Source organism: Anomalospiza imberbis, chromosome 4 (assembly GCF_031753505.1).
Source record: "Anomalospiza imberbis isolate Cuckoo-Finch-1a 21T00152 chromosome 4, ASM3175350v1, whole genome shotgun sequence".
Taxonomy (NCBI): domain Eukaryota; kingdom Metazoa; phylum Chordata; class Aves; order Passeriformes; family Viduidae; genus Anomalospiza; species Anomalospiza imberbis.
In genome coordinates this window covers 11866516-11938604 of record NC_089684.1, presented here as the reverse complement: position 1 = coordinate 11938604, position 72089 = coordinate 11866516, and the positions used below count along the sequence as shown (strand labels likewise).

The window sequence follows — 72089 nt, the reverse complement described above, 5'->3', positions numbered from 1 at the left end:
TGGCCTTTATCAAGGTACTTTACGTACAAATTCCATCCCAGACACAGATTAGATTCTCTCTTGGATTCAATTAAGAAATATTTTCTAAATCAGTCTTAATCAGTCCAATTTTATCTACAAATCCATGTTTTGTCTCTTAAAAGGATAATTATTTATTGCCTATTCTGTCAAGGACATTTTTCATTAAAAATCTTGTTGATTGCTTTGGGTCCAAATGCATGTGTGATATTTTTATTAACAGATGTGAGTGGGTGAACAGAATGATCTTCCTGGCTCTTTTTAAATTAATTACCTTAAAAAAACCCAAACCAACCAAACAAAAAAACCCCAATAACTTGCATCAGTGAATATAGGGCTTTATTGGATTGGTTAATACAAATCCAAATGGCCTGAACAGAAAAGTGCTGTGGTCTGCTCCCATGTACCTGCATAGACATCCCTGACTGCTGTTCTCAGTTCTTCAGAGGCAGAAAGGATAATTTTATTTCAGGATCATAAATCTTTCTGTTTCTCTAGCAGATGCTCGAGTGATGCATCAGCCCCATCTCTATGTCCCAATTTTCTGCTACGGCCCTGCTGAAAATTGTGTTTCTGAAGTTGTAGAGGGGACATTTGGACTATAGGAAAGAATAAAACAGGCAGAAAATGGTTTCTTTTGTTAAACCATCCAAACAGGTACCAACAGGTTCAACATGGGATATTGCAAACCAAATTCTATTTCTGTTCTACATTCTACTTTAGGATCATAAGCACTTTTATAAGCTTTCTGAGGTTGGGTAGTAATTAAAGAAGGGAAAGTGATGCGAGCCTTGAGCACCTGAGCAGGAACACAGAGGAAATGCACTCTTAAATATTGTGGGAATACGAGAAGGGTACACAGCACCTTACAGTGATGAGGCACTGGGAGAGAACAGAAGAATGTTGCAAATCAGCCAGGGAAAAGAACAGTGGGAAATGGATATTCATTGTATCATGGGAGTCAAAGACAGACCTTCAGGATGAGAAATATAGCTTTTACATGCAACTACAGAAAGGAGAGGTTTGCCTTTCTGAAAATCCTTCTCCTCCTCCTTCAAACAGATATGCAGCCTGGAAGGCTGTGGGCACTTGCTGTTGTGCCAGGCGCTCTGTTTCTCCATCTGCATTTGTCATACACTGCTTCTGCAGTGCATCTGTTTTTTCAAGGCCAATCCAGCATTGTTCAATACACATATATTTCTGTGTTTTGCATCTCTCTGTGTTAAGGAGATGAACAACATCCTTCAAGAAAAATCTTAAAGAAGAATCTTAAAGGCAATAGTCTTGAATAAGAAATATAGCATTTTCTTTTCATGAGAAAATGAAGGCAACCACTCTTCCACAGAACACCCACAGAATCAGCTGAAACATTAATGAGCAAAAGGGAACACATACCAGTTCCTTTGCCTGCTTTATTGCTCTGCTTTTCCATGAATGGCAGAAGATATAAATATTATTGTTAGCCTTGGGGCTTTCTTTAAAAATGCTTGTCTGTATCAACTCATATTGTGAAAAAGTGTCAGTAGCTGTGTTAAACCACTGCAGGCTGAAACTGAAAAATGGCACAATAATTTTTTCAACCAGTGCATGCAAGATCAAAGCTGTTACAAGGGGATGACAGGTGGCATAAATGTCCCAAGGCCCTGACTCACTAGACACATAACAGCATCCACTATAACTCTAATAAAAACAGTTCCAGTAAAAACATCATAAAGAACAGCAAGTAGCCTGTTATATCTTTGACCTTGGGGTCATTCCACCAAGAGATCATCTGGTAGCCCAGTGAGAAATGTGTAATTGTATTTTATTCTCACACACTAGGCTAAAAGTGTCAGATATTAAAATATCAGAAAGACGTTTTAAAAGACACTTTTATTGATTGCAACAATAAAATCAATGCCAAAGTATGATCTCCTTATGGAAACCCAGTTTCAAAGGAATTGTAAAGTTTTACATGACTCTGCTTTTGTTCTGCAATTTTGTTAATGTTCTGGTTTTAGACCTGTAGCTCTTACTTCAGTTAAAATAATTATTTAGTTATAGTTAGCAGTTAATGAAGATTAATGCATAATCTATGTGATGATTAATAGTATTTTGTAGCAGGTAGTACAATGTGTCAAAGCTAGACTTCTAGTAAACCACATTAATAATTGTAATTTAAAAATTAACAAGATTATACTTTGTCTTTGAAGAATGTTATGAAAATAAAAGACTTTTCCCCTCTCTATATCCTGTAATGTGTTTTGTTCAATTTCTCTTTATTTTTATATGTCCATAAACATATTGGAAACAAACCTGTCTAACCTAACAGTTTTTATTTGGACTACTTGCAGTATCTTGAAATACATCTCAAAGCAGACGGATAAGTGGTAGTTAGGTATCTACTTTGGAAAGAAATAGTATCATGATAGGAATTAATAGAAGAAAGGATTTCAAGTATCAGTACTACACAGACTAGATTTAGGTCTTAGTTCTTTAGGTTGAAGGAAAACAACTTGTCATTTCCCACATGGTACATAAAATGTAGTGATATTCATTGTGATAATAACCCGAAGGCCTTAGGAGACACACAAAAATTCAAAGTTCACACAGGAAAAAATAAGGCTAAAGCATTATTTATAGGGATGTGCTTAGGCCCTTAACCTGTAAATAAATCATACTGAGATTTTTTTTTATGTGAATGAAGCCTCAGATTTATTCCTTCAGAGAAAGACATGAAAGCCTGCACTGCTTTGTGAAGCAGACCTGGTACAACAGTAGCATGGAGGTGGAATGGGGTTCATTTGAATGTTATTTAAGCACAGCTCTGCAGTGATTAAAGTGGTCTTTCATCGGCCCAGCTGACCTTTGAGGAACAGATACAAGCAGAGCTGCAGGGGAAGGGCCTTTGCTCTGCAGGAAATAAGGGCATATGCTCCCAAACCAGGCTGTGAATTCCTACTTCATAAGAGGAAGGTAAAGTGGCCACTGATTAATGGTCATTTTCAGACATACACAGTACAAAGTAAATGTTTACCTGTTGTTTTTAGAAGTAGCATAGGCATTAATTAAGCATCCCACTAAAACTTCACAACTTCAGGTACTACTTATTGAGCATGACCAGCTGGGCACTCCGATTTTGATGAAGTTATTTTGCACTACACTACAGCTCAGGTTTACCACTATTCTTTGCAAGGAGACCCACTGCCAAGTCCCAGCAAAGAGCTCATGCTGGGGCTGCTGTGCCACATGCACAGCCCTGTGAGGGCAGAAGCACATCCAGAGCCCCTTGCTGGTGTCACCATTGCCCCTTGCTGGTTGTCACCCAGCTTGCAAACAGTGCCCTGCTCCACCTGTGCTCCCAGCTAAAAAGGTGAGTCTTGCCCAGAGCTGCCAGGAGACAGACACCGCACTGCTATGCAGGCAAACCAGTGACTCCCAGTCTGCAGGTGCTGTCTGGGCATGGAGATTACCCAGGCACCTGTCCTTCAGTGTCAATTTCAATGTCAGTGTGCTCAGCATAAAGAATTATTTTTTCCTGTGCTCTTTACACCATGGTTAAATAGGAAAATTGGTTCTATCACTTAAAAATGCAAGTGTTTTATGAACTCAAACACTCAACTCATCCACATGATAATTTCAGATGGACACATGTTATTCTGACACCTAAGTGAGAAAAGTAAAGGTAATATTTTTGAGAGAGAGAAAAAAAAACAAAAAAAAAAAAAAACCAAAAAAAAACAAAACCAAACCAAAACAAAACCCCAAAACCCCTACCAAACCAGTTCCCAGACATTTCCCAACTCAATCATGTTTTGAGAATCCTAATGTTGACTGAATAAAGCATGACCCTCAAATTCTGCACATACATTAAACCATCCCTAAGCCTCAGAATCAGACAGTTACCACACTCAAACTGAATTGAGAAATGCTTTCAGTGCTTTAAAATGGATGTTTCTGTCTTCAGTTAGTGACTGCTTCATAATCCCAAACAGCAAATGAAAGGACAAGAGATTGAAAAAGTCCAAAAGGGAGATATTTACGCTGCCAATTTCAGTTTACAATCTTTTTTTAATTGCCAGTTATACACACTGGTTTTCCATCAAACAAGCAAACAAATGTGAGTGTTTCTATGGAAAAGACATTGCTCTTCTTTCTCCTTTCCTCTTACAGTTAAGCAATTATGAAGTTAAAAGAACAGACAAGGAGAGGCAGCAAATCTTCTTTTCTTAAGTGAACAATTGTTCAGGACTGTCAATGTGATAGTTCATGTAAGGCAAGTAGTACTTGCCCCTGAAATAGTTTGCTGGTAGAGACTGTATGTTACCACAGAAGCACACAGTACCTAACATTTAAAGAAAAGCAAATCATAAGTTTAAAAAGAAATCAGGCATACAATGTGTTTTACAGGTGTAAGGATTGCTGCTGTAATTTCGCTCAGTGCTGTGAGAACATGCCCTACCTGCTGTGTACAATATCTGCTGATCACGTTTCCCAAGAGCAGATGTAACTTCAGTAGCTGATTTCTAAGAATTACCTGTTTATCACAGACATTACTATAATTTTATCTCTCTTGAGAGATATGATTATTTTTTTGCTTTCTACCCTTTTCTGTAATACAGCTACTCATCCTGTATCAAGCGCCTACTTGAAAAGGTAAATGCTAATGCCAAATAATTTACATAAAGGAAAAACAAAGCAATTTTTTTCTAATTGTTGGCATAAAGCAATTTGCCTTTTGAAGCAGTAAAGATAATTGGTAACAATATTGTTACAACATATTTGAATGAGTAAAGCATTGATCCTACAGGGGAGCATAATTAGCACAGCAGAAGTCATGTAGGGAGTGACTTAAAAAAATTATCGGAAAGTGACTTGAATTTTAAGTAAGCTATATTGTTATTTTTACTACACATATGCATAGAGTTGCCCAGATACCAAGACATTGAGTTTTGATGGAATGCGGAAGAGCATGAGCTACAATGATTTCTTTCCTTAACAAATACTCTGATAGGTATTTTCATTATTATCCTTCCTGAAGAGACTTTAAAGGTAATACTGAGAGGTGCAGCCTGGCACGTTGGTTTCAGCAGTGTGGCTCAGGCATCGCCCCTGCCATGCGGCAGTGAGTGTCTGGGTGGCCCAGCCCGAAGGTGGCGAAAGAGAGGCAAGGAGAGCGCAGGAACCGCAGCCCAAGGCGGGACAGCGCAGGGGCGCGGGGCCGAGCAGGGTGCCGCGGTAGTGGCACTGCAGGAGGAGGAGCAGGCTCACGGCTCAGAGCGGAGCTGCGCTATCCTGAGCTGCTGCCTGTGCTCCCAGCATGTCAGGGTGAGGAAGGGAGGCTAGCACCCTCTGCCCATGCGGAGCACGTTCAAGAAGAAGGAAGAAAAGAGGAAGGCAAGGTCTAATTTTTCATTTAAAAACCTAGACTCAAGCCAGATGATGCAATGCTTCTGTTATACTAATTACAGCTTGAATCGAAGAAGCCAAAAAGCAGATGGGCTATCGCTATGATACAAGGTAAACTTGGAGGCCCTGCAGAGCAGTCTGCGGATTTGGAAAAGCCTCCTAGCAGGGCAGCAGGGCGAGGCTCCCAAAGCGCCCTGCACAGCCGTGCGCCAGCAGAGCGCCCCCGCGGCGCTGCCCGCAGCGGGCGGCCGGGCGTGCGGGAAGAGCGCCCGGAGCCCGCACAGGGAGGGGCTGCCGGAGCCCAGAAGCATCGGGGATGGCCTCACACGCTACAGAAAGGGGATGTGATGACACACTAGCATTCCAGGGGCTACCAGGAGGTGACCAGAAACCGCTACATCACCTTGAATGTTTATGGGTTCCCATTTGTGAGTGGGGAATTATAGAAGCTATTTTGACTCCAAGTCTTTAAAGAAAAGAAACACTAGTACAGCTGTGTTAACTGTTTGATAGTAATGATGTTGCCAATGCAGGGCTTAAATAAATGTGAGAGAGATTTGGACATTGTAGTATGAAGGGTAGCACTCATCCTCTGATTTTCACTTTAAAGGAATGTTTCCTCATGTCTGAGTCTCTGCTGAAGTAAAACTGTGGCTCTTTAAATGACAAGTAACCATGATCTATCCATAAGTTGGATGGATTCTGTCCAATTTCATTCTACTCTGAAAACTGACAGAGCTTTCCCATGATGTAATGATGATCAATAATTTATAAATAATTAATAATTAATTGTTCACTTACTTTTCTTAATTTTAAGTAATCACTGTGACAAAACCATCTAATTGAAATCAGCAATAGAATAAGACTCAAGATTCCTTGGCAGGAAATTTGGATTAACATGAAAAACATATTCTGAGTTGCTATACTTGATCATTAGGGAAAGTTGGTTAATTACCATAAAGTGATTACAACACAGGCTGAAGCATAGACCAGATTGAATCCTGCGATCATCAATGTGCTCAGGAAGCCTGTAACTAGGCTTGTCATCTCTAGAAATTATACTTTGTGAGATCCCTAACCAAAGCTGGCAGCACATCAGAGAGGAGATGTAAGACTGAAAGGAAAGAAAAAAAAAAAAGAGTAGAAATATGTCATAGCTGTCATCTCTGTTCCTCCAGACAGCCATTTTTATCCCAAAATCTAGGTAAAAATCCTGGGAAGGAGAGAGCATCACAAGCACCCCCATCTCACTGAAGTCAGTGAACTAGGACCCTCCAGCTCACACAGGTGTTTGTTTTGCTACTACAAATAAGTGCCATAAGTGTGACTATTTTTGTTCTCAATTATTCAGCTGCCAGACTTCAAAATTTATCCTTGTGCTACATAAAAAATAGAGGAGTTGTAATCTATCACGCCAGTAAAGGATTTTTTTCTTTACTCACTGTTTGCATAAGAGCACTCATACCAGTGAAGTGGTAGGCAAAGTGGATGGAGACACTTTTAAGAAGAAATCTCAGGACAAAGTGGGTGATCACTGTTCTCAATTAGATTAAATGACTCTGAGGTGTATTAAGCATTATGGGAAGAAAGGGAAACTAGTATTAAGCCTTGAGATAAAAATACAGAGATTATTCCTACAGTACTATTGCTCACTGAATGGGTTTGGAGGCTAAGAAAAAATTACTTTTACATTTGAAAACTAAAAAAGCTATTTGGAATGAACCAAAACTACCTTCCTTTTTGTTACTTTTAATTTTTCAGTTTTTAGGAAGTGATTCTTTCTCAGTTCCTGCAGACATTGTTGAACAAAACTCATGTATGGGAGCTGTCCTAAGGTCAGTGAAACTAATCACAATTCACATACTTACAGCAAAATGCAAGCTTAAATATAGCTGTTTACTGAACCACTTTGATGGATTTTATTTTGTACAAGGTGGTTGAGCTTAAGCAAACACAACATATTCTTGCAGCACCTAATTACAAAAAGCTTCTCTTGAAATCTACACGACAAATCCAATTTAAAAGGGGAGCAGAGTATCTCTAGGTGTGCAATTCTTTAATTATCCTCTTAAAAAATAATCTTAAAGACACCTTACAATACATTATTAAACGAGTACGCACTGCACTGATGAGAGCAATTTCTGTTCACACAAAGCTTTCCCCTTTCATTCATTAACTTATTACATACTACACATCAAACTTTTAAGCTATCACATAGTCTCAGGCCAAAGAGGTGCTTTCCTCTAAAACCAGACCAATTTGTCTGGTTATTCATTCTTTATTAACCATCTGGATAGCCAGTTCCTTCCTTCTGGCTTAATGCTGCTCCTAACAGCTCACAGTCCCTATTGCTAAGGTTGCCACTGAATCATCAGGAGACAAGAGAAACTACTTTTAGTCATCTTGAGCAATCTTCCTTTCTGCACACGTTCAGATTTTATGTCAGACCACAGCAGCACCCTTTTTGCTTTTCTTCTTTCCCTCTCAAATTAGGTCAAGTAGCTGGGATCAAATATGAGACTCCCTCACATCTCATTGCTAGAGAAGTGGCCTCTCAGTCTGGTGTGTGGAGGACACTCCCTCCCTCATCCACCTACCTAAGGTTTCACTGAGATTTCTGTACTTCCCCAAGTCATACCTTTCTGGAAAAAAAAAAAAAAACTGGAAAAAATCAGAGGTTTGCTCTGTGGCCATTTAAGATGCAGACAAACCAGCTTGCCTGAAGTGAGAGGCTTTTACAGTTACCCACTAGCTACCAGTGGGAAAACACAGCATTGCTGGCACATTTATTGAGTGGTTTAAACTTACTTCCATGTTTAAATTAAAGCTGCACATAAGCATAATGTTTCACAAGTTGCGTGAGAGAGTAGTGTGGGAATTAGAGGCTTAATGTCATTACCACAGTGAGTGCCTTTCTCTGCTCCACTTACAAATGCAGATATATAGGAGCGTTTTTCAGTTTATGAGGAGACTGTGCAAAACAGATTTACAGAGAAGAACTTCATCACATCCTGAATTCTGTTGCCTCTAGAGCTTCTTTAATGTTAGCATCAGATGCTTTTCAAAACCTAATAGATTAAATATTTCCTTCCCTGACCAATTTGCATCTTTGAAATTTCATGCAATTAAATTTCATCTAACTTCTTGCTCTTCCATGATGATGAGTTATGAACTGCAGAATTTAGAGGCAGGGATTAAAAAAAAAATGCCTTCAGAGCAACATCAATACATGAATGAGTGTACATCTTAGTTCCATTACTCTTTTCCTGGTGGCAAGCAGAATTTTCAGAGAAAAATTGCTAGTGGATAATAAATGTGATGCCTGGTGGTCTTACAACAACACTACATTATATTACCAAGTTAAATTAAGGTGACCTTGATATAAAATTGATATGGGAAGGGATGAAGAAAGGCAAGTAAAAGAAACACTGAATGATGCATAAATCTGGGGAATAGAGTTATACAATGAAACTAGGCTTCTTTTTAAAAATTGAGAGACAAGAAAAGTAAGATATGGAAAACTATGAAGACAATAAGAAATATAAACATAACTTTAGGTACCTAGTTCACACAATATGACTGAGATGTTCATTTAATGAATCCCTGTCTTGAAGTTATTTAGTAATAAGATCCACAACCTGAAGTCATTAAAAAAGACACCTCTATACTATTACAGATAAACTGTAGTTTAATAACCAAAATGCACACTCTAAATCTTTGCTTTAAGAATGTCATTAAGAAAGAGCAAAACAAAAACCAATTCCAATAAGAATTTTCTTGACAACTGTAAAAAGGTCTCTGCTAATCATGCAGCCGATGAATAATAAGAAAGCTAATCTGAAAATGAATTTGTGAAATAAAAAGTATTGTAGAAGCTGATAACTATAAACAAATACAATGAACCAAAATTAAATAAGCCCAGCCATTTAATTAATTTAATCACTAGGTTCCTATTGAGACACAGCCCAGCTCAGCAAATGGCAGGAAGACTCTGAGCCTCACTAGCAAAGCTGGCGCTGGGGTCACCTGGAGGATAAGGGGAGCTAAGGTGTGGAGAGCTGCTCTGACAACGCGGCTGCACACGTGTCAGCACTGCCTGAGCAGCACAGGCAGCTTCAACAAAGCGAAACAAGGCAGGGCGAAGCTGCCTAGAAAAGGCAACACTCCTGGAAAAGCTGACATTGCAGAGAGCTCCCTGGAAAGCCTTTACTTTGTTTTCCTTCTCTGCAAAGTGAGCCTCACATCCTTTTTGTACCCTTCTGTGTCATTCCTTGTGCTGACCTAGAGTCAGAGGAATAGAGGAAAAAGTAAATCAGAATTTTTTCTTTATGCTCAGTCTCAAGTAATGACTGTAAAGTTACAAAAGGGTGGAACAGAAAAGTATATACAAACAAGCTTCACATCCTGGAATTTTCTGTCTCCCTAAAAATTTAGGATGATGTTGTATTTCCAGCATTTGCTTGATCATGGTGATAGGGAATAAGAGCAGCTGAAATTTCATAGTGTATTCATTTAAATGAATGAAAAATTGACATATAAAAATATACATTTCCATCTGAATTCCTAATCTATACAATTTGACAAAAATTTTCATTTAGAAATAAAATGGTATTTATGTTTGTCCATAGAACTTTAGAATTTCAAGAAGAGATGAGTTTTTTTCTGGGTTTTTGTTTATTTACTAGTTTGCTTGGGTTTTTTTAACTTTTTTCTCTTCTTTTTTTACCAGGGGTGGGGTGGTATGATATGCCTTCTTGCTGATGTCAAGTTTAAGATTTTTAACTGTCATTGTAAACAGGTTAAAATTTATGTTAAGGGAAGGCATTCCAGAGTATTTATTTGCTATGCTGCAAGAGTGGCTAACTGCTCCTAATTTGAAATTATTTTTGTGGATCACGTAAGCTGAAATAAAAAACACAGGATGTAAAAGAAGACAGAAAAAGGCTTATGCTTTGTTATAGCAAATGACTAATAGAGTACTGTTAATCTGGAACAGAATTGATGAAGCATTTTATACCAGGATGTTTTCTTTGAGCTAACAGGTCTCTCTGCAGGTTCAGTCTTCGGTGTCTAGAAACCATCACCTTATTATAAATAAGAAAAGAGAATAACAGTTGTCTAATGTGTGTGTATAAAACTGATTATATATAGCAGAGGATGATGAATAGTGCAAAACAGATTATATTCTGCCATATTGTCAACATGGTTCAGCCAATTTTCATTTTAGAAATTTCGGCATAATGAATAATAACCCGAGGATAACGGTTTTTGTAGTTTTGTTATGAGTTCTCAAAGCAAGGATCTAACACAATGTCATCTCTTTAATCTCAAAATCCTAAATTTAATCCTTAAGAAGCACTTTTCCTTGCTGCAGCCCAGGCCAGCCTGGGTGTGTTGTTTTTTCCTTACCTCTGTCTCAGCAGATTGGTGAATGAGCAGCTGAGTATGACTGCAGGAGAAGCCAGAGTCCAGTCCACAAACACACCTATGTGGTGTGTACTCTGGTGGATTTAGGCAATGCCAAATTTAAATACCTGTGTAAAGACTTCTCTGCAATCCACTCCTGCCAGCAGCTAATAGATCATGAATAACTGAGGCATAATTGAGAAAATAAGGTATTTCATTATTTTTACTATGTGTTGATATAATTCTGTTAAAACTGTTATTAGGTAACCTCTCACAGCCTTAGTAGTTTGTTCTTTTAGAGCTTCTGTCAGATTTTTCACTTCTTAAGTTCCTCAAAAGGAAAGAAGAAAGAGGAGCTTCACTTCTACTTGCAAAGTACCACCCAAATTTCCCATGTCTGGCTGGAATACATAGCACAACATCTTACAGAGGAGTTGCACTGTGCTCTCTCATCCAAATTTTACTTCATTTTTTTCCTTTTTTTTTCTTCCTAAACTGCAAAGTAAGAGCTGTTTATATAGAAGTGCATTGTTTCTATTTTTGTAGAGCAGACAATAGTAATAACACTAATATCTTATGCCATTTGAAAATTTGAAATACTTTTCTGCTGTTTGAAAATTTCAAGCTGTTCTCCATTTATTCTTCTCAGTGTGGTTTACAGACCTTTCTCCCTCAGAATCTCATAGGTATTTATTATATTTAGCCATGCAATCCCCTGTGAGATAAGAAAACTTTACAATTATGTTATTAACATAACTTCACAATTATGTAATAAATGTGAAGTTGCATCAGAGAGAGATTATGGGCTAAAAACATGCAAGTGCCTAGGTATCCTCAACATCGCATTGAAAACAACAGGCTTTTCAAGTGGGACGCACACAAAAACCCCCCAGGCCATAATATTGCATTCTCAGCTATTAATCAGGAGAAAATGTTAGGGACAGTAACCCACACAGATTGGTTCTCTAATACACAGTCCAAAACCCCTTCCAGAAAATCTTTGCTTTCAAAGAATCTTATTAACATTGAAAATATACTCTTGCCATTGAAAAATACTAAGGCTGTATTAACGAATGAAACATACTTTCATGTGTTGTTTCCTCCCATATAAAAACAGTGGAGGAAAGAACTGAAACTGCACTTGCAAAGTAAGACACCCAGAAGACTGCTATTGTATATAAAACTGGTGGTAGGCTGGGAGTAAATAATGTCATGGCCTTGATGCTACCAATGCAAGTCTTAGACATTGCATGAATGCTATTGCATGGAGCCTTTCAGGGAAATCAGGTGTAAGGTGCTGTATTTCTAGACCCTAGCTGGAATCAAAGCTACAACAGTCCAGATCAGACTTTCTGAAAGGAAACACACAAAACAGTCACTTAGTCTTTGATCTCTCAGCCCTACACCTTAATGGAGACTTACAAAACATCTTTAAAATGTAACTCTTTACAATGCACTTGGATACCAAATATCAGGAATCCAATAGAGGTGCAGGGTTTGTGACAAATAATACTCTCTCTCCACAATAGCCTCGTGATGTTTCAAAGCCTGGAAAATAAATTACCTGCCCTGCAATGAAAATCCTTACAATGTTTTGTCCCTGGTGATGTGCAGTCTATCCCATAGGCACTACACCAGCTGTCTCAGGCTAATCAATGGATGTCTCTATCTAGTGATTTTTATCTATCTCAGTCTGTCCATAGCTTTGAAGAATGCTGCTTCTATTTCATACTGGAAGAAAGGCACATGCACAGAAGCTTCTTGGTGTTTCAAAATTCTAGCAAGACTGCAAGAGCACTTTTGCAGAGACCTTTGTATCTAGCTCTGTCAAATACATGCCATACTAAACTAACATCTAACAAGAACAGAGTTGGAGAAACAACCACCAACATAACATTTACCTTTTATAGACACAGAGTTTTGTGTCAGTTTTGGGATGAGTTTGAGGTCTGCAGTGAGTGGAAGCACGTAAAAGAGTATTCTAGGAGCCCTTACTACATAAGATGTCTACCATATGGCTCTTCTCATTGTGTGAAGTGTGAGCAAATGATTCAGGCTTTCTCTGCCAGTTCTCTGTTAGCAGGTCTATGTCAAATCACAAAAAAATCCCAGTAAAGTTAAGAACTCAATTTAAGTCTCCTCAATTAGCACTTCAACTACCACACCTTCCTTTATCTTTAATGATATAATAAAATATTTAAAGTGATTAACTCAACCATATCTATTTAATTAAGAGATTACAGTTATTTTGGGGGGACATTTATTAGGAAGATCATAAGGTTAATTAAATTTGTTCACTTTTTATATACACTTGATAGAAGGGGCTTATTTGAATCTCTTTTTATGGCTCTTTTCAAAGTGCACAAGTTTTTAAAGTTAAAAAAAAATTTAAAAATTCCAGATAATGATGAATTTGAAAAGACCATATCAGTGATTCTTGCAAGTGCTGTTAAGACAGGTCTGAGATCACAAAAAATGTGATAATTCTGTCAACCCCACAGTTCAACTCTTACTGCAGTGGTGCTTCAGATGCTGTACTGGTAAAACTCGTGGCTTTTCCAAATCTCAAATACTGGCTGCCTATTCCATTTCCAGATGATAAAAAATTGGCACGATACTCCAGATGGTTTTGTTACCAATGAGAGGGACCTGGACAGGCTGGAATATTGGGCTAACAGGAATCTCCTGCAGCTGAGCAAGGAGAAATGTGAATTCCTGCACCTGAGGGGTAACCCCATGCACCAGTATGTGCTGGGAGCTGACCAATTAAAAATCATGTAGGCAGAAAAGGTCCCGAGGTCAGTTCCACTTAAATAAAAGAAAAAACATTTTACATTGTAGGTGATCAAACACTGGAATAGGTTGCCCAGAGGTGTGGAGTCTCCAACCTTGCAGATATTCAAAACAAAATTAGGCATGGTCCTAAGCAGTCTGCTCTAGAGAACCCTGCTCTGGGCAATAGGGTTAGACTAGAAAAGCTCCATAAATTGCTTCCAAGGTCATTTATTCTGAGGCACACCATTTGGAAGCTCAGAAAAAAAAACTGTCTGAGGCTTTACTGGAGTTCAGAATTCTGTCAAAATGACCTGCAGATTCTCATTCTTCTAGACATTTCATGCAACCTCAGGTGAGCAAAGACCTAAATTAAAAGATAAATCATTCAGTCACTTTAAAATTACCCAGGAGTTACCCAGACCAAAGGATAAAGTGAGTTGTAGTTATATATAAAATATCAAAACTCAGAGAATGACGAGTTCTTCATCATCGAACTAAATAATGTAAACAGATAACAGGTGATATATAGTCACAAAATATTTGTTCTTTTTGTCCATTTGTCCTTCAGGAAATTTGGCTAGGTTCACTATATTTTCACTGCTCTAAGTGTACACCTGTGTGCACCTCCTGTGCTGGATTGGTGTGGCAGGGTTCTGGTACAAGGTGGGCTGCAGGGGCAGTTTCTGTGAGAAGCTGCCAGAAGCTTCCTCCATGTGTGACAGGGCCAATGCCAGCTGGATCCAAAACAGACCCACTGCTGGCCAAGGCCAAACCCACCAGTGACTGTGGCACCTCTGTGGGAAAAGATTTAAGGGAAAAAGATATTGCACAGAAGTGATTGCAGTCAGAGAAGAGAGAAGTGACAATATGTGAGAGCAACACCTCTGCAGACACTGAGGTCAGTAAAGAAAGAGGGGCAGGAGGTGCTCCGGGTACTGGAGCTGAGATTCCCCTGCAGCCTGTGGTGAAGGCCATGGTGAGGCAACTGTCCTCCTGCAGCCCATGGATGCAGAGATCCACCTGTGGCCCATGGAGGACTCCACACCAGAGCAGGGGGATGCCTGAAGGAGGCTGGTACCCCATGGGAAGACCATTCTGCAGCAGGCTTCTGGCAGGAGCCCATGGACAGAGGAGCCCATGCTGGAGCAGGTTTGCTGACAGGACTTGTGACCCTATAGGGGCTCCATGCTGGAGCAACCTGTCCCTGAGTAATTGCACCCTTTGGAAGGGAGAGCTAGGGCAGTTTGTGAGGAACTGTAGCCAGTGGGAAGGACTCATGTTGGAGAAGTTCATGGAGGACGGTCTCATGTAGGAGGGACTCCATGCTGGAGCAGAGGAAAAGTATGAGAAGTCTTGCCCCTGGGGAGGAAGGAGGAGCAGAAGCAACATGTGATGAACCCAAAGCCCCAGTCTCCATTCCTCTGCAATACTGATGGGGAAGAGGTAGAGAATTCAGGAATAAATTAAAGTCCAGGAAAAGGGTTGGGAAAGGTATTTTTAAGATTTAGGTTTGTTTCTCAGTATTCTGCTTTGACTTGATTGTTAATAAATTCAATTAATTTCCTCAAGTCAAGTCTTTTTTGCCCATGACGTAACTGGGGAGTAATCTCTCCTTGTCCTTATCTCAGTGCAGGACACCTCTTTTATTCATAACTGGTCAAGGTCTGCATCTGTCACACTCGAATGCTGATGTGATATTGCAGGTCAAACATTGAGCCATTTTATAAATTCACATCTTTATTATCATCATACAGCCCTTTCAAAAGATCAGGAATGATCCAGCAGTTAAAGCAATACTCCCTGGTCAGTGCTTTTCTTGGGCAGAGCAAATCTTTATTCAACTTTCTGTTTCTGATGCTGGAGGTTAAAGACAAAAAGGAGTCAAGGGCTTTGAACCTTTCTGCTCTGTTTCTATTGGTCCTTGAAAGATGAAGAAGAGAAAATCCATATTTTTGATGTTTAAAGCCTATTTCTGAACTAGGAAATATGGGCTGCATGTGAGTAATGCTGCATAATAAAAATAAGCACACACTGATCAGCAGAAAAGTTTTAGGTAGCTCATTATACTTCAAGTAAGGAATGAATCTTGATTGTTAAGAGTACTCATTACACATTTCTACAAGCACAACAAGCATAACAGTTGTTAAGATGTGCCTTCATAACTGTTAAGCTTCACCCCTTCTTAATTTTTTTTATTATTAAAGCACTGCAATGATCTTCCCCAGAGTTACCTCAGCTGTCTGCTACGTCCCTTGAGCATGGTATTTTGGCAGAGCATAAGAAGGAGAAGCAGATACCTGCAGCAGTGACTTATGTCCCTGACTCTCAGAAGAACACAAATCTCTTGCTTCAGTGTTCCTGGGGAGCTGCTCTCAGCTGGCAGCAGGCCAGGATGAGAAGCTTCATAGATGCAGAGCATCTTTCATCAGAATTAGACTGTATCACTTTGCAGAATAGGCTCAAAAGTATATCTTAATGCAGTAGAATGTTTGTAAAGAAACTCATATTACTTTTCAACTCAAAGCACTGCTTTGTTGGACTTTTTTCCCTCACAACCCATTTGAGAAGTGAGGAAAGTGACTATGACAGAGATACTTGGCATGAGGTTGGGTGAAAAGGAACACAGTTTATACCACTCAAAGCTTTTTTCTCAGAGTTACAGTAACTCTGATTCAGGAGAGAAACATAACTGCTTATGGAATAAATCTGTGTAGAATCAACTGGAATAAAAAATAATATAAGCCTTGATCTCCCAACAAAATTCACTACCACTTGTATTGTTTTTAAGCTGAAAATGTGCTTGGTTGAGCACATTTTCCAAGGGTGAATTGGACAGCAAGTTCACTTTGACAAGATAGCTGCTTCCATAGCTGCAAGCACAAGAAGTGAGGCACTTTCTACAATGTCTTAAATTAAATGCATATCATTCCCTACTTCTCCCTACTTAATTAAACTTATTCTTCACATAATTCCCAGAGCTCCTTTCATTTCTAAACACAGAAATACTTATGCTGTCTCCAAGCAATTGGCCTTGATGCTATTAATTTGCAGGGCATAAAACAACAGACCATGTAATAGTAAGTAAGAATAGAATACTAATAAATCACTTCAGCAATTCATTTTAGTTTTTGAGCTTCCATCACAAAAAAAAAACCCAAAAAAAACCCAAAAAAAACCAAAAACTCAAAACCCCAACAACTGTCTTCTAAGTAGCTTTTTGAAAAAGATATTTTATATGACTTTACATATCACTTTGAAGGAAAGCAAGTCAAAGCCTTCTGTGAATACCATTGACTTCTGACTTATATATCTGAAGGACATTATTTACTGTTTGGTTTACATCTGTTATTTAAATATTTCTAGTCTGCAGCAAAGGTATAAAGCTATCATTTACTCACCATTCATTTAGTTGTTTGAGAGCACACAACTCTACACACTATTTAGTTTAAGTTAATTTTAGAAATAATGTTTAATAATTATTTGGAGATAGAATAAGAAAGTAAATGAGTGTGTACATGTCTGCACAAGCTGTTACAAAAGCAGTCAAAATCCTCTTAGCTTTACTTAGGTGACTAGGAAGTCAGACAATGGAAAAGTCAGAGATCCTAGAAACAGGTGGTTCTGTGAGAAACAGAGCTTTTACAGGCAAAAATCAGGCAAGTAAGTTTGCACACAAAGTAGCCTTGAGTCTAAAATAATGTGGATTAAAATGCTAGCATATTGGATTACCTTGTATAGATTGAGATCATTGTAGATTAAGATCATTATAAAAGACAGCAAAATCAGGATTCAGCACCAGGATGCCGTCCCCAGGTACTGAGTGTGCAACCATGCAGGGGATTCTGTCTACAGTGTCCAAAAGCTCTTTTAAGCACAGATTAAATACAGTTTTTTCTGCTTTAAAAAGTTAACTGTTTATTACTAGTCTTCAAAATAAGCTTAATTATTATATTTAAACAAATATATTTATTTTATGCACCAACTGCATATATTTTATATTTATGCATCATACAGAGGTTTTGTGTTGTATCTGAATTGCTTCTCTTCCATTACTCATGTTATAGACTGTTAAACTTTTCTTATTCATTGTTGTGAGAATTTGTTCCATTTGAGATCTTTAGTATTCTACTATAAATGTCTAGTAATCTACAGAAAGCTACAGATCACAGAATCACAGAATAGTCTGGTTTGGAAGGGACTCAGAAGAATCATCAAGTCCAGCTCTTAAGTGAATTGAACCCATGACCTTGGCATTATTAGCACCATGCTCTAATATATGGTCCCCTATAAATAAATTTTATTTCTAGATCAAGTTATATTTGTAGCACCTATCCTAAATCACTCAAAACTAGATTTAAGAATGGAAAATGCCTTGACTTGTTGCCTTCATCAATGGCCAAGTCTCCAAGATTCTTTATGCCATCAGTGTTTAGATGTCAGAATAAAATACATTTCTCTCTAAAGAGTGTGGTAAAACCCATATCAGACTCACCATAATCTCTTATCTTCATTTCACACATCAACAGCCACTCCATGCTGACATATGGAGCACCATAACTTCCTAAAGAAAAAATATATAGTTATTAAATATACAGCAGCTGGCCCTAATCTCATTCCCCAGGCTGGAATGATGGGGTTGAGTAGAAAATAAAATTTAAAAGTCCTAAGGCAGATTTTAGCAGAAAAGTTTAACATTTTATAGGGTTATTAGGTGCTGAAAATATCCTGAGATAAAATGAAAGGACAAAATCAATTGTCTTTTAAATAATGACAGAAATTGAAATAATATCAGATCTCCTTTTAATCATGTTTCTGCCACCCACACCCTTAGCTACTGAATGCCCTTGTAAGGCTCTCTGGAAAAAACCCCAAGCAGTAGGGTTGATTAATTAAGGTTACAACACACAGCACCACCTGTCACAAGAGCTTTGTGCTCTTTTGTTTGCAGAATGCCTTATCTGCATGAAAGCACTGCCTGAAAGAAGTGTCTTGAGAATGTGCAGGACAGAGATTTACTAATTCCAGAGACAAAAGCATGCCAGAAACTAGATAGCACAGGTGACAGATAACTCGTAGTTAAAAAAATGACTCAAAATGAGGAGTCAGTTGTGTAAAAGGTTGCCACATATAAATTTAACTACAAGGATTCATGGATTTTAGGGCTGGAAAGGACTATTTGTTTGATACTGTTTAGCTCGACCCAGTGTGTACCACAGCTCTCAGTAGGATCTGTAATTTGTGCTTAGCTAGACTACGAGGTCCAGGAGGACATTCTGTCCTGATCTGGGGATATCAAGAGATGAAAAAATCATGACTTTCCAGGGAAGCTTGTACCAAAGATTAATAATCCCCAGCATTTAAAAAAAAAAAACAAAAAAAGTGATGCATAATGACAATTTATATTTGTCTATCTTCCAATCATTAGTTTACAACATACCTTTTGCCAAGTCTGTTGAAAAGCTTCTTAGTTCAAATAATAAAAGTTTTTAGAACACGAATTAAAGAAAAAAAAACCCATCACTTTTGAGATCCAGGTGGCTAACTCTTTTACTCCAAGATATATTTTTGAATCATGTTCGCAGTTTCTGATTGTATCATTATAATCCTTTGAAACTATGGATATGAGAACTGTGTGCAATATCCTGGTCATATGACCATAAATATACCCACACCTATTTGCAAAATAATGTATTATCCTACAGACACACCAACTCTATTTGCTATCAGGTCACCCAGAGAACTGCCATGCAGCTGCATGCCCACACTGCCCCCTTTTCTGGTAGGTATTACTTTGGACTATACCCAGGCTGGTCTCTCAGACTGGATGTTTCTCCATGGCATGATTGGGAAACTGATTTTAAAAGCATGTTCTTAATCTGAACTAAGGTATCAATATAGGCACTTTGCAAAACCTAAGTGGTTTCAAAGTCACTGCTTTCATGGACAGGGTCTCTAAACTTGTGGGCTGAATTCCTTGTCCTTAAATATGACTTGTATATGGTTCCAGTAAAACACCTGGTCACAAATTCACATTAACCATCTGCCTCTTTTAGTTATTGTTTCTGGTTTTTCTGTGTCTTTCATGAGTTTTATCAGTAATCACTTTATAATTAAAGTGATTTTTATTTTTTATGTAAGTCATGAAAAACATCAAGCTGAGTACTAATTCTGTAAGAATCGCGCTTTGTATTTTCACAAGAAAGGAGAACATGTTACATCTTGTACTGCTGCAGTCTGCCTGTCTCCAGCCAGCCAGCTGCAGGAGCAGCCTTGAGTCATCTCATGCAAGACCAGCCTAGTATGACAGAGGAGGGGGTGGCAGGGTCGTCAGGGAGTTAATTATAATCATCTCAAGTAAGGAAACCCTGAGCTGCCTCAAGACAGAACCATTTCAGCTGGCAATGGACTCATAGGGATTTGTCACTCAGGGGAAATGCCAGACTTCTGCTTAGGCCATTTATCCTCAGGCTGCCCATGTTAAAGGGCAGACAGAAAGAGTGACAGAACGAGGCACATTGTTGAGGAACAGATGTTGTAAAGAAAATGTCTTTGCTACTACTAAAACTCAGGCAAAGATATTATCCTTTCTTCACACCTGCACTATGAAATCCATTTAAATAATAGATAATTTATCAGATAAACATATTTATTCTTTCAAAGAATGAAAGAATTGATAATTTATCTTCATACCTTATTAAACAACCAGGTTTCCATGAGTGGCTCCAAACACTTTGAAAAATAAAGGTAGGAGTATCATGTCAAATGAATTCTAGGTATGTTCATAGGTTGGACCTTAACCTATGAATATCAGGTATAGGGTGTGTTTCCCATGAGCCATACAAATAAAGTACTCCATTCCTCCCATAAGACTGAACCAGCACCCCTTTGCACTCAGAATCAAGACTTTTATGTCACACAGCCCATCTGCCAGCAGGAATAAAGGGCTGCAACCAGCAGGGAGATCAGGACAACTGAAAGCAGCAACAGGCGGGAGCAAATGTGTGCAGTAAACAGCTCTGTGAGAAGAGAGCAGCGGGAGGATGAAACAGTTACGGCCAAAATAGGAGTTCAAAGGAGGAGGTGCAGGAATGTCAATGGTACCAGAATGCTTTTCTACATCAGAAGCATGCAACTTTCTTAAAAAAGCAAGAGACAACACAGACTCAAAATCCAAAAATTTCTGGTCTCTCTGGAATCCTTCCTGTACTTTTCCAACATACAGAAAATATTAATTTATTTTACACATCATTCTCCATTTCTCACAGACATCCTTCTGTGTTTTATGGGGCCATCTTGCCAAGATATATTTCTCATCATAGAACACTTTTTTAAGGAAATGGCACTTACAAGTGACTAAAAGTAATCTATATTGATAAACAGCAGTGGGAGTTTAAAAGCTCTGAAAAAAGGCAGTACCTTTTAAAACTACTTCTCACTTTATCAGCTGGCAAAGAAATCTGAATTTCACATGAGTTTCCCCCACTGTGGCTGCTGGGAAGGAAAAGTAAGGACTCCAAATATTTTGCACTTAGTGAAATAGCATGCAAGTAATGGCCCAAGACTAAGACTATAACATAAAATAGCATTTCTTAACTTAGACTTTCTAATTATTTGTATATTGGCTATTATCTGACCATTGTGACAATGGGTTATCAGAATATATTGATCCAAATTTCTACCAGAAGTGGGCTATACAAATCAGCTACCCTGGTTTCACTCAAAGTTCATTCACAAAATAAACGTATTTGGTAAGGCCATATTTGTCCATAACTCCATTTTATTTCAAATTAAGCTTAGTACAATTGTTTACAAATGTACTCAAAAAGCAGACAGGCGTATTTTCAAAAAATCATAGAAGGATAGCACATGTAGTTCTTTTTGCACAACCTCCTGTTTAACAATGGATGTGCATCTAAAACACTGGCTTTTTCCTCCCTTTTTTTAGCTTTGCTTCACCTCTTCATGGAGCCTATAGCTTGTTAATAATTGCTTTGCCTTTATTTAAAATAATAAAGTTTGTTTATCAGGTAAAAGCAGATGCTAAAACTAGATCCTCCAATTATCACATAAAATGGATCCATACATATTTATGACTTTATCAGGTAATAACAGGTACTGAATATTTATCCCTCCAGTCACAATGGCTACACATTATAAATTTATAACTGCACAGTAGATACTGTGCAGTCTTTTTCCAGTAGACTCAAATGGACAAATCTCACTCATCTCTCCTGGGGCAGTGATGTTTTCTGGATTTGCTTTGACTACATTCAGTTTGTGTAATCACAACTGCTATGCCATTGTGGTGCCCTTAAAAAAACACATACAGATTAATACCCACCAAATTCCAGATTTTGCTTCCAAGGACCTCTGTATGTCAGGATGTTAATAAACACACAAATTAAAAATATTAAACAGATAAGTGATACTTCCAAATCAAATGAAGACATTTTTCAGGTGACCTTGAGATACAGCACTTGAAGCATCTCATACATTTTCCATGATGATGACCCGAGATGAAATCCTTATAGTAAACAATAAAATCCAAAGCTTTCTGTCCCCGGATAAGTACAGGACTATTTATGTTTCAGTGAATATAAAAATAGCTTTCTCCCTCCTTACTGAAACTGAAACTTCACAATATGAAACTAGGTAAGTGTCTAAGCCAACCTGATCACTGCATAAAGAACTGGAAGCACAACATGCACATACTTTGTCAGAATATCGTAATCACAGAGTACAGTACCTTTATAATACAAAACAGTTCAATTTTCTATGTCCTTATAGAGCACAGTCTTGCTAGCATACAGTGTATGTGAGGTTATGAAAAAACCTGATAACAAAATTCCAAGTCAGAAAATTGCTTAAGTAGGAGACTGACAGGGCAAAGCAGACAGCAAGTACTAAGGTAAAGTATCTGACATTGTTATCCTGCTCTCAGCATCTTCACAGTCTCGCTGCCTCTCAATCCAAACCCACAGCAAATGTCTTGGACCATTTCCACCTTGTACCACAGCTGGATAAATTGTTTTGAGTATAGTGCCTGTAATAAAGCCTAGCTCCATATATCTTTGTGCCCTTTGAACCATTATTTCTTACCTTCAGCTTCCTTTTTCCCCTCCCTCTACCTTCTTGTGTCACTTCAGTGAGGAAGACTCAGCACATTCTGCAGCTGAGAGCTGTAAATCTACTAAGTGAGTAGCCAACACATCTGTGCTGATTAACCAGCTGGCTGCCACCAAATAACACAACTGCCCTGCTCTGTGTGCCTGCCTTTTGTAGCAAGGCTTCTGTTTCCATTTGTTACCAGCAGCTTCCCGTTATACTAAAGCAGTGCTCAGGCTGAAATTTTCAGTGCTTCTGCTTCAATGGGCACCTGCACAGCTTCACCTGAAGGTACAGGAGTGGGGTTTTGGGCTTTACTAAATAATTTAGTACAAAACAAACGGAGCCTAGTTTCACATTTGTTAAACAGTTCAGCCATAATTTTAATGTATCCTTATGCCTGAAAAAAAGGAAAATATAAATAATAGCTCATAGTTCACAAAATGTTTATATATATATATATATATATATTTTTTTTTTTTTTAGTGGAAAGGATAGTCTGGTGACAGAAGCAGTAAGAAATTCCTGGTTCTGTCTTCAAAGCATACTTTGAACAAGACTTATTAATCAGGAAATACAGAATACATTTCATTCATAGAGGTATGAGACTAGAAACTGATCTTTAAATGAGTGCCATGAATTTACGTACTTGTGAGCCAGCAGGCTTTGGAAATGTAATACATGATGAAATAATTAAAGAAAAAAATTATGGTTAGCATGGATTATTTGTTTCCTGTTCCTAATGGGAACATTTTCCACATTGTTTCAGCAAAGGCTGGCAATATTTAAAAACAGGCAAGAAAAAACTGGCAGACAATTAATAGCCTCAGCGTCAGAGAGAAACAAGGGAGGTCATTAACCCTAGCTGTCACCAGTATTGTTTTAATAGATTCATTTTCACTTGACACGATGAACCATGAGCTTTCTTTCCCATTGTAAAGAAAAGGTGAGTCATACTTGGAGTAAAAAACTCACTCAGAATTGAAGAAGAATGCCAGTTTTCTGTCCCTATATTCCAATTGCAAAATTAAAGCCCTCAATTAATTAAATATCTATATCCACAGAAAGTGTTCTTTGCATGGTATCCATTGCTCTAAAGAATAGATTTTTTTTTAATCTAGAAAGTGATCAAAAATAAAAGCTAAATCAACTTTAAAATGCCTAGGAATACCTAGACATATGCTCAAAATGCAATGATATTTCTGTCTCAGGGCTTTCACTTATCCTCCTTCAGTGTAGAACTATTCCAGTTTTTCTAAATCAGGATTTATCAGTAATGGATCATGATTTTGTCTTCAGATATCAAAAGGGAATTCTGGTCCAAAGACTGTTGAATCTCAGCCATTATTCTAATCTCTGTTCAAGATACATTCTCTTGTATTATGCTTCAGTACAGAAATCCTTGGCTTTCCTTCAAGAATGCAACATCTCAGCTTTTGAAAGGCTATTAAAGTGATTATGTGTGCATATTTAAATGTGAAGCGTGAGATCATCAGTCCTACAGAGATCACTGGGATTAACAAGGCATCTTTTTTAATTGAACAAGGCAACCCTGTGAGTGAACTCAGCATCTTTTTGCAATCTACCACCTTCAAAATGCCATACCATCTGCTTCTCTTATTGTTTTTACAAAGTGATATGTGACATTTTTGCAGTGCATAGGATATTATGAAAAGGAGATTACTATAGACTTTTAAATTAATCAGGATACAAGTATTTTTGAATGTGGGTATAGTGAGAGATGTATTTCAGATGAGAACTTGTCTTCGAAAAGAGCATTGTAAAAATAGGAAGAAAAATATCAAAGCCAGTTTTCATACTTACACAATGGATATTGATGGCTTTTCCCCTTTGCTAATTCTGATTGTAATGTCTCTTTTTCTTGGTTTTAAAGGAGAATGGGCAAATTATAGGAAACACATGACTGTCCCACCACCAGATGTATGTAATTTTTTTTATTTCACCTGGCTATTCCTATCCTGTAGTACAAAACTGGGTGCAGGTAAAGAGGAGGAAGTTTGTATTTGAACAATAGAATTCTAAACTTGAAAGCAAAATTGAGAGATTGACCTTTTGTTGCTGAATGTCAAAGTTATTTGTTCAAATCAAAGCTGATACATAAATGTCATCTTTATAATATGACTGTAATAAACAAGCAGATATAAATTAAACTAGCATTGTCTTATTATCAGTCAATAACAATAGTCATTTTACTCAATCTAGTTTAACACTGCTCTAAAAATGTATTCAATGTGAAAGGGAATGAGACTTGTTTCAGGCAATGCGTGCTCAATCTTTTGTTAGAATGACAATTTAGGGAGCTTACTGTTTTCATTTTATGCATAATAACTTTCCATCAGAGAATGCAGAAAGTCACAGGCTTGCATCTGACTCTCATCTCAGATTTAGACCTAGAGATGCAGGGGAAATCTCTTACAGTTCCGAGGGGAAAACTCCCCAAAGCCAAACACTAATTTTCAGGAAGTCAGATCATCAGAGCCACAGAGAAGACAGTTTTAACTCTCTACCCAATAAAGCATGCATTGAGGAGTATACTCACTTCAGCAGACTGTGTATTTTTCAGTAAGTTGTTTAATAAAATAGATATTGTCATGATAGTAAAATAGATATTGACATGATAGGCTGATATTTGGAATTTTGCAACACATAAAAGTGTACCATCATGTCAGATGCCTCAGAAAACTATGCAGTAGTAATTTTCTTATTCATGTACATAACCCAGGAGTTTAATTAATAATGGTCATGTTAAAATGCTAGTAAATAAAGCTTAGTAATGAAATACACATTGGTACATGAAGATATCATTAAAACCAATTCACTTACAATATGCCATAAAATTCATGGGCTTGTACTTATACCAGATCTTGGCAGAGTAATTAAAGAATAATCAAGCCTTTATCAATAATTAACTTTGTTAGTAAGTCTGTATGATATGAAAAAATATGAAAATCAGTTGAGCATTTTCAGAATTTGGGATGACTGGTGGGTTTTCCCTCTCTTGGAAGGAATCTAATAAAGATACATGTGAAAGCAGGAGCATCATTATACTTACTGGAAATCAAAGAAAGATAAGGAACGCAATAAGAGGTTAGAAATCGGGATCTATCAATTTATCTTCCTCATTATGCTCCATTAAGTGAATCCATGCTATCAGATAAAAATTATTTTGTGCATCGATGCAAATTTGTTCTTTCCAGTTTGAAATTATGAAGTCCAAACATTTTATGTGCTCCTCATCTCCAATACGTTTATGACAATACCCTGAATTTGCATGTCTTTTTAACTCAATTTGTACTGAAGCCCCAGGAAGTATTTCCCGTGAATTAGGTTTCTCTAATGAAGAAATTTGAGAATTTTCCAGTAAAAGATTTTTTTTCCTATAAAATTAAGGTATATCAGCACTGGTGGGTACATGAAGTTTTTGCAAGCTTTCTCTAAGCCACAAGCATGTGTCCATCAGAGACCATCTTATTTTTTTATCATCTTGCCGTGCACTGTTCAGGTTCCCAGACTGAGTCTATTGTTTTAAAATAACTTCAGGGGTCAGATTAATCCATTCTTGGGAATTTACAGGTTTTGAGTTGCCTTCCTCCAAAGAGGGGCAGATAAAGGGAAGCAAATACCATCTGAGATCTCAAAACTAGCAGCACCTATAAAACTTTCTGTAGTCTACCTTTGGGTTCCTGGCTGTTTAGCACAGCATCAGGTCTATGTCCTGAGTATTTCAGGTCCAAGCAGAACTTCATTTACAGAAATACCTGAAGCTTACCAAACCCTCAAGATCAGACCCCAAGCCAGGAACTCCTTGAGCAAAAGTAAGCAATCTATTCTGGAAGAAAACAGAGAAGTCTGATACCCAACAGCTAAACTTAAGCAGATTATCATTATAAATGTGATATCACAATAATATCTTCATTTCCATTGCAGGCAAATAATTTAAGCTCTTTATATTTCATCCAGATCTTTCCTGTAAGCAACCCATACTGAAAATACTCTAATCCAAAATCTACATGTCATGTTCAAAACTTTATGCTTTGGGCATGTGAATCATGGCTAGACAGCCCAAAGTATGTATCTGTGAATCTTTAGGAAGAGCAGGAATGGCTTCAAGAAAAAAAAAAGGACACCTTTGTGGCTGTGTAGATGTTTGTACTAAACTCTGTCTGATAGACTAAAAGTAAAAACAAAACCGCCAATGGTTAAGAAACAATCCTCGAAAGAGAATCTTGAAAACACAGAGTGAGTGTGAAGGGACAGTAGCCTTTCAGAGGCTCACCTGTTAGTTATATGACATCCCTTCAGGAATGCATGAATATGAAAAATGCTGCAACAGCTTCAGATGCTACAACATATTTTATTTCAGTTTCCAGCAAAAGAAGAAGTATAAACACTGTTCTTTCCTCACATCACCAAAGAATGAATTCTGCCATTTGGGAAAGGAGAAAACAGAAACTCATGATCCCTTTTTCCCACAGTATGAGAACTAAAATGACACTGAATATATGCATCTCATCTAAAGGAACAAACAGTATCTACATCACTGTCACCAGATGTTTTTGGGAGCTATTGCATTTCAGATCTTTTTACAGAAAAAGCAGGTCCATACTTTTAATGGCAGTACACTGTGACATCTTAAATAATAGAATGAGTCTCAAAATATTTAGCAGTTTGCCATTATGAGAGCAGCCTTTCTCTTTAAATTTCCTCCTTTTATTTTATTTAGCTATGAGAAAAGGATTCATGTTCCTCTTTACTTATTCTTTCCTGTGGTTTTCATTATTATTTTCTAACTCTATAATGCTTTATTTATTCTATTTCATGGTCCAGAGCCTTTTTGCAGTTTCTTCTTTCAGTGTACTTTGCAGAAAAGCCACTGGAATACTTCTATGGTTCTTTTTTCCCCTGTCAATTACTGACAATTCACTGTTTGTACTATTTCTGAAGAGAAAAAAGTGTATTTTTATGATTAAATATTGTTCTTTAGCACAGATACAATCAACTATAAAATCAAATGTCCACTGGGGTTACAATTTTGCTTTGCTCAAGGAGGTATACTCTGGCTTTTCTTCTATATTTAGTTTACACATGCAACCTAATTTGCGTAATGCAAGTGAGTTATAACAGTAATTATATCTTTCTAACAACTACTAGACTCTGAAATAATATTACATAAGCATAGATACATACAATGTGGTGTATCTCCTGAAGTAACATTCTAGAATTTGTAGTGTAGAATTTGGGTTTTAGTGCCTGGTTTTTTCCATGCCCTTTCCTAAAGGAAATTATACAGTATTCTTCTCTCAAGAAGAACAGCTAATCAACAAGCTAAATAACAAATGGATGTTACAGCAGTATCAGAAGAAGTTCTGCTAAAATTATAATGTGATAGTAGTCATAAATTACCTCTCAAAGTGACAGGTATGTCTCAGTGTAGGACCTATAGCCAATTTAACAAACTCAGAAGAGTTTCTTAGGGAGTAATATTGGAAAGAACCACGCTGAAAGCTTCTGTTGTAAGTTTAATGCACCAAATATCTAGAAGAAAAATTTTTTAAAAAGATCATATGGGAAGTGAAGTAGATGTAGCATGGAAACTCACAGAATTCACAGAATGACTAGATTGGAAGAGACCTTCAAGATCAGCAAGTCCAACCCATGCCCCAACACCTCAACTAAACCATGTGAAAATGATGGAAATTACAGCTGAAGAAGAGTTTTGATTTTGTAGGATTTGCTCTTCCAGTCGGGTTTTAGGCAAACGGGACCAAATTTGCACGCCTATCAAAACTTTGATTATGTCAAAAATACCTAGTATAGAAATTTCTAAAATTCATGAAGTTTTGCTAATTTAAACTAAACTAAGAATATGACAAAGCAGTAGGATGCAATGTGGAAAGCTACTGATATATTTTTGGAGAGGAAGGATATTATCAAGACTAGGAGGCACATATCCAAAAAAGTTGATGCTGGATAATGTGCAGGGAATGAGAAATGAGGCTTCATAGAGAAAAGATTACCTATAAAGAACTGAAAAGATGTCTTAGGAAATTAATTTTATCTAACCTTCAGTCTAAGCAAGGCAAGAGTCTTTTGACAAATAAAACAAGTAGCTAAGCCTTTACAAGAAAATATCTGAGTCAATTCATTTTAGATCACTGATGACTCAACTAACCTATAGCACCACTTCACTGACACACTGACCCTGACACACAGGGAGGAAAACCATTTAGTCTGGTGCTTTTTTTCAGACTGGTAAACTGTGTTAAAGATTAATTTGTACTTAAATTGTTAGTATCCTATGTTCAATTTGTAGACAAATCTTATGAGATCCTCTTTGACATTATATTCAGTTTCCTTACTATTCTACATTCACTTCCATCAGAATTCTGAAGAAATTTATTCTTGGAGATGGGCAACATCCCCACTGTTCCAAAGGTGGAAGTGCTGTAATAGCCACCAAAAAAGCAGAATTTTTTACCTGCCAATCAAAAATCTGGCATCAGGATTGGTAGTCACTAATTTGCAAGAACATCTAGAAGCCTTTACTATTTCCTAGAAAACATTGAAGTCTTGAAAAAGAATTGTTGTTTATCTATCAACAAAATTGACAAGTTTGAAATCTGAACATAGTATTTCTTTCCATAGATGGATGACATGATAAACAGAATTTTTCCTATTCACCTTAATACTATATACAAATGCAAGCACTGAAAAGGTGTACTTAAAACAGGAAAATAAAAAAATCTCAATGAAATCTCTCATGCTAAGAAGCTATGGCACTGATTTAATTCTATTTTCCACAAGAATAGTAAATGCCTGAGTAGGTACTACTGGATTCCCTGCTTTAAATCAACATAGCAAATCATCTTAAACATCTAAATCATCTAACCATCTAAATACTGAAGGGTTTACTTTTTCATCATGAAAAAGTCAGAAATGCAGGCAATTAAATTGTGTTAGTAAAAACACTGTGCATTTTCATGCATAAAGTGAATAATTTAGATCATATATATTTGTCAAATTTCTTTATTGTTGTTTCAGAAATGTTTCTGAATGCCAAATGAAGCCTGTATTATTCTACTCAGGTTGCTTTAAGCTGATTAGATGGTCTAATATTACCTACTTAAATGAGATAATGACTAAGAGATTAATATAAGGTGAGGCAATATACCATAGATCAGAACGGAAAGGGTTGTGAGATGATTGCATGTTACCAGTGCAATAAAATCAAGGGGAAAAAAGTACATACCACTAGAGGTTTGCCAATTGGAGTGGAAGTTAAATTAGAGATAATTTAATGAAATATTTATTACTGACTGCAAGATATGGCTTTTGCATTTTCCCAAATGGGGCTCCTTTGAAAGGTGTATTGATTAAACCATGTGCATTATCATGCTCATGTTCATAGCAAAACCAAATAACTTACCAAAGTATTTATATAATTATAAAACCCCAACATATTTTGATAGTTATGATACACTCTTGAACATGTGTTATTTATAAATGCCAAGCTTTAGTGCCTTACAAGTAAAAAATGTCACCATGGAAAGGAAAACATACAACAATGTATATTGTCAACATTTACAACAGCACTCCATTTAGGAGCAATAAAGTATTTTGCAAGTAGTATTTGCTGTGTATTTTGGGTATAATAAGGAGAATATTGACTCAGTTGCTGGTGTAACTGCATCTTATTTTAGCAAAGCTCATGTTCATTTTCCTAAGATCCCCACATACTCTTTTACACCACAGACAGAGTTAGCTTCTGACACTCTTTCCCTTAAACAGTTATATGAACAGATTTGCTGAAGGAGGTGAGATGGTCACAGCTGTATTAAGACCTCCATTTCTGCAGTATCTGACTATCACACCAGGTGAATGCATCTACGTTCACAAGTTCTTTGCACTGCTCTTCAGCATTTCCCTGTGACCTGGGACACAGTAAGCCAGACAAACACCAGTTTCAGTTTTGCATCTCTACTATGCATTTGTGTTATAGGAAAAATATAAATTGGAGATTTAATGGAATCCATATATTTTTTGAACCTGATGTGAAAAACCCTCTGTGTTTATGATGAACCCCAGAAAGTGGCATTACCTGAGCTGTGACCATTATAGCTCCACAGTCATAATCACTTTCACCTGTGACACAGCACTACCTATTCCCTGGTGTTGCTTGCATTTGAAGTGTTACTATCTGTTAATGGGTATGAATCCATACTCTTTCATCTTATTAGCACTACTTGTATGTTTATTTCAATTATCCTAAAATCTGATCATAATGGGCACTGAACAAACATGTAATCTGTGTGTAAAACAGTAAGAAAGAAAGAACTAGAAACAAGAGGCTCGTGCTGGGCTCAGCCTAAGGATGTAGTGAGAAGATAGAGGACAGTGGAGGGACATATATAGATGCTTATAAGAAATCTTCAGGACCTCCTCCAAAGCAGGAAAGCAGTGCAGAAAAACTGCCAAAGGGCTTGTTCAAAAACTTGGCAAGTGGATGATGGATGAGTAATAAAAAGAAAATTCATCCTACACACAAGAGAAAGCAAGGCCTAGGATGCTAAGAGCTGCAGAATTCAATCACTTTCTGTTTGAGATAACAAAGAACTAGAAAAGGAAATGGGGGGTAGAGGTCAGAGGTTTTGAGGAGAGCAAAAAACAGTCTAGCAGAAAGTTCAAGTAGTCATGTAGCAGAATTCTTTGTGAATATTGCTGTGAGAAAACCACGTGTGCCAACACCGAAGAAAAGCCATGAGTGATGAGGTCCAGGACACTTTAAATTTTGTAGTTATGTTGGAGAGTAGATAACTAACAACACAACTCTATGAAATTGTGTAGGCAGACAAGAATAATCCATGCTGGTTATCAATGGGATGCAGAATAGAAAATACTTTAGTAAACTGGACATCGAAATCCATGCAAATTCTGATGGGATGCATGTTGAGGAAATTGATGTTATTGCACTGTTTTATCTAGTAATAATGAATGCAGTTGGGAGAGATGTTTGAGGACTGCACTGTCTCCAAAACTGTTAAGAAGCAGGACCTGGAGCACTACAGGTTGGTCAGCATGACCTTGGTCTCTGGCAAGGTGATGGAGCAACTAATTCTGGGAATCATTTCTAACCACATGAAAGACAAGGAAGTGAGTAGGAGCAGTCAGCATGGATTCATCAAGGGTAGGTCATGCTTGACCAGTCTGATAGACTTCTATGAAATGACTGGCTTGATAGATGAGGGGAGAACAGTGGTTATTCCCTTCCTAGACCACAGTACAGCTTTTCTGACAGTGTGTCCAATATCATCCCCACACAATAACTCTCCTTGAGGTGGGGGCTAGGCCAGGTGACATCCAAAGGTCCCTTTTAACCTCAAAAATTTTAACCAACAAATTTGTGTCTGTGAAGTCAAAATACTTTGATAAAGGACAAGATATAATGTATGGGGCATAATACTGAACATCTTCTGAAATTAGGCCACATTTAATTTGGATAAAACTGAAGTCACATCTGTCTGAAAAATGCTGTATATATCATACACAAAAGAAAAAAAAAAGGCGAGATTAAATACAACCTCAGTCCCAAAAATCTACCATACATATCTCTAAACTTGAAAAGTTTTATCTGAGAGTATAATAAATAAATATAATTTTTGTCCAAAATAGCACTTTTTTCTGATTTTTTCTTATTTTTCTAGCTTATGTAGAAGTGTGTTTTTTTAAAAAAAATTATAAAAAGCAAACTGAATTCATTGCCTTCTGAGAACTGTACAAAGTAATACAATGATTAAATGCAACCTCAGTACTAATTAACTCCTGAATGGATTCTGCTGCATACCATGTTTCATCAGGTTTGAAAGGCTTTAGTCTAGAACACTGAATATTATTTGCAAAGGTGAAATTTTAATTTCATCCATTTGTAAGCTCATTTATCCAGCCTAGACTCACAATTGTGCTAATGAATACCCCAAGACAAAACACGGGGCTTTGTGTCTCAGAAAAATATCTGAGTTAATGTAAAAGTTTCTCAGCACAAACAAGAGCATCAAACCTGTTAATTTTCTTCTAAAATATTTAAAATCCCTTAAAAATATTCATCTCTAACAAAAAAATATTATTTTAATTAATCTTGCTGAAGTAGTACAGTGTTTCTAAATAGCTCAAAAGTTCCAACAAATACCAATAAGCAAATATATATTTGAATCTTAACCTTTTAGCTAATTTCTGCTTTTTTATTGGCATTTTAGGGCATTAATCAAGAAATTTTCACATTGAAAATATCTGTCATGTTTCTTCCTCTCATGTTGCTGTCCTTTCCATCCATGTAGTTGTCCCATTCTTTGCATAATACTGATTTCTGATGCACTTTAGTACCGGATCAAAGTCTGCATTCATTTACAGAACATCATGTTATTTCTATTGTACAGTGAATGACTGTACATTGCAAAGCAATGAGTCTGGCTTAAAGACGAAACTCTACTTCTGTTCATAAAACAGCCATTTGTTTTCGGTTCTCTGTTCAGAGAGGTATATAAACCCAAGTTCCTTTGCAAAGATGAGAAGACTTTAAATATAAGAACTAGCATTGAATGATGAAACTGAAACACAGATTTATAATGTAATTGTATTAAAAGTTGTAGTTCAGTGATCTGGATCCGTGTGGCACTCATCTTCAAAACCTCTCTGCTATTTCTTAGGTGCACTGTCTTCCAAAAGCTGTGTTTCATAGGTATAATACCGATGTTATTTTATGTGCCACGGAACTACACTCTATGTAAAACTTCCTTTAATCTATAAAGGGTCAACAGATGTTTTAACAGAGCCCAGCAGGTGGACAGCTGTGACTCAGAGTTCATATCCTCCAGTGTTGCATTCATAACACTTTGAAACACAACCTATTCATATCTATAACATGTTCGTAGTCATTTTCTTACTAAGGATTATTACCTATTGACCAACATATTTTTTTTCCCAGATAGAGAATGTGATAATTTGGCTATAGCTATCTGTTTCCTCTCTTCTGAAATATGATCCCATTTACTTACTTGTTGCTTCTTATGCTGGAGATGTTTAATTTAATTTCTTAGGTATTATTTTTATTTTCTCTGGTGTTTCTCACTGCATAAGGCCTGCATATTTAGCAGAAGAGCGTTGAACAGCATTTGGCACACATATGGTTTATGTTAGAGCAGAATTAGTCAGAACAGACTGAATAGATCAGACAACAAGAACCATTCAACTTCTTGACATGTACAGGGTAATTAGTAGGCAATGTGGCAAAACAGAGGTATCTACTCATTTACACTCAGCCAGTGGGAATAAGCAAGACTAAGCACTTGAGAGAGAGCCAGGGCTCTGCTTCCACCATTGTATTCTTACTGGAAGAAAGTGCAGAGGCATATATAGAGCAATTACAAGATTCACAGGAAAACTTACAATTCAGAGTTAATATCTTTGAGACATTATGTCTCTTCAGGATACTTATAGATTTTCCTTGTTAAATATGCCTTCTTACTCATGTCAATGTTTAAAATCTGAAGTTATTACTAAATATTTTTTATTTGTTCTTGCACACCTGGTATTTAAACTTTGACTTAGTCCAGATGCGGACAAAAAAATGGTCAGAGTACAGTCTACCTACCTCCTTGTATTTTAAAATTTCTTTGCCTCCCAATTTTTGATAGAAGAACTACATCAGGATCAGAAGCTTGTGGCTAACTCCATCATCAGCCAGGAGACTACCTGTGAGATGGTTCTTCCATCCCAGAGTAGACCTTCAAACTGGCAAGATGCCATATCATTATACCACTCTTTTAAGTGATGACAGTGTAATTCCGTAGCAAGACAATACTCCATTACTCAGATTTTCAGAACAGTATCAGTGAAATTGCTGCCATCCCTTACACAATTGTCCCAAGCGAATCTCTTTAAACCAGCCAAACTCATCATCTCAGGACTGATTTAGTTATTGATTTTAGCCTTTTTCAAGTAAGGTGTATTATGTCCGGAGTAGCAGCCAAGACAGAGGTTATAACAATCAGTTCCAAAACTGCATATCTGAGAGTTTCTAATGATATGACCACTGGCATTAGGAAAAGCACCAAGAATGTTGGCTCCATGTAATGCCCAGTATGGAGCTAAGAAGCCTATATAAGACAAAGTCCTCAGACATTCCTCCTTCTAGTAGGTATCCCTGCCCGTGCCAAGGGTGTTAGAAGCAGATGATCTTTATGGTTCCTCCAACCCAAACCATTCTATGATTTTGTGACACTTGAGGGCTACCGCCCAGTGCCATTTCAGCCAGCCATGGCCTCTAATCTGCCTGTCCTCACCCTCAGTCAGTACCTGTATCAGCACTGCTCACAGCTGCTGGGTGACCAGCACCAAGGCATTTTTGTTGGGCCATAGCCACATATCAGCATTGCTGTTGTAATCCTCTAACAATGGTATGGCTGTGGTCAAGAAATCTGAACACACCTTCCATAACCATCAGCACAGATACTACAAGCCATCATGCTTTGGGCTAAAGCAGCAATTTAAAGGCTTATTGTTTTCTATTCAGGGCCACCCCATCCCAGACACTCACCCCCATATATGCTACTGTCCATTACTGCTGACACACACTGGTCTTACTCAGTTTATGAGGACTTTTTAATTAACAGTACTATGAGAGGTTGTCTTTTTTCCCCTCGACAAGTCTGCATCTGACCTCCTTAGACACCCTGGTCACAGATTAGATTTTTCCAGACAGCTTTCTTCCCTTCCTAGTCATCTGCCAGTACTTTTTTCTGCAGATGGGTCTCTATAGCTTTACATCCCTAATTGCAGCTGGAGTTAATTCCTTCCCTGCTACACGGTGCTCATTGATCCATCACTCCGCAAAATGGTAATTTTAGCCTAGACTGTATTAATCTACTTTGCTTATGACTATGTCAAGATGCATAATATCTATTATTTCTCTCTCTTTTAGTAGCCAAATTATTATGTCAAATAAGAAAATCAGATTTTTCAATAATAAATCAATGCTTGCTTTTACTTATTTTCCATACATTTGTAGGTTGATTAGTAGTTTGTTAAAGTATCCCCTAAATGAACAAAACAAAAATAGATGGTTTCCTAATTCCCAGAGACCTCCAACATTCCCTCCCATCTAACCACCCAAATTGGGGAGAAGTTCCACACTACAGCTACTTTAGCTTTCAAGGATCTCACCAATTTTCCACTAGCTCCCCCAAAAGTCACTAGAAGTGCTGGCAAGATTCTTAAGTATTCCAGAGTGAATTTTATCAAGGCTTTGCTAAGTTGAAGTTATTTAATGGCTGTATTGTTTATATCTAAATTCCTGATCCAGTTGCATACATCATAGGGCATATTTAGATATTGTTTTGATTAATTCCTTATGAAAGTAAGTAAAAGCTTTAAAGTTGTCCTTTGACTACATACACTGCCTTGTACAACCACTCCAGATCCCTGTGTGTTAACTCCCTCAAGGGAAAGGACCTATACTGAGAATCATTAGATTAATACTTTCTTCATCTACACTGAAAGAGTTTATCCTTGTAAAGTGTTTGATATTGCTGATTTTAAAAAATTGGTTATTTTGATAACTGCATTTACCCTACATTTCTGAGCTGCTTACCCAGTAATAAAGCACAATATTGTGTCCTTTAGAAATTATAGCAATTGGCTTTTTAGAGGAAAAAAAAAGCATAGTAGTACAACAAAAGTTTATGGTAGAGACCTATGGAGCACTATAAATATTCTAATAGCACTGCTGGAGACCAACTTTTAATAAAAAGGAATTTTCCACCTTAAAGAGGTTCCTTCAAGAATTCTTACTCATCTATCCCATCTATTTCTGTCTTTAAAGATCATTACACCTTTAAAATATCAAAAGTTGAACATTTTCATTAAAGAAATTTTGAAAAAATATATTTTAAAGAGCTTTTAAATTCTTCAATTTTAATATTATTGCAGTCTTCCACTGCTACATTGCAGGAATTTTTTTAAATACATATACCTGAAAGCACACAGTTCTCACAAGATATCTTTTACTAAAAGACCATCCCAGATATGTCATAAAGATCTGTTTTTCTTTCTCTGGTTTTAAATGTTCTTCTAGTTTCCTTCCAATGTTATAAATATCAAAAATGTCTTCACCATAGTTTTAGATTATGCTGCAGAGTTAATGAACATTGTGACTCAGAGAGGTTTGTGTGCATTAGGATTTTCCCTCTTTGCCTTAAAGTTTCTCATAACTCAATTCTCTGAAAATTTTAACAGAATAATAATTTGATCTTACGTTTTACTCCAAGAAATAACTTGGAACAGTTTCTTGTGGTGTATGTAGTTTTGTTTTAGTGAAATCTACAGCTTCCACAGGCATCACAGATTTTTGGGTTTATTTACTGGCAAGTTTTAGTAGATGTTATTTCTTCAATAAACATTTGAAATTCATTTTGTGTTATAGGATCAAGTGATATTCCTTTACAGAAACAAACCTTTATGATCAACAAATGCATCCGGGATTGTCCTAACATAGTAAGAGACATCTTGTGAGAACTGTGTGCTTTCAGGTACATGTATTTAAAACAATTCCTGCATTGTAACAGTGGAAAACTTCACTTACTAGAAGCATATCTTGTTTTGGCACAGCATGAATGAATCTCTTTTGTTGGCTATAGAACAGTTTAATTATCCTTGGCTGTGAAAGCTGCATTTTCTTGATTAGTACTACTGAAGGTACCTTTGAGGAAAAGAGAAGTAACTTGGCACTGACTGCATTTGGAGTAGAACTACAGATGGAGCTTTTTTCAGCATAAATACCATTCCTTTTTTTAACTTTCTTTCCATTGTTGTTACATAAAACTAAGCCAAATTTTGAATGAGCAGAGGAGTTAAAACTTCAGAAATTCTTTTGTTGGAGTGATTAAATGAGAAAAATTTCAGAGAAGACAGTAATGTAGTCCTTGGACTGCCTAGGAGAAAAAATCTCCATTTCTTAATCAGTACTATTTATTACAAGATCTTATACTCTGGACAACAACTTCAGTATTGAGTCATCAGAATCACAGTTTGTAGGTGCTTTAGGTATTAAATTATTACGTTAATTGGCATCTTCACTATCAATATTATTGAGAATGAGAGGAAAGCTAATGTCTTTACAAACAACTTGATGGGTAAAGATATGGGTGTTAACATCTTTAAAATGGGTCTTAATATCTCTACCAACTTTGAGCAGCAGGTTTGTTGCCCAGAGCCTAGACAGTCTGGCTCCTGAAACAAAGAATGGTCTGCACAAGCCTGAGTTTCTGAGCTGTGGGGTAAAAGAGTAGGTTCAAGGTGGGAATATGTGGTAGCCAGTTCAGGAAGGCTATACCTTCCTAGTGCCTCAGCCAATGGGGAAAGGAAGAGGGCAACATGCAGCTGAGAGTTTGGGATAAGAGGAGGCTGAGCCCTCTGAAACCTTAAGAGAGAAAACTCCGCAGGTGTGTGCCCCGAGGCACTCTCTCCCTTTATTCTAATAAAGTTGCAGGACTCTTCTGTCTATTTTTTGAGTATAAACCTCTGGCATTTATGGATTTTTCCATAAGAGATGGACAACATCCATTTTATCCAAGAACATCTGTAGTAAGCTTTGACAACATTACTTCCAGCACAGACACAGATGACTGAAGGCATGAACATACCTCCTTAATTTAAGACATGGTCCAAATTCTTGGTGTGAAGCCTACAGGCACTTTTTTTTTTTTTTTTTTTGTTTTGTTTTGTTTTGTTTATGTGAAAAAATACAGTACAGAAAGTCACAGAAAATAGGCTTCTCTTTGGGATGGTTTAAAAAAAAAAAAAAAAACAGGACATGTACACTGCTAGTTTTCACTCACTTGAACTGAAAAAGTTTACCAAAAGTTATATGAATCCTCAGGGGCTAGATCATGCTAGTCTACAAAGAAAGGGAAGAATGAGAAAGTAGAGAAAATGAAGCAAACAGAAATCTAGTAAACTAAAGCCATAAATATTTAAGAAGTCTATCGCTTTGCTATCTTTTTTTAGTATTTTTTCCTGTCCAAAAAGCTGTCTACTATTTTAGACTTCGTCAAACAAGGAAAACCACAGCACACCTCAGCATTTAAACTGACTATGCAACTTTGCTGTGTGTATTAAGCTGTATCTTCTCTCACAGACCCATAAAGCTGGCAAAGAAGTATGTGAGTACAGTAGGTTAGCTATTATTTCATGTAAGCTAACATGTTAAATGACTCATAAAATGTTTCTGAAGTAAGAATAAAAATAAAAGTATTGCCAATATCATAGTACATATCTGAATTTATTTATGTGCAGAAACATTTTTACTCTGAGAACTTGTTCCTATAGGATACCTTAGTCATTATCCACCAATAAGTTGGTACTGGAAATTCCAGCTGGTTTTAACATTAGATAATCTCTATTAAAGTGCAGGAATTTATGTTTTTACATAGTTGCTATGCTACAGAGCCTTAGTAGATTGAGATTTTTGGTTTAAGGAAGAAAACATGGGAAAAAACCCACATCACCATGTAAACTGTTAATATAAAGTGTCATTCCTGACTCTCCTGATTCAGACCTTACTGAATCTATCAGGCTGCTAGCTTTTGCTGAGCTGACCACCATAAGCAGGCTCCCAGCTGTGTCTGTGTGGCTGCAAGGAGCTGGACATGAGGTGCAGGGCCACAGCCTGAGCTGACAGCATGTGGGGCTGCACAGATGGGGTCATGGGCAGAGCCCACCCCACACTGCCCACTGAGCCTCTCATTCACACTGACATTCCTCTGAAAAGATGTTTGGTTGTGTTTCAGGCAGTTGCTGCTTTTATAAGATGTGGGCAGACTGCAGGTCCTAACTATAATACTAACTGAAATAGTTCTGTACTTATGACTAAATATATATATATATATATATATATATATATATATATATATATATATATATATAAATGCCTTTTTTGACAGGGTTGTAAAGCACTATACATTGTAGGACTAAGACCCAATCCCAGGATATTGGTTTTCAAACACATTTTGCACATCCTGAAAAATCCAGTAATAATAATACGCTATGGTAGTGACACCAGATATATATCACTTGCCATTTCTCTTTCAAGCTTATTTCATAAAAACACTTTTATGAAAGTCATTCTTCTAACCCCACAACTACAAGTCATATTTAATGTCTTCACAGTTGTGAAAAAGAAAAAATTGGTTTATGATCTGAAGAAATATCAGTTTTATAAAAGTTATACAGGAATATTTCTTAACAAATTTGCTTTAAAGGTCCACTGAAATGAATCAAGTATCCAGATTCATGGCAATTATTTCAATGAGTATATTTATAGCTATTCAGTATAAAGAAGATAAATTAGCTCCTTCAGCCTACATAAGTTGCATATTTATCTAGCACTTATTACTGAAATAAAACGCTAATTTAATTCAATTGGCAGCCCCGTTAGGATGACTTCATAGGGTGATTATTCAAGGCACAAAGGATTTTTTAATAGTTTTTATTACTATTATTTTCTTGTTAAAAACATATGGCTCTTCAGACCAAAGCATACAATGTTTTGAGATCAAAAGTAGCAGTGAACTTAGTCTTTATGTTTTAGTCTCCCTCTAACCAGTTTCCCAAAACTACATGACAGTCAGTTTCCTATGTGATAACTATAAAACAGAGAACAGTATTCCTTTTGTCTTCCTTGGGAAGGAAATGCATCAGTGAAGAGCCTACAGCTTTATACATTACGTGCACTATGAATAAATAACTTCCATATTCTCTAAGCCCATAGAGAAACATGGGCTAATTCATTAACTCTGTAAGTTAATAATCATATGCCTCCACTGGTTGTGAAGATGAGAAACACACAGAGACCAATTTCTGTATATATATAAAATTAATATCAGCATGAGAACGGCATAAAGAAGGGGGTATTTTAAATAGGAAAAAGAAATTAGCTCATTGTTCTATATATAATATATAATGATTACACATAGAGATGACCATACTTTACAGAAAGTGAAGTCTTAATTTCAGTATTAGTATCCTAGACAAACAAATCTATATGTATAAAATGTATAACACTTTTTATCAAAAGGGCCATTAATCTTTTTTAGAGAGGAAATATATCACCTCTCTCTGGGAAATAAAATAAATTTGTTTCATTGTTTTCATTCTAATTTTTTTTTTGTGATAAAGACCACTACAGTTTGAATTGTAAGTGTTGTAATATGAAATACACATAAACTCCTAGAAGTATAAAACATAAAAATAGCTTTGTGTCATTGCTTTTCTTAAAGAACATGTTTTCTAGTTAAATGGTACATTTATAAGCAAGTGAGCACTTAGCCATCTTAATCCATTTGCATTCTGTTGAGATAAGTTATCAGTAGCTCAGTAATTGAATTTCTTTCTAATTCATATGGAGCCTGCCTGCAGGGGACACATTAACTGCTAGGCCCAAAATTACATAAACTTTACAACGTTCCACTAGAAATCAAACAACAGAAAGCCAAAACAAACACATAACAAAGCTTTGAGACAACTGAATTTTAAAGTGTTTCAAGGGTGAGGGAGGGGTGAGAGTCACAAGTTCATTCTTGAGATTCAACTTATCCAGTTTACCAAACTGGTTTAAAAGGCGCTTAAAATACATGTCAGTGTCAGTATACACAAAATGCTGGCAGTATTCTAAACCAGAGGTAATTATTCTGTAGACCTGAAAAACAGAAATACTCGAATGGAGCAATGAGTCTGGAATACCACCCTTCCCTGTGTGGTTTGCTTTCCTAATGGCCAATAAAAGTGAGCCATTGAACATCTCGTATGAAGAATGGATATGTAAAAGGATACGTGCCTACACAGACACAGTTCCACAGAAAATGCATGTTTCTACAGTATTAAGCGTAAGGTTGTTATTTTTTAAGTGTAGCTATGTAAAACATCTTTGGCAGATAATAACTCATAGACAAACCATGTTATCTATATTGAGTGTTGCTGACATGTCTCTCACCAGTACTTTGGCACCAGTTAATGCTATTTGTGGATCCTGCCTTTGAGCAAAAAAATCAGTGGAACTGTAAAAGAAACATGAGTCCAGCTCCTCCTTTTCTGCTCCCCTCTACACCCACACCCAGGACTACATCAGCAGCACACTGCACCAAGCAGAAGACATAATGCTAAGGTGAACACCCAAAAGCTACTACTGCCACTTTAATTCTGTTTTTATCACTTACCTCATAGATTCATAGAATAGTTTGGGCTGGGAGAGACCTTAAAGATAATTTATTTCCAAACCACACTGCCATTGGCAGGCACACCTACCACTACACCAAGTTGCTCAAAGCCCCATCCAACCTGGCCTTCAGCACTTCCAGCAATGGGGTAACCATAACCTCTCTGGGCAATCTATTCCAGTGCCTCACCAAAGTCACAGAAAATAATTTCTTCCTAATGTTTAATCTAAACCTACTCTCTTTCAGTTTGATGCCATTTCACCTTGTTCTGTCACTACTGCTCTTGTATATAGTGTCTACATCTTTCTTGTAGGCTCCCTTCAGGTACTGAAAGAATGCAATTACATCACCTCAAAACATTCTCTTTCCCAGGCTGAACAAACCAAATTCTTCAGCCTTTCCTCATAGGAGGGCTGCTCCAGCTCTATGATCATCTTGGTGGCCTCCTCTGGACCTGCTCCAATAGGCCCATGTCCTTCCTGTGCTGGGGACACAGAGCCGGATGCAGCACTGCAGGTGGGGGCTCACCAGAGCAGGCAGAAGGGCAGAATCCCATCCGTGGCCCCTCTACCCACACTGCTTTGCATGCAGCCCAGGATACGTTTGACTTTCTGCAAGTGCACATGGCCAGGTCATGCTCAGCCTCTCATCCATCAGCGCCCTCTGTTCATCTCCCCTTGGCTGCTCTTAACCTGTTCGACCCCCAGCCTTTGTTGGTACCAGGCGTTGCCCCAACCTAGGTGCAGAACCTCACAGCTGGCCTTGTGAGCTCATGGATTCCCATGGGCTCACTTCTGGAGCTTGTCCAGGTCCCTCTGGATGTTACCCTGTCCTTCAGGAGTGTCAACAGCACCACTTACCTTGGTGTCATCTGCAAATTTGGTGAGGGTGCACTTAATCCCTTTGTCTATGTCATTAATGACTACATTAAATACCACTGGTCCCAGTTTAGACCCCTGAGGGACATCACTTATCACTGGTGTCCATTGTGACTTTGCACTCTTGAGCATTACTCTCTGGATGCAACAGTCCAACCAATTCCTTATCCACCTAGCAGCCCATGCATCAAATCCATCTCTGTACAATTTAGAGAGAGGGATGTTATGGGAGACAGTGTCAAAGGCATTACAGAGTCCAGATAAATGACATCCGTAGCCCTTCCCTTGGCAACTGATGGAGTAACTCTACCATAGAAGGCCACTGGGTTGGCCAGACAGGACTTGCCCTTGGTAAAGCTGTCCTGGCTGTCTCAAATCACTGCCCTGTCCTTCATGTGCCCTAGCATAGCTTCTGGGAGCATCTATTCCATCACCTTCCAAGGCACAGAGGTGAGGCTGACAGGCCAGAAGTTCCCAGAGTCCTCCTTTCTACCCTTTTTAAAGACGGATACAATAGTCCCCTTTTTCCAGTTGCCTGGGACTTCACCTGACTGCCATGACATTTCAGGATTCTAGGATGAATCTCATTGGGTCCCATAGATTTATGCATATTCAGGTTCTTCAGGTGGTCATAAACTTGGTCTTCACTTAAGAGTAAAGACTCCACATGGATCTCAGCATTCTCCTGCAGTTTTCCTGGTTCTAGAAATTTGTCCTGCTCACTATGATCCATTGCTCTGCTGCAGAACACACCAGAAGACCAGAATATACGGAATACCAGAGCAGTTCACCTCAGTGAGTGAAGGTTCATCCTTGCACTACAAGGTATTCAACTGACTTTATTCCTCCAGTGATGGCAATTCAACTTGTTTGAGACTGAGCACAAGATGCTGCTGCTGCTGATTTCAAACCCAGGATATTGTAAACAGATGGTTTGAACATGATCATACTCAGATGGCTTCCTATGGTTTACAAAGCTTGCTTGGACCCACTTTAGAATTAGGCTTTTAACTCTCAATGGCTTATTCCTGGTATTTCCATTTGTTTTTAAAGTTTAGTGACAAAATGCCACATTTGGGTTCATCAACCTAGAAGTGGGAGTGACTACTGAGAAAATTTAGAAGCTACATTAATGTGTTCTTCAACATAAAGAGTCAGAAGAGAAAGCAAAGGGCCTATTTCCTGGCTTTGATAGCTCTTTAAGCCCACTGAGCACCAGGAAGAAGAGGTGGAGAAACTGTGATCTTAACACATTTCCCAGATGAAATTTGACTGGACTTGATCAATACTTTCACATCAGTAAGCTATATTGCTTCCAGCAGAACAAAGCAACTTCCCTTAAATATATGGTACTGTCAACATTTAAATGTTATAGATCAGAGATGTGGCTATATCACTCTAGCATACATCATGACCACCTGTCAACTTCAATTTTTCTCATTTGCAGTTATCTACAGTTAACAGCAGTAAAAAATAGTGGAATCCCACTACTGCTATTCTCTGCAAATTCCTGGCTGAGGTATCTGGAAGTAATTCTCAGCCTGTGCTGCTATTGAATAGCGCTGTGATGCAGACAGCGTACACATCCCTGCATCAACTGCAAAAGGGATTAGAGATTTAGAGCTACAGATTTTTAAATAAAATCTTCTTTCTCCCTACTTCCTCTGCTATCTCAAGGACTTTTGTCATATATAACAAAAGCAAATCTCTTCATCTTTTATAATAAATGTAGCAAAAAGTCATGGCTTTTCAAGAGCACCAGTGCATGACACCTGTCTTTATTTTTTTATCCCAGTAAATATTTGCAAATGGGAATGTGTGAGATATGATTCTATATTTTTTTTTTCTAATAAATACAGGTGGTAAGACAGATTTTTAGATGTCAAATGCTGGCTTCACTAAGAGGCTGCTAGCACCCCTTGTACTATCTCAAGCAAATAATGTTCAATGGACAAGTCACAGATTCAGTGAGAATAAACTGCAAAGGAAAGTATAGGGGATATGGAAAGTTCCAACACTAATGATCATAATCAATTAAAGAAAAATGCTTTTGAAACTTTAGGTGCACAGTTCCTGTGAATATCTTTTCTTGAATGTAAATATTTTGTTTTCCCACTTCTGTTAAAAAAAGAGCTGGAGAACACTGAACCTCAAGTTTCTAAGACAGCAGTGTTGCCTGTCCGTGAACATAGACTGAAAACAAATGCTTCTACAAAATTATATTTCCATGGCCTCGACAGAGTGAATAGGCTGATCCACTGACCCTTCTTCAATATTTTAACTATATATTTGATGTTATGATTTTATTTTTCCAGTTCACTGTAACCCAAAATAAATAGCACATTAAGAAATGAAAGATGAAGTGTACCCTTTAGAGTAGCAAAGAGCCTTGGTACTAATCATTATTGCAGCAGAAATGTGAGATAAAAGTAAATTGACATGAAGGATAGAGAAGTCTACAGAGACCTAACACATCAGTAAACCAAATTAAAGCTGTTAACTATATATTGATGAGCTGACTTGTCAGTTATTGTTGAAGCATTGTAGATGAAGAATCACTGAATAAGTTTTTATATCTGAGAATTGGAAAATGAAGCCTGTGGATCTTTATTGCCAGTGATACAAATTAGGTGCTTTAAAATTGATAAATTACACTGCTTTTTCTTTATAATTTCTTTAGTGGCAAAGTCCATAGCTCAGGCTGATCCATTTTAATGAATGGATTCTGCATGACTACAAAGGACCCTAAGTCTTTTTTAGACTGATTGCCTGAGCATTACTCATTATACTTGTTTGTTCAGTGTGGCTTTGTTTTTCACATCATTTGAATTACCATTCACTTACATTGCTGCTAGAGTTAATCTACTTAATCTAACAGGTTGCAGATCCCTTTGAAATTAATATCCACCTATTTTTAGCCTTCCTCTGATATGACCAATATCCAGTGTCCAATATGACCCTCCTGAACATCAGTACTGGTTCTCTTCTTGTTTACATTGACAAAAGCAGTAAAGACTGGCAAAACTGGCAAGAGAAAAGCCTGAGAATTTTAACTTTATAAAGGATTTTAGAATATTTCTAGGGGAATGAAAGGACAGGGATTGACCTAAGGGAGCAATGGAGGCCTGGCATAACATCACCCAAAAGTGTAACTGGCAATTATCAAACCATGCTGGGTGGGAAACTGTTAATATCACTACGTGTGCAGCTTTTCTCATTTGAAACTCAGGGATTGTTATTAGGGTTGTGGATCACCCAAGACAGAACTATAGGCACAGCACAGCTTTGCAAGAAATTATACAGAAAGGTCTCTCCAATTTTAAATGTCTGTGTAATTCTGTGGTAGAGATTAAATAGCACAACAGAAATTGGGAAAATTATGCACTTGTCAGACTTTTGCTTGGAAGTCATTGATGAATTATTAGAAAAAGATACTATGAAAAAGCTGTTCATATCTATGCCTAAGATTTCAAAGAGAAAAAGTAAGAACATAAAAGTTGTATTTTCTGCAGAACATTAAAATGGGCTTTTTCAAATTTAAATACCAAATACATGCCATGGAAGTTGCTTCTATGGAGTTAAGTGATGACAGATTAAAGGAAGATGTAGGGAAATGAACAATAGGCAGTGAATCTTTTCATAGTGTAATAAGCAACAGTAAAATTAGATTAATTAATTTTGTCATCTATAAAGACTGCAAAGAGCACTACATATTTTTATAATAATATAAACAGGCATAATCGGATACTTACATCCAAATTCACCAATCAGCTTAGCCAAATACTCATTAGCTCAAGACACATGAGTAATGTCCAAAATTATCCCACTGTCAGAATCTAAGAAGACTTAATTATGGTTAGGATTAATATCCTGTGAGAGCAACAGTATGTGTATGTGTTTCCGTAAGTCCTGTTATTCTATGCAATAGACTGAAACAAGCAAAACAAAGCTAGAATTAAAGATTTCAGAGGAAATCAAAATCTAGCCAGAAAAAAATAGTAATTAGAAATTGATTTACAAGTGTAGAAAATAGTTCTTTGATGCTTAGGGATAAAGGTAACATCAAGAGGGATGATTAGAGACATGGCAAAGGTGAGGTAAGTTTAGTAACTTAGAGTATAAACAACTGGATAGTTGTTGTTTGTAAGAAAACATATGACTCAACTTGCAAAGGAACAATGCACTTTATACACCAAGCATTTTGACATAGAGCCAAATCCAAAATCCCACCTCAACACTCAGGATATGAAAGCAAATGTTGACAATTTCTTTCAGGGAATTATTAAAAGAGGAAGAAATAAATAGAGTCAAACAAAACCTTTTAAACAAATGACCTCCATAATACAGAGCTTCAGAAAAATTTCCTGAGGTCATGGTAGGAGGAAGTCCTACCACTGCTTTTGAGAAAAGTGAAATGTAGCTATTGTGAAATGTCCCATCTCTTTGTATTGTACAGAGTTTCAACCTTACACTTTTTCAAGACACTTGCATAGCTAGTTTGGGAAAGTACCAGTTGGATTCCATACAGACAGCTGACCTAGAATAAAGTACTTTCAGTTCCCCAAGAAACTGATAGAAGATGTGAAGCTATGTAAAACATATTTTCTCAAAACTTAAAGAAAACTTATGTTTACAGATTGTAAAACCGTCTCCAGGTTGAAATGACATCATTTTAGAGTATAGTAAAATTACTAGGAAGAACTGCCTGTCAATATAGAAAAAGATCTCTTCCACTTCCTCTTAAGGTAATTTTGGATTAAGCACATTTTCTTAGTATATCCTCACACAGAAATGTAAGACTATTCCTATCAGCTTGTTAGGCAGTTAAAATTCCAAAAGATTATGTTTTCTGCTAACAATTTGATATGAGAACAAAGAAACTAATGGATATAAGTGATTTTTTACTTACTTTGAAAGTAAAAGTTTATTTCCATGAAGATTATTTTTTATCTGAAACACGTGAAAAAATATAACTTCAGTTATAAAAACTTTCTGGTTTATGCTGGCGTGAGAAAGGGCAAGTAAATAAAAGATAAGAGAAGCGCCTGAAACAGTTATAAAAATGACACATTAAGGAGAATTTTCTAATAAGGAAAGAATTACAGGTGGAGAAGAAAGGCAAACAAGAGAATTTAAGTGGGAGAGGCATGTATTTAAAAACTCGGAGGAGAAACACATTGTAAATGAGTTTCTTAGAGACTTGGTTTAGTGGCAGACTCAGCAGTGTCAGATTTATGGTTGGGCTTGATGATTTTGGAAGCCTTTTCCAACTTTAATGATTCTCTGATTCCATGATTTTATACAAAACAGTATCTAATAGCTCTGAATGTGCACTAGTGTAAACAGATCTGAATGTTCACCAGTGTAAATCATATTACAACAAGTTAAAGCAAGTTAGCCATGGTATTTTCTGTTAAGATTACCAACCTGAATCAGTTACAATGTGATGGACAAAATACACCTGCATTAACACATCTCTCTAGTCATTAAAAAAGAATAATTTCATCAAAAATACTAAAAGTAAACTAACAATAATATATTCCAGTGTCACAAAACATACTGTAACCAAGTAATGATTCTTCATAAGGGTCTTTCTTTTTAAGTAACATTAAGTAACATCTTTTTAAGTAACATAATTTTTAGACAGATGTTACATCATGTAGTCAAGATAATAATGTACCCATACACAATAAAGTCATTTCTGTGTCAAGTGAACTACTAGTGACCTTAAAATAAGCTTGCAGAGTGCTGATTGCAGAATGCCAGGAGCCTTGGAAGCACAAAACACAAGCACAGGTTGAAACCTGAAGGGCAAAGACTATGAGCACAGATGGTCATGTCTTGATCAGAGCACAACCTGGGCAGGGACTGGGTTTAGAGCAGAACAGAAGTAATGCCCATGGCTCAAATGTGCTCATGAGTCATTAGCAGGTTCTCAGAAGGGTGTGTATCCTGAACAGTAGGGAGAGAATACAGGAATCTCCAGCTCAAGGAGGCGATATGGACTGCAGAATGGGGAGGGTAACAGGAACTTTTTAAAAATTCTTTGTCACTGACTGTCCAGAGATCACATGACCTAGTCACACCTAGGGGTGTGTGTCAGACTGTGAAAACTGTCCATGACTGATCACCTGCAACAAAACCTACTGCTTGTGTTGGTTCCAAACATTATAATCAGATATCCTCAGCAGATCTTTCTGCTAACCTGTACTGTACTACTATATATGCAAGTGTTGTCTTCTTATTGAAGGGAAATGCAGTTTCACTTTTGGACTAAGGACTTGATTGTATTTGACCTGTCTGGTCATTCACTTTTGAGGACTGGCTGTTAAACACAGATGCAATGGTCAGGTTGCAATTTTTCTTTCTATTTTTGATATACTAGCTTTCAGTGCTCCAATAATCTGAAGGTATTAAAGACTGAAAAGTCCAGTCTGTTATTTCACTGGAAATAAGTAATTACTGTCTAAAACTGCTTGTTAAATATCACATTAAGACAACATAGGAGTAGTTTTCTACTCTAAAGTTGAAGTATATTGTATTATAAGCTCAACTGTAGCTTGTCCTTAAAACTCTCCTTAAAAAGGTTATTTCTACTTCAAATACTGCCTCCTTGAACTGTGACAGCAAAACTCATTTTGCCAGCATTTAAGGTTATTTGGAAAAGCTATTTTTGATACAGAGAGCTCAAGAAAAGGTGCTGCTCATCTTGTTCAAAATTTCCTCGAAAACTCCTTTAACCTGGTCTATTTTAAAAGCAGATTTTCCAGCAGTAACTGGAAAAGAAGGTTATTTGAAATATGTGTTGACATTTAGCATAAATGGGCATTCTTCAGAGGGAAGAAAGTTTGTATAAAAGTTACTAAGTAGTAAACCAGAAACGTCAATTATCAGACACCAATCTAGCATATCCGTATTTGAACTTCCAAGCTCAAGCAGAGAGGCAACATGGCAGAGCAATGCCTCATCTCTTACTGTGAGCTATGTGAAATCCCGCTAGCTTTTCAAAAGTCTGATTTATCTGATTACCTAGAATACATACATGTTTTGTACCAGGAAATGATAGTTCATTTGTGTACCATTAAGAAAGGTACTTAGACCCTGCAGGAAAGCATCCCTTAAAATGCTATTTATTGGTGCTAAAGCTATAAAGAAATAGAGGCTAGTATAGACAATCCTAGGTGCATTCACATGCTGGAAACCCTGAGGTGCACAGACCTGAGCAGATGTCCAGCAAGGGCATGGCATACTGTGCAGACCAATCTCATTTCAGTCTTTTGTGTCCTTACAGGATTTTCTTTAGAGAAAAAATTCTAGTTGTCATTTCTACTACCAAACAAAAAGCATTTCACTTGATAACTTGTTGCTGCATAACAACCAGCCTACAGGCCAAGTTCATCCTGTGGCCAGGAGGGACATGCCAAGTCCAACACTGGCTTGGTGTCCACGCGGTACATTTGGTGGAGCACAGCACAGGGCTGCACCTGCACAGGCTCACTGGCACAGGGATCATCAGCTCCTCGGTGAACAAAGGCCTCCAGCCAGGACTACAGCAATACAAATTAATCATTTTGAATGAAAATAGAAAGGAGGACATGTGGTCTTCACTGATTTGACCAAAGCTAGACAACTAGTCTTTGAAAAGTCCAAGTCTAGAAAATCAGTTCCTTGATTTGCATTTTACAAGAATATAGCAGAAATAATTTTTTTGCACTTATTTGAACAACAGAGTTGTTTGACATCTAACTTAAGTAAAATGATATGCTTATAGGGGTGTAAAAAAAAAATCAAACCACAATCAAAACAAACCAACCTCAAAAAAAAAAATGAACAAGGAAAAAAAACCGAACAACCAACAAAATCTTTGCCTTAGAAAGTAAACTCCAGAGTACTTTGATTACCATTTTTTTATCATGTTACCTTAGTCAAGTTGATTCCTGCTTAGTTAGCTGGACTTAAATAGGAACACAAACTATACTTCAGGCAGGTACCAGCAGAGTATTTATCTTTTATTTATTCCACTATGATCAGCTAATTGGAAAAAAAAATCTCATAGTAGCAGTTTGACTTAAACTTTATACTTGATAGGTCATATGAAAACTTATATTGAGGCTTTTTTTTGTGATACATTATCTGCTTGGGTTGGTGAGAATTTCATAGTTCTGATGTGGTTTTCTCAATTCTTAAAGTCAGAAAATACTGAATAATTTTATATACTGGGGAATGGATCAAATCATTGACTTAAGAGGTCCTCTTTAGCTGTGCAACACATAAAAAGTGTCTTCTTGATTTTCTTGCTGAAACATATTTATGGTAGAGAGACTATACAGCTCTACAGTTTATGAATTACTGCAGTGTTTCCATGGATACTTCTCAATGCAGGCACAAGTAGTATCATTAAAGTGAAACCTGAAATTCTCCAACAACATCATAACAAGACGTTTTCATATTCTGACATCCCCATATTAAATTTTAATAAACTACTTGAAATGGAAAGGAAGTTTTCAGAATGCTAAATTAAAGCAGATTTAAAAAAAAGCTAACTTTCTCCTTATCTTCAAGCAACTAACTTGCTTTAACTTACGGTCTGTACAATCTTGAAATAATGGTTCTACCTAGGAAAGATGATTCACTAAGGTAAAACTGTGTTATAGTACACCTGTGATTTTTTTTTTTAATATAGCTCGTAAATGTACTTTGTCTTATTTGGCATTAGTTATGTAGCTGCATACACACTGAGCAGCTGAGCTGAATATTTTGCTGGTTTAGAATCATTCTTTGCTGCTATAAAATTTTCCTCATCGCTTCTCTCTAAAGCTGTCAGTGCCGTGAAGGAGCTCAGCCAGCAGAGCTTTTAAGAGCGTGACGCAATGTGCTGTTCTCTGACACGGGAGAACAGCTCTGACTGGCGCCATCCAGGGTGGCTCTTCCAGCTGTTGAGACTATAAATATCTCAGTCTCTCCTCTGTCTTCCTGCTTGCTAACAGAAGCTATTCAGAATGAGAAGGATGTCCCATGTGCGTGGGAAGGGAGTTGGTTTCATCTTTCCGCTGCCAGTCCTAGACACCCACCCCGCACTCTAAGAGTCAGCTAGTTTTTACCTCTTCCAGTGCCTCCACCTTGCAGTCCTTGTTTTGCACCCAGACACATGTACACAAAATCTGTATTGTCATGGTTTCAAAATACTTTTGTTGTCAGAAGTGAGCTTTCATAGAGGAAAAAGACTGGACAACAACAAGGAATTGTGACTGCACGCTAAGGCAACAGTGAGCTGACCTGAAAAACATAAAGTGCTGCAAATGAAGGGATGGGTGCTTAAGATGATGACTGATAAACTGCTAGGTAATAAACTAATGAGCAACATGTGTATTATCTGCCAGTGAATTACCATGGATCCACATAAAGACACCAGTTCTATTGCATAATGAGGATGTGCATGATGGAAAATATTATTTATATAGCATTTGAAGATGTCTAACGTGAACTCAATGCCAAAGTGCTGCTCTTACACCTAGAGCCTGAATATCTCTGACTCTTGGCTACATCAGTTAATAAGTCAATAAAAGTATGAAAGTTTTATAGTAGGCAACAACCTTCAGGAAATAAATGGTCCAAGATAAAGACCTGTCAAAATTAACTGATTAAAGATGCTTAGGCACAAGGAATACATGGATTCATTTCTTGGAGCTTGGTCTGCTGGAGACCCAGGCTTTACCAAATGTTTTTTTGACATTGGTATGTAGTGTTTTCCTTTTGTTTGCCATTATAGCTGAATAAAGATGCTTGCATATAAAATTCAGTCTTCAGCTGTAGTCTGCACAATGCCCAGTTATCATTAGGAATTTGAGGAGAGACAGGATCTGTTTAGAGTAATGCACCACATTCCAGAGAAAAATATAGAATACTTTTCTAAGGAAAGCTTGTACAAGATAAAAAAAATTGTATTTTTTAATCAGGAGTTCATCTTTGGTTTTCTCTCCTGGTTTTCTTTCTTTTTTTTTCCTCTTCCTTATCTAACTTCAAAATGACTCCAAATCTCTTGTTGGACTGTCAATGATACAAATATTTTTCTTCCCTACTGACTTGATAGATCAGCCTCCATTCTGTTTTTATTACGTCTCTTTAAACTGACAGTACACTGGCTGCCTTTTCTCTGAGCATGAGGTAATGTGTTAGGAGCAGTCTTGGGGCACTTAGACCTGCATATGCTGGGTCAGGCATTCATCAAACTGCCTGGCCATATTGACTGCCACGGCACCATAATGACCTACCTTAACTACTTACATGGTCTCACAGCCTCACTGGAGATAAGTGCATACAATTCATGCTCCAACAGGTCAGCTGAAGGTGTGCTATTTTTTATTTCTGCTCTCCAGCAAGCACATGACTGATGTTCTGCCTGACACTGCTGTGACCATATCTTTAATTTCCAGTGGTATATTCCTTCCTAAAACTAATAGTCCTTGCTAGTTTGGATAACACCAATGGCAAGACACAATCAAAACATGGCTGCAGCACTCTGGAATAAATAAGATCTATATGAATCATGGTCAGTTTTTGAAAAGTGAGCTCTTTCCGTGAGAAAGAAATCAGTATAAAAACATCTAAGGGGGAGAAAAACAACAAACAATACCATGCTGTCTAATGCTACTCTTCCCCTCCTCAATAACATATCAAAACCTAAATTATTGCTTTAAAAATTACTTCCAGTTCACCCTCTGCAGTATTTCCTGCAACATGTAACATGTTTTGAATGTTTCTCTCTCTCTGATGCTTTTTTCTGCTTTCAGTTACTTTGTCACTTTCTGAGAGCCTCAGTATCCTGTGCAAAAGTTTGATCAAGTATCTGTTGAATATCTACTCCTTTTCACAAACCAGAGATGAAACTGTTTTGTTCTCAGGTGTTTTCAACAGTCCACAACTTCTCAGTTATAAATTCAAAGAAAAATTATTCAATCAGTTAGTTCAAAAAATACACAGAAGCCCTAACATCTGTTTCTCCCTTTCATACTTCTGCTGTTTCCTGAGAGAAAACTAAAGCTTTGAAGAAACAAATTTGAAACTAAACAGTAGAAGTAGTTATAGATTAATTTAATATAGAATGCCATTGGCATTTATTGCTTTCTTAATTTTTTATATAATACTTATGTCACCAATGACTTAGAAACTTAAGATTTTACCTAAAGATCCCAATTGATCTATTGATTTTCACCCAAAGATGTCACATTCCTAGACAGTGTATCTCTTTGTGTGCATCTGTACATAGGGGCTGTTAAAGGCTTCATTCCTCAATATTTACAAATATAGAAAACTGGATCTTCTCCTGCACCACTGGGCATTGTGGTACTGGCATTCACAGACTCTCCATGACAAGACAGCAGCATTTATAGTAATATGACTGTGAAAAGGTAAGTTCACCTATTACCCCTTTTAGAAACTATAAATAGTATGTGATGTAATATAAAATCAAATCTCTCAGTGAATAAAACTGGAAACTAGAGATTTCATTACCTCCTGAAGTGGAGGTAAATAAATAAACAACACTCGACAGCCTCACTGGTGGCAGAATTATCCTGCTTTTCACAAAGTATCTTCCTGTCACTGCTAGGATAGCAATGGACCATGCAACATTGCCTTTAGGCCAGTACAGTCTGGAGAATCTCCCTATCAACAGAAACAACCCATATGCAGCTCTCATAAACATACAAATTTCAAAGTTCTAAAATGTTGAATGAGGACTGTGATTTTCAGGGGATCCTGTGTAGATATGAAGTACAACGTAGATTCAAGTGCCCTTTGAGAGCTTAAGAAAATTCTGTCCTGCAGACTCTAGGAAGCCTTCCAAAAGCTTCATTTGATCACGACAACAATGTCCACCTCAAAGTTCATGCAAAATAAGGCAAGTGTCAATAATACCTCTCAAAAACTTAAAGGAACAGTAGTTAATGGCATTATTTTAATAATTTCAAAAGGCTGAATTTGCAGTGTTTACTCCAATTTTGCGGTAATCACGACATCTGTAAATAATAATTAGGAACTGAGCTTAGACCTGAATATTGCAGCATCTTTCCTTACAATTTAACAATGCAATTATATTCTAATATACGTACTATATTCAAACTGTGCTCTGCTTTAGCTAATACACTTGATAAAGCCAAGATCATTAATACAATCCTCTCCTCTAAGCCACCAGTTGGTCTTAAAAAACAGACGTTGGAAAGCACTGAGTATTTTCAACTTCAGACATTCCAAACTAAGATTTCACTCTCTTTTTCCAAACTTTATCTTAGAGGTCAGGCTCCTGGTTCAGCTAAACTGAATGTTTTTCTACTACTATCAGCACCATCATTTTTCCAGACATTATGAATGGGTGCAAAAAAAAATGTTCCATATATTCTTATTCTTTTAGAATATGATGTTTCCAAGGTAACTGTACCCAGGAGATCTACTAATAGCAAAAAGTGGAAAATAATGTAACTTCTATTTTAAAAATCACTTTTCTAAAGGGAAGAGGAATTGGATTCCCACAAACCTTTTCCCTTGTAACTCTGCCACTCTCTTTAATAAAATCAAAGAATTCAAAATTTAATGCTGAGGCTCCATATATAATCATGTTGGCAACAGATAGAGAGATATGGGGATGGACCATATTATAGAGTTAAGAGTTAGTTCAGAAAAAAAAATGGGCAAAACGTAGTTACATGTTATGGATGGTCAAAATGTGTCAGATAAAATGAGATCCAGTACTAAATTCTGTCCAGATGTCAAACCAAACTGGCACACTTTTTTTTTTAATAAAGTTTAGTTGTTAATTTTTGTTAGGAATGGTTTGAAAAGTGCTAGAGAATACTTTGGTAAAATATTGCAAACCAAGATGGAGAACAGAATATGTTTAGAAGACTATCACTCAATCTTATGAAGTTTTTGTTAGATGGTCTCATGAGAGCTTAAGACTATCACTTCATGCAAGATTTCCAGCAGGGTTAACTCTCCTATGATACCCAAAGGCACATAAAAAGTAAACAAATTGCAAATCCAATTACTTATACAAACATTTACTCAATTGCTTTAGGGAAATGTGACTTTTTATGCATAGTCACAGTGTTCATCTTATACTACAAGTCTTTAAACACAGCCTAATACAAATACCTAGGTTTTGTTAAAATGGCAGAGGTCCTCAGATCTGAGGGTTTTGGGGAACCCATGCTAGTAAGCAACTTAACTTTTTGGTACAAAAAATAATCACACTTTTTAGTGAAATGCTAACAGAGGATTAAAATGAAATATGCACTGAAAAATATTTTTAGTAACTTCTATGACAATGGCTGACCACAAAAAAAAAGAGACAAAGAATTACTACTATCTGCAAAAGTAAAGCAGAAGAAATCCACAAGCAGAATTCTTAGAAGTGCATTGGACTATATTTTTTTTTTTGCACATAAGGGCTGTGGGGACTAAATGAATTTTAGCAGAAAGTAGAAAAACGTCTACTGCTCTTATATTGCTTGATTCATCCGATCCTCTGATACACAAATATTTAAGTATAGTAAAATGAGATATTTTAGTTGCTAGATATTCCCACAATTGTTGTCTGAAATATCTATCTAAAACTGATACTAAAATAAGTTGGAATCAGATTTTTATTTCAGCTAGAAACATGAAAACATAGCCCAAGGTCTATAGGGGTTTTATGTGCCTATTACTTAGGAAGACGCATTAAGCGTAAAGGAAATACTTAACAGATAAACAACATTATGTTTTAATTTTATTCATTCCCTCTTCACCTTGATCAACTGCTACTTACTGTTTGCCTAACGTGAGGCTTTCCAAGAGAGATCTTCATGGCAGGCAAACAGGAGCCAAGGACCAGCCAGTGTCAGGTAGTTAGTTACCTTAACAATGGCAAACCACAGTTCAGAGTTCTTTGTAACACAGAGGGGGAAAACAAGCCCCGTTTTGACGCCAGCCCTTGCCGTGTTTCTGCACCATGACATAACGCTGTGCTCACTCACTCAGCACTGCTGCATTAAGTGCAGAGCAGTGGGCTTGCCATTTAAACACATGAACAAACTGCTGAGTCTAAGCCACTGTGCAATGAGGATTCTTTTTTCAGCCAAGGCATTACACAGAATGTGCTGCAGTTGAGACAACCACAACATGCAGCATCAATTTCAGAAGGCTTCAACACATACAGATAACACCATACCACTTCAGAAGGCTTCAAGTGTCTGCCTTTCTTGTTCTTCAGCCCAACCTTTTATACCCTCATGTTCATGCACTGCACCTGTGTGCCCTCTGTTCCCTTTGGTGGTTGGTCAGTGCCCCTGGGCACTCCATGGCTCATTGCTGTCAGTGCTGCTCACCTGCTTTCCACAGCTGTGCCCACTGGGGATGAGGCTCGGCCGCAGACCCACTCCCAGTTACCACAAACTGTGTGCCTACTTGAACAGCCTAAGCAGAAACTATCACCAAGCTAGACAGAAAATGAGGCATTTCATATGAAAGGAGTTAAAAGGCACACTGCACTTGACTCATAAAGATCCTTCTTGACAGACTAGATTTTACTACTTTTACCCTGATTCCCTGGAGGCTGACTATGGATGATCCAGGTCTTTCCAAGAGTATGGATTAAAAGTAGTGCAGCAAAAGTTAAAGAAAATGATACAGTATTACACTTTTGAATTATAGAGGCTTTCAGTGTAAAAACCCTAAGAAAATAATAAATTCAGTCAGACATGATGCACAGATGAGGAAAATTTATTTGTGCACAAGCTAGAGGGCTAAATGTTCACATCCCAGATTCTTATGAAAACAATGGTGCTGCAAAAGCAATGTGCAAGGGCACATGATCAGAGCAGCAGTGAGAAGGAGGGTTAGAATACTAGCTGCTCTTTGTTGTGGTCTAAAGGGACAATAATATGATTTGTATTAAAATCATAGACTAGCAGGAGAATTAAACCCATTTTTAAATAACCAAATAAATTAATTAAAAAGGAAGTTAAAAATCATTGATTAATTGGTAGCCAGTGATTTTAAGTAAAAATGAGTTAAAAGACAGATGGCAGACGAGTAAAAGGAAGTGGGAGAGAAAGAATGCAGAAGAAGAACTAACTGAGTTGAGATTGGAGCTGGACCTTTACATATTTATCCAGCAAACTGAGATGTTCATACATATCCCAGGAGGTGGTGTGTGCCAAATAAACACCACAAACTAATGTACAGAATTCTCTCAGGGCATGTCTTATCAGGGATGCTGAGCCTCTGTGATCAGCATGCTCCATGATCAGGATGTGACCACTGTAGCTGGCAATCAACTCCACAGGTAACTGACACATCATAAAAGCTCCTTCGCTACTTTCAAGCTTGCAGTCATTCTTCTTGCTCTCAAATTAGGGGAAAATGGAGCTCTTGCTACACACAGCTAGAATCCATACATGGTTTCACTCATTCTATGGGGTTCCCTGTTTTCTGTTTCCTCCCTTCAAAGCTTGGCTCCAAAACAGAACAGCATCTCAACAAGTCCACTCAGGATTTCTCTGCAGAACCTGATGTCCTTGTACATGTTCATAATTTCACTGGAAGAGTAAGAACTGTTTGAGATGAATGTACCAGAAATTCACACTGGACTGTAATACCATATTATTATGTTATTTAAATATCATTATATCTAGCTTTCCTTCTCATTCTAACTCAAAGGAATAAAACTCATAGTCCTTTACCCATATGGACTCTTACATTTTTTTCCTGAGTTGCTACATTTAATTTTGAACCTAGAAGAGTTCCTAATTCCTACCACTCTTCCAAAATCTACCTTAAAATCCTCCACCACTTGTTAATTTTACTGCCTCTATCCCCCTTGAAATTCTTCTTGGTCTTCTCTAATCCAAACAATTAGCAGCTATTAATTATCAACTCTCTCATCAGAGATAATGCACTTTTCAGATAATTAATACCAACCTTAACCCCTTAAAATCCATCAAGCTTTAAAAAGGTTGTATGCAAATAGCTTAAATTACTGCAGCCATCAAACTGCCTTAACATAAGCTAGAAAAAAGATCAGTTGGAAATTACATTTCCTCTTTTAATAGAAGTATTTTGCAAACTGGATCTCAATTCAAGAATTAAAATCCAAATCTTTGAAGAGTAACCCTGAAAGCATACAGGTGACCATAAGCACATGCTATTTAAACCATGGGTTTCCATGTAATTCTATTTTTAGTAAAAAATTGCAAAGAACAAAGATCTCCTGCAGAGGTTTTGTCCAACATCCTCATAAATAGAGCAAACAGGGCCCCCAAGAGGCCATACAGATCATTCTGTTGCTTCTTGTGTTTTGCAACTCTTTTTCATGCTCAAATTTTGACTCTTGTGTTTCCTCATTCTCTTTTGCTTCTCCCTTGGTTAAATCACTCCAGACAGCCTGTCCACTGTTTATTCTTTCTGCTCTTCCCCACACACTCTGTGGTGTGTTGCCTCAAACTGGATCCACTCTTAATGATATCTCTATCTCCCACAGCTGGATAGAGAAGAAAACAATTTTTTGTCACAGACATCCTTTAGATGTGCCCATTACTTATTACAGTAGAATGATACTGTTGACTTAGTCAAACTAGCTAGAAACTTCATGTCCTTTCCCACAAAACTTGCTACTTGTTCTCCAAAAAGAACTTCTGTAGTTGATTATTACTGCTTAAATGGGAGATTACACTTATCCATATTACATTAATCCAGCGTCATCAATTTTTTTCTTATGATTTTCCAGGAATATTTCAAATTCAAGCCCTGTCCTCTAATGTGTTTACACCTTTAGCAAGCATAATCTTTATTCTATTATTTTTTGTCTTTTTTATGGGCCTAAATATGCACTGGAAACACCAATTCTTTCGAGTACAGTCAAGCAATGAGTTTTACATTTACCTTCTAATAGTTTAAGATAGAATATGTTTCCCTAGATTATTCATGAAGATGTCAAGAGACAGACATCTCTTACTACATTGAAAATGAATGACTTCTATGGCTTTGTAACTCACAACAAGGCCTGTTAATCTGTCAAAAAGGAAATTAACTAGTTTATGACAAATTCATGTTGCCTGGTACTGGTTTCTTTGCAACCATCCAGGTGCTTGCAAATACTCTGATTATTTTTAAATATTGATAATGAGTGGTTTGATCTAGAATTTCTGACCTTGGCTGTCCCTTCCACTCCTGTGTTTCCCTCATCAAGTACTGGAATACGTCCACCCTCCATCTTTGGAAGATAAAATCCTCAAAAACAACAGTTAAGAGTTTTGAAAAGGCATAAGTCATTCCTTTCAGCTGATCATGCCCAAGGTATGACATGTCATCAGCCTTCCCATTATATGTTGCCATTTCTCACACTTTGCTAATCGCCACTGCCATAAAAATTAAAGGTATTTTCTAGGTTATGCACATTTTGAACTCTGAATCTACCAATATCTGTTCTTAATGGATTTTTGATTTTGAAAAAATAAACTAACTAATGGACTTTGGGCTTAATTCTGCTCTCTCCATTTAACATTAATTACTCCCCCTACTGTATTCCTGCATATGCAATAAAAGAGGTACTCAGAGACACAGAATAAGACAAAGGAGGCTGAATTTTCTAATCTTTAGATCAATTTAGGGCCATAAAAATATTTGAGGTTTTGGGTTTTTTTTCTGAAAAGAGTTACTGCAGTTGTTTCTCCCTTTGTTAGGGTAGAAGGCTGGAGTAAAAAGGTCAGTAGCATCCCTGGGGTGAAGCACAGACAGTCAGAAGAAATATCCAAACAGAGCCATTATGCCTAATATGCTAAGATATAATTTTGGAGCTGACAGGGACCTTATGGTTCTCACCTTCTTGATTTCCTGGCCAAAAGGAGATCAGCCTTTGCACCTTCCACCACTTTCCTGACAATCACCACTACAACCTCACATTCTTTGTTCTTCCCCAGTAATGATTCCTACAGACATCGAAAGGAAATAACTGCTAGCATGACTGGATACTTAGTAAAGCAGAACTGGGGGAGGATGTACTATGAAGACTCTTGCACTGGAGCCTAAACCTAGACCCTTGGCCTTTAAAGTTATGTGGCCTGTGACACAGCAGGGACATTTAGTTTTACTTAAAGAGAAAAATATCAAGTAGAGAAAACTCATGAACAGGGAAAAAGATCATATTGCACTGCAATATCAGAAAATTCTTTTAAAAGCATTTGGTATCTGTCGGGATCTGTGATATTTAGATGCTCCCGAGATTGTAGAAAGTCTCTGTCTTTCAGCCCCACTGCCAAAGGAGGAGTCGTAATTCATCTGTGCTGTTTTTCAAGGTTGTCTATTTCTTCTTATCTAAAGTATTTTCTCTCTGACCTGCAGCAGGTCAGTCTTGCAGGACAGTGTGCGGGGCTCTGGCCCTCACTGGGATGTTACAAACATTATATACCAGAAACTACGTGCGCTATATTTACAATAACGCGCCAATACCTATCACCCATGTTGAACAGTGTGTCCCCAGCCCAAAACAAAAGAAAAATGCCAATGCCACTGTGAAACATGGAGGGCACGAAGAAGAAGAAAAAGGACAAGGCATGCCCAGTTTCCTCCATCTTGCCTCCTTTGAACCCCTTATCTAGAATCCTAAAATTCTACTTTTGCACCCGTGCCACTCTAATTACTACTTATATCAAACACTCAGAGCTTGTAATTCATCCTGTAAGACTGAAAACTCTTTCCCATGGACAGAGATCAGAGACAGTGTCTCTTGGGGCTCTGTACAGGGGGTTCCTGACCCCCTACCAGGGTCCCAGACCTTCCAGGGGAGCCAGAGGGATGCTCTGGATTCCCACAGGTATCCATGCAAAATCCAAAGGGTAAGCTAATAATTTAGGGTTTGTTTTCAGTAAATACAGAATTTGAAGTGGTGTGCAAAGTAATAGCTGAGTCTGTGGAAATCATTATGCAAAAACCTACAACAGCCATTTTTTCTTTGGTATTTATGATGACAGAATCATAGACTTGAAGAATGGGTTGGGCTGGAAGGGACCATAATGATCAACTCCTCTGCCATGGGCAGGGACACCTTCCACTAGATCAGATTGCTCAGTGTTCCATCCAGCCTGGGGCTGAACATTTCCAGGGATGGGACACCCACAGCTTCACTAGGCAACCTGTCCCAGTGCCTCATCACACACACAGTAAAGAAATTCTTTCCCATACCTACTCTGATCCCACTCTTGTCAGTTTGCAGCCATTCCACTTTGTCCTATCACTACATGCTCATGTTTAAAGGTCTTCACCAGCTTTCTTTAGGCACTCCCTAAGTATTGGAAGTCTGCTAGGATAACTCTGAATGCACTCATTATATGCAAATAATCACTTTCTAGTTTAGTCAAAGAGTTATTTATGCTCTCTGCGTTTACTGCTCACTTTAGATATTTAATGCTTTTTGATTATGGCATGGAAGTGGTCCTTTAAGCCATATGGATTTTCCTCACTGACTGGATGACTGAAAAATGTAAACTGAATCTTCTAACCTTTAAACAAAACACAAGGTTTTAAAATTAAAAAAAAAAAAAAAAAAAAACCAAGAGAAATGACACAAATTTAGATTATTCTGAGATTTTTTGCCATCGCTGTGATACAAAAACAAAACACAGCTGATCTGCATTAACATGAATAAGTAAAAGCCAGAGTAAACCTTGTTTTCTGAAATCCTTATTAGTTTTAATAAAACCCCACCCTATGTCTCATGAAGAGCTACCTGCCAAGTACTAATATCACTCTTACATTCTTGAGATGTGCAAGAGATGTATATTTTGGTATACCGTATATGTAGAATTTATGAACATCATTTGGGATTTGAGAAAGCTAATTTCAAAAGCAGAAGGATGAACAATCAAGATTTAAAAAGTACAACGTGTGCTTCTTGAACTTTGGATTGTATCTTGATTTCTGTTAAGACTGAGCATCTAAATGACAGGAAAACTTCACCCTGCCAGAGGACCTCAGATATGTCACTATTTTTTAGAAATTTACAGAAGTGTGGAGGATACCTTCTAATTTTCTCATGTTTAAAATGGTATACAAAATACATTTTCAAAAGACTATTTTTAATAAAAACAGAGGAAAAAACCTATTGAGTCTTCTACATTACACTTACACCTGCTCTTTATATCTTCTTTTGATACCATATAAACTAGTAGTCCTGTAATTTCATATATATATTTTTTGGATAGTCAGCCCCAGTGAAGTTAGAATGATTAATTCCTACCAAGATACTTTTTAAATGCATCATTAAATCCATAATGTAAAATCAAACCCACATAATATAATTGTTTGAGGGACTGGATTGAAGGCAGCATCCTATCAGAAGTTATAAAAAAGGTTCAGTGTGACAGTAAAATAGGAGAGCAGTAGAAAAAAAAAAGACTGAAAAGGGAAAATGAACATTATTATTATTGCAAGATCTGAAGAGTACTGTGGGGTTTAGAAGGTTTCTATGACCTGTTAAATCTTTTCAATAAAAAGAAAGTGAGCAGGGCACACTTGTTAACCTGTTAGCTACGCATATTATTGTGGTGCAGAAGAGTGAAACAAGAAATGAAATTTTCTGTATTATTCTTTCAGGTTCCGCTGAGGAACAAAGAGCCACAGAGGTAATACAGAGTATGGTAAAGATTGTTTACAGCAGTATATTACAGTTACAGATCATGCCACTGTCATTTAAAATGAAAGTATTAAAAGTCCATACTTTAAAATGCTACACTGCCTGTAAAATACATGAGTTGCGTTTTCTGCAGACAGCAGAGATACTTTACACTTTTTTGCAATACATAGCTCTGGCCTCACACAGGTTAATTATAACTTCTGAGGCCAGATAGCAAACACTTCTTTTAAAATATTATTGTAATACTTTCTGCTTGCCATAGAGCTTATCCATCCAAGCAGCTGAAAAGCTGCTTTATTTTTTAAGGAACTCTTTCAACCCATGTTGAAGTCAAAAGTCAGACTGGCAATAGGAACTAGCTTGGGATCTTAATAACATTTTAACCCTTGGCACCATCACAGCTAATAATATGCTTCAATGGTCTAGACTTAACATTGATTTCATTTTCCTCTCCTTTGAAAGAAGTGGGCAGGTAAAAGGTATCTTCTGACATGTTTGCCTAAAATGTAAGGACTATTGCTGACAGTTTCATTCTTGAAGCACAATAGAATGTCTTGACTGCAGGAATAAAGCCTACCTGTGCATCACTTATTTGGAGTGAGCCTGAGGCTAAGGAGCAAACTTCTACAAGTGCCAAGAAATGGCTCTAATCCTACTAACATCCATCTTCCAAAATAAAGATATTCTGCTAAAACCTTGCCTCTGGGAACGTGTGCTTTCAGAAATGCATACATTAAAAAACCAGGCCCCTGTCAAAACAAATCCTTACTCTAAAAATAAGGCTGTCCAAACTATCACATTATCTGGGTAAAGACAGCATAGAATGCGGAATTAGTAGAAAGCATTGGATTCCTCATTCATTACACTTACCTTCTGGAAAGGTAGAAGTTTGGAAGTGGAGGGAAGAGCAGAATAAGCAGTCAAGGAACAGAAGACAATGGGAAATAGACACAAAACTGCTGTGCCTTGTTTGGGAGGCATGGAATGAGTAGGTGTGAAGGGCAGGAGGGAAGATCCACAGAGCTGAAAAAGAGTGGGATAAGTGGTGACAGAGTTGGGCAAAAGGGATTATAAATTATTTTTTGGTTAATTAGATCTGCCCTCATAAACCCAAGATAAGCATTGCCCAGTTACACTGCCTCCCCTTATGTGACCCCCTCAGACTTTGCTTCAGGCAGTGAAAGATGTCCATGAGTTCACTTTAAAAATATCACCCCAATGCATTGTTGAATCCTGAAGTGTTTCCTTTATGGTAAGTGACTAATAAGCATAACAGCATCTAATGAAAAAATATTAACAGTGCATAAATAGTGCATCAAAAAGCTATTGTAGAACTCTACAGCTGAGGAGTTGTGCAGTATCATTAAGGGTTTCTTTAGATGAATGCCGTGTGACTTTGAACAGGGTTGCTGTAAAAATATTAAAAGGCAAATTATCTGCGACAAGTATTTGGTGATTTTCATTTCAGAAAAAAATTACACTGTGTGTACAACATGCAGGCTATTGCTAAACTATTTATAAGAACAGTCAAATTGATAAAGTAAATCAAAATATCTGGATAGAACAAGAAATCTTAACTGACCTTCAAGTATTTTAAATGTACAAAAGCTGCAAGCTCCCAAATTCCCTTAACTTCTTAGCTAAGTGATACAATAGCCAAATGTTTCATCAATCTGCAAGGTCCATATTTATCACCGTTATTGTAGAAGCTTGCCTTTCCTTTGTACATCAAACCACAGGAGATGCAAGGTCATAATGAAATGATTCAGAGATAATGAAATCTTGTACATAATGTTTTTAGAAATGCTCTGTGACTGATTCAAAACATACCAAGAACCAGTCCAAATTAAACAGTCCTCAGACTAGAAATTTGAACAGCTTGTGAAGAATAAGAAAGTAAAGCTTAAAATCCTTATCAATACCACAATTAACAAACCAACTATAATGTTCTTTCCTCTTTGCAATTAAGTTGCTGCAGTCAGGGTTAATGCATGCTGTGTAGAGAATGCCTTATAGTAGGATTTTTGAAAGATGTTTAATTTCATTCACAAGAATGTAAGTTCTACACACAAAGAGAGAGATATTTGCTTTTTGAATGAAGAGACATTCCTTCAAAAATGGAAATTACTTTAAGATAATTTACACATTTTCTTCCTCCAAAATAGAATCTGAAAAACTGTTGCATAAACTAAATGTGTAAATATAAAATAGTTAAAAAGGCTAGTTCATACCCAGTCATATCAGCCTAAAATAGGATGATTATGTTACTGCTTTCTGCAAACAAAGAAAAAGTAAAGTCATTCTTTTCTCCCACATAAAAGCTCTATCGGAGGAATTAAAGACTTGGGAGTGGGAGAAGAGTTTTTGAATATTTTTCTATTAATTAGAATTAAATAAAACAAGTTTTCTTATGTGAGATCTATTCAAAGATGAAAAAAAGTGCTGCATATATTATTAGTACTACCATCTAATTCTCAAGTGTTATTTCTACACACTGACTAAAATACTGCATGCGATGCAGTAGGATGCATGACAGAACTGTAGAGGTTTCCTCTAACTGCAAGCTGGATAAGCCTAGCACTAAGGCTTGTGAGCTTAGTTTAATACAGAAATATATTTGCATAATTGTCCAAAGACTGTCCAAATTTATTGAGACACTGGTCTTCTATTCACTGCAAGAGGATACCAAGAGCACATATATCCAGACACTAAAACAGAATATATGTAAAACATCAGCAACACAATTATCTGTATATCAATAATTATAGGTAGAATCTTGCCTCAAAAAGTCCAAATATATATGTCATAGAATCACAGAATCATTTAAGTTGGAAAAAATCCTTAGGATCAACAAGTCCAGCCAGTAATCCAGGACCACCAAGTCCAACACCTAACCATGTTGCTAAGTGCCATTTAAATACCTCAAGAGATGGTGACTCTACCACTTCTCTGGGCAGCCTGTTCCACTGCTTTGAAAATGTCTCAGTGAAGAAATTGTTTCTAATATCCAATGTAAACCTCTTCTGGCCCAACTTAAGGCTATTTCCCCTTATCCTATCACTTGTTACCTGGGAAAAGAAATCAACAACCACCTCACTACAACCACATTTCAGGAAGTTGTAGAGAGTGGTAAGGTCCCTTCTGAGACTCCTTTTCTCCAGGCTAAACAACCCCAGTTACCCCAGCCACTCCCTCACATGGCTTGTGGTCTGGATGCTAAGTACCATATACCACTTTCATTTGCTTCAATGCAGATAGTCTGAGGGACAGGAGAAAAGAAGTAAATGGGGAATGAGGAAGAATAAATTATAAATAAAGATAAGTTAATGACAATATAAAGAAACCTAAGGTAAGCAGGGACAGGTTCTCATGAAAAAGAGGAGTCAGAAGCAGAAGAAATCAGAGACAAAAACAATGCAACACTGAATTGCTTAGGGCAATAAACTCAACATGCATTATTAACAATTTTTTTTCCTCATATAACTTATTTTGTAGACTATTAGTATTTTCAATTTTTAAATAAGAACTAGGATAGTAATGAGCCTGATCCAAATCTTACTGAAGTAAGTAAAGCTCTCTGTCAAGATGGAGGAAATCTATGTGATTTGTAGGATGCTGACACTCTCAACTGGGTCTTCAGATTGAGAAAAAGTTGCCTCTCTAAATATCATAGGTGTAATGTATATACTTACAAAGGAGGAATTTATCAGGCCTTATTTCAGATAAAATAGTGTCTGTGCAACAGACTGTGGTGAGGCCATCACTTCTCTTAATAACAGATCCATGAAGACCTAACAGACTTCGTCTATTTTTGAACATACAAGTTTGAAATTAAAAAAAAAAAAAAAAAAAAAAAAACCACAAACAAAAAACCACCCAAACAACAACAACTGAATTATTGGTTTTCCATTTAATCCCAATACAGTCAGTTTAAACAGAAAAATTATTAAAGCAGCAATTCTGATCTATTAATAGCTGTTCTATGAAATCTTAGCCAATACACTTCCATCATTAAACAACAAAAAGTTTATCCCTGAATTTCCTTCAGACAGATCTCTGAACGTGCTTCTCTGTAAGAATATAATCTGAACAGCAAATTCAGATTATATTTTTACAAACCAATATGACTTGGGGAATTTACCAGAGACCTATATAAATAATCTGAAATGCAGGACATGACAAGAAATAACCTACAGAGTGTAGTCAGAAAAAAAACAAGATCATCAGTAGCAGTGAGTTCCTGTCAGTCATTCTTGTCTACAGCTCCTGCAGGAGAGAGAATATTTGCTCAGATTCGCGCATTTATTTGCCTGCTGTGCTTGTTTTGCTATCCACCTGACAATGTGTGCAGAAGAGTGGCACAGGCAGATGCCGAGGAGTGTCAGCGCTGGGATGAGATGAGGGCTGCCTGTATTACCATTTTAAATGGCCTGCCTGCCGAGTGCTGTGATTTCGTTCCTCCCGTCCCTGTCACGCTTCATTAAGCGGCGCTCTCCGCAGCCCTGTGCTGCCGGGAGCCAGGCTCATTCCCTTGCTCTGGAGAGAGCTTCGGCTGCCGCCTCCCCCTGCGGCGGCAAATCCAGCGCTCGGCTCCGTGCGGCGCGCAGGGCGCCGTGCCCGTGTGCGGGGCAAGCACGCACCCGCAGCGCCGAGCTCAGGGACCGCGCCCGGCCGGTGCGCTGCTGGCTCTTTCCAGCCACTCTGGGGCTCAGGAGAGAAATCCTTTGTTCCTCGCTGTGCCATCGACAACGCCTCCGAGGCAAGCGAATGGTCCTAATACACCCAGCCTGCAATTCCCACCAGGGTTTTGACAGCAGGCCAGCGGGAGCAAAACACCACCTGCAGCTAAAGCAAAGGAACTTGCTCTGTTTACATTTATAATTTACATAACGACAGAAAAATTGAATAGTATGATCAAACAGGTAGTAGAAAACCTGATAGTTTAGATACACAGTGATATAACGACTTCTATTTTTTTTTTTACAGTTTAACATTCAGTAGTTGGATTAGCTTTTCCAAAACGTAACCAGTGCTCTGAGATGAGAGAAAAGTTCTCAAATGATGTCTCTTTGGAGAACAGTCATTCCTAGATGAACATTCACAAATATTTCATCTAACTCCTTGCATAAAATAAGCCTGATTCTACACAGTACTGTGTAAATAGTCAGTTTTCCCAGTCTTGTGTGCCGTAATCTTTTCTACTAAGAGAACTTAGTAGATTCAAATCAGCTGGACATTTGTCAAAGAGTGGACAGGAGCAGTGAGGTAGTAATTTCTGACTCACCCTCTCTTCCCAAACATAATGTCAATTAGGAATAAATTCAGTGGTTATATGTAACTTTACAGCATGCTTGTTTGGAATCGTTTTCATTGCAAGCCACAAAGTATTACAGTGCATTTTGAAGAGTAAATTTATCATTCTTTGAAATTCTTTGGATGTTTTTTTCCCCAGTAGTGGGGGAACAAAGGTTTAAGGTCTCCCTTCCCTTCCCTTCCCCCACTAGAGCAAAGTTGCTGGTGCAAGGTCGGGTGGAGGAGGCAGAGCTCTTACTTGTGACCTTTCCTTGCTGGACCAGGTTTCTGCAGGGTTTAGGGTATTGAAGAGCTATTTCAGCAAAGAAACTACCTTAAAAAGCATGCATTGGCTTCTTCATTTGCCTTCCTTTGACACAGTTCCCTAGGCACATACCTGAGAATAAGGTTTCTAGAAAATGTCATGGAATGGTAGAAAGGTTTTGGTTGGGAGGGATCTTAAAGATCTTCTAGTTTCTGCCCCACTCCTGTGGGCTGAGATACCTTCTATTAGACCAGGTTGATCAAAGCTCCATCCAACCTGGCCTTAAACATTTCCAGGGACAGGGTAACTGTAATTTCTCCATTTCAATGCCTCATTACCTTCATAGTAAACAATTTCTTGCTAATATCTGATCTAAATATCTACCCCCTTTCAGCTTTCCAACAATTACCCCTTGTCCTACCACTGCATGGCCCCTTGTAAAAAGTTCTTCTCCAATATCAATGTAACTTATAGTTATTAATTCAGTATTTCTGAATGATAAACAGCATCACAAAACCTGGTGATTCCTAAACCTATGAGGAATCTGTACTTGTTCTGTGTGGTCAGCTTTGTAACCCCTTCATGTTAATAATCAGTAGGAAAAGCACCACGGGAAAAGCATTTTGAATAAGCAATGATCATTAATTTGTACTTTCCTAATAAGGAGCTAAAAAGTGCCCACAGCACTAGAACCTTGCTTAGATGTGAGTCAAACTTATGAACAGAAGATGGTACAGAAAAATGCTACAAAATAAATTCTAAAAATGCAACAGGTTCACTTTAACAATAACTCAACCAGCCCTTATACAGTCTCCACACTTAGTCTTCCTTAATTCCTTTGCTGCAGCCATGTATATTTATGCAACAACACAGTCTTTCACAGGAAGTTGATTTAAATAGGAGGAAAAATGGAATGCAATGAATAGATACAGGTACTTCATTCAGGCTCTTAGAGTTGATAAAAAATTCAGAGATACTGATTTATACAGTGCCATGAATATCCACTGTAATGGCTCTGCATAATTATGGTCCCCTCAATAAAAATGAGATGCACTATAACATTTACACCATAAAGAATGTCTTAGCCCTTGCCTTTCTATAGTTTATGAGCACCACCCTTTAAGACCAAATAGCAGTTACTGACTCTGAGTGGATTAAAGCTTAAGCACTTTTTTCAATATGAATGATAAAAGACTAATTTTTTTTTCTTTTACATTGAAATGTTAAAATGCTAGTAAAAGCATAAAGTGTATTAAAATAGGGCATTCCATGAATAACAGAATCACAGCATCACAAAAAGGCAAGAAAATAATGCATTCATTTTCCACATTCTGTTATGAAATCTATAAACTCTACAGCCTTCAGTGAGTATTAGATATCATTTACAGTATGAAAAGGATGACTTTCAGATAAGGAAATTAATCAGCATGAGTCTTGTGGATCTGTTAACTACAGATAATAGTTACTGAAAGTTTTTAGGACCCAAAATCTGAAGTTCCTCTCCCTTTGCAACCTCTCTAGACTTTGTAAGACATAGCGGGACTCTCTTGAATGATTACTTGGGTCATTGTAAAAAGTGACACTCCAATAAGCTGTTCAAATTGAAGAGTTTAAATTTAAACTTTACTACCAATTTGAATCAATTGTAATTAATTTATATATTTAAAAGCCCTACCCCTCACCACCTCTGCCAACACACAACAACCACCTTTGTGAACTTCTAGTGTCTATTCAATCAAATATCCTTTATTCAATCAAGTATCTATCAGTCTGTCTACCTATCACCATTAGCCCTAACAACAGAATATCAGTTTTACTGGCCAGCTTTCAGACACTGATAAAATTGCCAGGTATGTGCAGGCCTTCATTGCACATTCAAGCTGGGGCAGGTGATCCCACAGCCAGCAGGATCTCTGTGTGTGCAGACTGCAGAGGTCTTCATGTCCTTGTCACCAGGATGCTCATGTCACTTAGGTCCTTCAACTTCCAGGTCTCTGGCTCTGGAATACACTGCTGACAGCCCAGAAAGTGAAAACAGGATGTCAGAATTTTTATTATCTCTGCTTCAGGGCCAGATCCAAGCAGCTTCTACCTGTGAGATCACATTTTCTAGCAGCTCTGACCGTAGCACTATAGCATAAAGCAAGCTCTTGCACTTTAACTTCTGAATATCAAACCAATAACTCAGTCTGTGGGCTCATGCACTTAATTCAGAGTGATTTTGCTCATTTTTATTCCCCAGATGATTCACTTTTCACACAGATGTACTGCCCTGTCACTTGAGTGGCCGAAAATTATTTATTATCTCGAAAACTGGAGTTATAAAATACAGTCATTCACCCTAAAGGAATAAATTCATAGCATTTTAAGCAAGAAAGAGATCCATTCCCCTCATTTGGAGTCTCTTTCACACATTATGTTCCACATTGGGCCTTGGCAGGATGAGATATGCCTGTGCTGCTGGAGATGCTGTCTTTCAGATAATGAGACATAAAGCCAAAAGTGTCACTTACATCACTAAAATACCTCATAGCACTTCTTTAGATGCGTTTCCAGGACATGGAAAGAATTATACCATGAAAAAGAAGAACCCAATAAATACTCTTCTAAACTATAAAATTATTCTTAGTAGTCTACAGTAGTCGAAAACTACTATATAGTCAGTAACTTGGATAACTCAAAGATAAGGCTCTGAAATAAAAATAAGTATGAAAAAGAGCTTTTTCAGTGGCTTCCACAGTAAAAACAGTGAACAGAATTTAGTGCAAATTCCATTAATTTCTCAAAGGCAAATTGAATTAGCCAAACAGAACCCTCAGTAGACTCTGACTTAAAAACTAAATAAAGACTCATAATGAGCTCTAGTGGGAGGTATGATGAAGTCAGCTGTTGAGGTAACCTGGTAAGCAGATGAAATACTAATTTAATAAAAGATTTTTTTCCAGAAGTAACAGAACACATGCCAGAGAGATGCCCACCAAATGGTATAGTCATCGAAAAGCACAGAAAAATAT

General features: G+C 37.3%; 1 long non-coding RNA gene across 2 annotated transcripts; it reads right to left on the bottom strand.

Moving 5' to 3' along the window:
* Positions 1 to 12485: 12485 nt before the first annotated feature.
* LOC137472233 (uncharacterized) lies at positions 12486 to 57007 on the bottom strand. 2 transcript variants are annotated; one of them, XR_010998083.1, is made up of 4 exons: positions 56658 to 57007; positions 24763 to 24834; positions 13534 to 13951; positions 12486 to 13503 (listed from the first exon to the last, which is right to left on the bottom strand). It is a non-coding gene; the product is annotated as an uncharacterized lncRNA (long non-coding RNA). The 2 variants fall into 2 exon arrangements; XR_010998084.1 differs by having other exon boundaries at positions 56746 to 57007.
* Between the last annotated feature and the right edge of the window lie 15082 nt (positions 57008 to 72089).